Here is a 72,089-nt window from a genome sequence, read left to right as displayed (position 1 = left end):
CAGATTTGAAGTTTGAGTATTTGTAATAGCATAGCTTTTATATCAATTTTCCCTTAGTATGGAGTGTGATGCATGCTGCATGACGGAGCTATACTGCACATTGCCTGGTATGTCTGACGTACATCGTTTTAGTTGCCATTCTCGTGTTATTATTCCTGCGATGAGATTGGTTGTCGATGATATCGATAAAATACTTGCTCCATGGTAACGGGATATACCCACATATGTCCTTTTGTTTTGCAAGAGTACGGCGATTGGTCAATCGTACAACGTTTGCGGGTTTTTTCGCTTGCAAAATAGAAATTTCAGGTTCATAATTTATGGCAATAACCGTTGGCTTGAACAGTCGAAGAGTAGGAGGTGAGTGCTCTCGGAAAACACAGACGGTTACGTGAACGAGGAAGAGGGTTGAGGAGTTCACAGTTTGTGCTCGCAATCACATCAAATCATTTTAGTGCTTATTATCGAAAGGAAGGAAAACTTAGTTCGGTAAAGTTGATTCACATTACTATTCTCCATAGCTTGTCGTGGTAGCATCCATACTCTCATGTGACCTAATATCTTATTATACAATTTGTAAACTACGGGACATGCAGCTTTACGTGGATTACGAAGGATAGGGGCGCGACTGTTAACCTTGAAAATCTCACTTGCATTGGCCGAGAATCGAATTACGACCAACTTGTTGGAAAGCAGTGGGCCACCTCCCTGGTTGCCATTCCCACAATCTTCGATAAGAAGAGTATAGAGGAGCAACCACTAGATGCTTCTCTGTTTTAAAATACTGGATAATAACCGAGATTTATTGTAATTCTTTGTGCACGTACAGTTGAGTTTTATCTCCTGTTTGAACCAAAGAGGAATAGTTAACAGTTGCAGTACCTCCCCATACAGTTTATCAGATGTGATTCACTGAGAGAGGAGACAAGTCCCTAATTTTATGCGAAGATACTACTACTACTACTACTACTACTACTACTACTACTACTACTACTACTACTACTACTACTACTACTACTACTACTAATACTACTACTTTTTTGCTAGTTGCTTTACGTCGCACCGACACAGATAGATCTTATGGCGACGATGGGACAGGAAAGGGGTAGGAGTGGGAAGGAAGCGGGCGTAGCCTTGATTAAGGTACAGCCCCAGCATTTGCCTGGTGTGAAAATGGGAAACCGAGGAAAACCATTTTCAGGGCTGCCGACGGTGGGGTTCGAACCTACTATCTCCCGAATACTGGATACTGGCCGCAACTATCGAGCTCGGTACTACTACTACTACTACTTAGAAAATGTAGAGTAAGGAATATTTCTTCTGTATACGGCTATGATATTACCTTAAAGCGCAGCACAGTTGCAGCACCTATGACTTGATACCAATAATACCAACATCAGGCTCTAATTGTTAGGGACACTGCTCCTTTCTCTTTCTCTTTAAAATGAGATATTAAACACTTTGGAGCCTCCGCGGCTCAGACGGCAGCGCGTCGGCCTCTCACCGCTGGATACCGTGGTTCAAATCCCGATGACACCATGTGAGATTTGTGCTGGACAAAGCGGAGGTGGGACAGGTTTTTCTCCGGGTACTCCGGTTTTCCCTGTCATATTTCACTCCAGCAACACTCTCCATTATCATTTCATCGCATTTATCACTCATTCATATAAATCACCTTGGGAGTGGCGACCCCATTGTAATAACAGCCTATATACGTTTCATTCATTACATCCCTGACCCGGTCAATGACTGGAAAACAGGTTGTAGGTTTTCATTTTTCATTAAACACTTTCGTCGGACATGTTATCTAGAAAGTATATAGCTTTGTAAACGATTATGGTTTTGTAACGCTCACCGATCCAAGTACGATTCTAAACCAGGAAGGAAAGCGCCTTCTGAAAATGTAAAACATTACTTCCGAACATCGTCAACTGAGGTAGTGAACGACGGATTTGAAACCTTCTTATCTCATTTCTTTGAGGCTGTTTTATAATTGCCGTTCTTAAGTAAGCCAGCTGGGAAAGTGCTAGCGGTGCTTCGAACAGGTCAGGCTCGTTCTTGCGCGTTATTGGCGGGGGATGTGATACTGACGCTTGACTTAACTTTGGGAGAAGTATTGAAGTATTACTACCCCGTAAAAATAACATTGAGCTCTCAGATTGGACCTAGATAACTCTAAAAAGGAGTTTCACGAAAATGCTGTCTTTTATTTCTACAACAGAGTTTAAGTGGCAAGCTTCTTACTGGAATGAAACAAAAGTTTCATACAAAGGCTGATGTTCATTAACGTAAAGAATACTGCAAAGTTCGGACTTCACGATAGGATAGGAAAGGGCTAGGAGTGGGAAGGAACCTACCGTGGCCTTAATTAAGGTACAGCCCCAGCTGCTGTGTAAATGGGAAACCACGGAAAACCATCTTCAGGGCTGCTGACCGTGGGGTCCGAACCCACTCTCTCCCGAATGCAAGCTCACAGCTGCGCGTCCCCCAACCGCACGGCCAACTTGCTCGGTCAAGTACGAACTGTTGATCGAGGACGCAATTTCATAATGGAGAGTAAGGGCTAGTTGAACATTGTTATGCACTATGCATCGAATTAAAATTCCTCATGACTTGATCCCGGTATTTTTTCTACATGAAACATCTATACATTTGAGTTTCTCAGTGAAATCAACACCAATAAGGCTTCAGAAAAGAATGGACTGAAGGTGCCCGTAGGAAAAAAATAGCTAACTTATCCCAGAGAGCGATATGATATTTTGGTCTAAAAGAAACAAAACTTCAGACTGTGATAGTGAACAAATATCTACGCTGACATATTTTAAGAACTCTGTTATGAAGTGAGTATTTATTATAATGATTATAATAATAAACTGCGTGTATGAAGGAAGCATATGGATAACATTCCTTACCATTTGGTCACCTTAAAGAAACTTCCAAATACGCCCAGTAAATAACTTGTAATTTATGATTAGTTTCTAAAATATGTACTGAAACGAAAACTGAACTGTTATAACGCATATCATCTTTCAAAACCAGTCTAAAATATAAGAGCGTGGTCACTGCGCTTATTAAAAGGGGGGTGAAATGAAATGTCTTCCCCTTACTCCCATCCCTGATGGTGGCCAACTATGCAAGTGTAATTTCCTATTGGACTTTCTGGAATTGAAAATGTACAGTACTTCTGTCTCTTGTTTCAACACGAGTTTTACATATACAGCAGGCTAATATTGCGTTATCCCTGTCCCATGCAATTCAATACGAAAATAAGCCACTATACAATGTGAGTGAGAGTAAAAATGGGAGGATTTATTAATGCCGGTGACGTACGCCCGAGCGAAGCTTGCTGATGACAATGAATGATTGATCGCACGACGTCATTTCATTTCCTGTGAGCACAGTATTTCATAATGAAGTATGTTTGAGATTCCGCCGTCGTTCGTATTATCCTCATGAATAGCGCTGATGGTAGTGTATTAGGAAACGATCGTCCTATTGTTGGATACAACATCCCCACTTACTGTGACGTTGGTGCGCGAAGAGATACTTTCAGCCATACTTATGAGTGAACGCGGCCTTTATATTTTTGCTAGTGGCCTTACGTCGCACCGACACAGACAGGTCTTGTGGCGACGATGGGATAGGAAAGGGCTAGAAGTGGGAAGAAAGCAGCCGTGGCCTTAATTAAGGTACAACCCCCAGCATTTGCCTGGTGTGAAAATGGGAAACCACGCAAAACTATCTTCAGGGCTGCCGACAGTGGGGTTCGAACCGACCATCTCCCGGATGCAAGCTGCGCGACCCTAACCGCACGGCCAACTCGCCCGGTGCGGCCTTTATTAACTGGAAGCAATTTTACGGGTGGAACTGTTCATGAGGTATGATTAAATCAGTTCTTCGTTCAAATGAAAGACATCACATCACCGACGTCGTGTGTTCGAAATAACTATACGTTTCGTAATATACATACATTGGTTTGTAACAAAAAGTTCTTTTCGTTTTCTTGGTAAGATTGAAAGATGGTGTTAGAAGATCTACACTGCCGGAAAAAACATGCAACATCCTCAAGGAATGTGTTCAGTGACACCAGGGTATAATATGTGCATACTGAAAGGTTGTTGCGATAGTGATTGATTTGTCACAGACCTCGGCGATCAGATGGCGCTCAGGAGGCCCATCCGTGCGCACCCTGTTTTGACTCTGCAGGCAGTAACTGCGTTGAGGTTAGAGGTGAACAGTGTTTGCAAAATTCATTCTAGGGTACAGTTATGCCCCGCCGATGAGTACTTGCTTCTGTTGAACAACTGCAGCCATTTGAGCGGGGACGTATTGTCGGCCTGCGGAAAGCTGAGTGGAGGTATGGACGGATTGATGCACATTTTGGGCACAGTGTATCGGTGGTGTGTCGCTGCTTTCAAAAGTCGTCTGTGGAACATTTCCTCACCCGTAGACCTGGCTCCGGACGTCCGTGTAGTACAAACGCACGTCAAGATCAATGCATTGTGCAAGTAGTGGTGGCCAACCGAACATCCTCCAGGAACGAAATACGGACACATATTGTACCTGCTGTGTTACCAAAGATCATCGGGAACCGTCTGCTTGCAGCAGGATTATGATCACGTGTGTCTCTGGCCAGGCTACCACTGTCACCACGACACCGGCAAGCACGGCTAATCTGGTGTCGCGAAAGAGTCGACTGGAGAGAGGAATAGTGCTCTGTTGTCTTCAAAGACGGGAGTATGTTCTGGCTGTATGCAAGTTACGCACGTACACATGTACGGCGTAGACCTGGTGAGCGGCCTATTCCAGAGTGCATTCGCCCTCGACACACAGCTCCCGCCCCAGGTTTCATGGTGTGGGGGCCATCAATTACAACTCGCGGTCACACTTAGTGTTTCTGCAGGGTAATATAACCAGTGCCCGTTACATTGCACAGTAGATGAGCTGGGTATGTTCTGAAATATTAGGGACTGAGTCAGCATTTTCCCATGAGGTCACGGACACCTGGTGGCGGGAAATTTGAATTGTTGCTGAGTCAGCAAATTTTTTGGGGTTCAGGTAAGGTCATTGACCCCTAATCAATGACGTCAGTTCAATGAAGTCATTGTGATGACAAACCTTACGTACGTCAGCAGGCCTAACCTCACGTAGGTAAGGTTATGACGTCACAATGACGTCTTGACCTAACCTGCAATGAGGACGCTAAACACCCAGAGGACCATTTTCCTAGTCCTCGAACAAAAATATTGCTGGCTTCTTAGCCAGTATAGCCACCTTCCCTTGCGGGAAAGTATCAGCCGATCTTTCTTCGGGGGGGGGGGGCGCACTATTCTACATTGCCTCAGACATGCTATTAGTTTTAAGAAGAAAAAGATAACAGGGAGGAGTGGGAGTGTGATACTACAGGTGTATCTGGTACGGCAATGGTATGATGATAAACGGGGTAAAAGTCAGGTTGTGAGTTTCAGTTTTAATTACTGCGTTGGTGGGGTAAAAATTCCCTTTGGCGATCATTGTAAATACCTAGGTATTAATATAAGGAAATACCTTCATTGGGGTAATCACATAAATATGATTGTAAATAAAGGGTACAGATCTCTGCACATCGTTATGAGGGTAGTCAGGGGTTGTAGTAAGGATGTAAAGGAGAGGACATTTAAGTGTCTGGTACGGCCCCAACTAGAGTATGGTTCCAGTATATGGGACCATCACCAGGATTACTTGATGCAAGAACTGGAAAAAAATCCAGCTCGATTTGTTCTGGGCGATTTCCGACAAAAGAGTAGCTTTACAATACAGCTTAGCTCGCAAAGTCATTTTTTCTGCTTAGATGTACATGCCTCCCCATTTACTGTAGTCAGTATACCTTCATCGTACACACATTTCAATCAAGGTGAGGGTATTTGAATTGCACTTAAGCTCTTTAGTTTTGAGTTTGTCAGCTCCATGTCCGAATCCTTGGGGGTGGTATTTACTCTGCTCAACCACACCTCGGGCGGAAGTGCCCCCCACAAGAGTTGGCCGTAGAGGTTAGATAGACGACAACTTAGCACACATCATGCCTAGGCTCAGCTAAAAAACCCTTGTTCGCCAATGCAGACCCAACAACAGCACAGGTTGCTCGGTTCCTACCTAAGACAAGGGTGTCCCTGGAGGAGCTTTACTCTGCTAGGCCTCTGGGGCAAGGGTGTCCCTTGAGGAGCTTTACTGTGCTCGACCCCACCACCTCGGAATGAAGTGTCCTACAATAGTTGGCCAGGGGAAGTTAGATAGACAACAGCTTAGAACACATAATGCCTAGACTCAGCTAAAGGCCCCGAGTTCGCTAAGCCAAGCTCCCTCAAGTCAGGTGTCCCTTTTAGTCGCCTCTTTCGTCAGTATTCCATAAGATGACGACATCCTATTTTCTCAGGGTGTCAGAGGTCGTAGCGCGTGGCGGTTATCTTGTCTACTTGCCCCTGCGTCAGCCCCCCCCCCCCAGAATTAGTCCCATAAGAGCCCTTGTATAGCCGCCATATTACGCATTAGCCCCTGCGCCAGCTCCGTGCTACTGTCATTTCTTCGACAGGAAGATGATGTGCTTTTTCAGTAGGACAGTGCAGGTCCACATACACCTGCTGCGACCCAACGTGCTCTACGTGGTGCACAACAACTTCCCTGGCCAGCAAGATCACCAGGGGGAACTTACGCGCTCTCCAGATCCTACAAGAATCATCGCCGAATTGCATGAAAAAGTACAAAATGTTTGGGATAATCTATATCAGGATGCCATTCGGCACCTTTATGATCGTTTGCATGCGCGAATACACGCCTGCATTGCCGTCAGGGGCCAGTACAATGTGTATTGGTGCGACTGTTGGGCACCCTTTACTGTGATATGTATGTTTCATTTGGTCTGAATTTGTAATCATATACTCCTGCAGTGATGAATTACCTGTCACATCGCTTGTGAATAAAATGACCATGACCTAGAGCATGTTGCATGGTTTTTTCCGGCAGTGTATTTAAAGCTCGGTTAGGTTAGTGAATGTGGTGAATGAGGTACGATTTTAGCTAAGTTGCATCAAGTTCTGTCCACACTGCAAATAAACATGTGGTCTGACATTGTTCGTATGGAAGATGACACCCTTCCGCATCGTCAGTTCAGAACATTTTGCATCAATTATCTTCAGTTGGTTCATTAGGAACAGAACATGATTGAATTTGATATCTGATAGGACAGCAAGAACTCACCATAAACATTGTAAAACATTCTCCACAGTGTCAGCATTTGGAGTGATGAACACTGACTTGTTTCGATTCTCCCGGAACTGTCTCCTCAGAATATTGTTATACACGATTCATTTTACATCGCCTTGTGATTATCAAAACGTGGTTATTGGTATTCATTTAGAACAGCGATTCACGTAGTTGTGTGTCTCCAAAATGTCTTGCGCCGCTCGGATGGGATACGTAGAGAATCTTCGTGATAGCCTGTATCGTTTTATAGGAATTATTTTCAGTGACTGTTACAATTGGCCGTCATCATTGGCTACATGACTAACGGAATGATATCGGTCTTCCAAATCAACCTTGCCACATCGCAATTGAAGAACATAACTTGTTTCTATGGTACTGTCTCTATAAATGGCACCTACCGCTTTTTGTTGTTTTTCAATTTTATTTATAACATTGTAAGGAGCATCAAAGGAAAGCGCCCTTTAATGCCTTACATTTTTCACCTATTTCAACCTCTTCGTTATTCAACAGTCCACATACAGTTCGCGCCAAACGACCTGTTGCACTGCGATATTTTAGCCCAGAGGTGCTCAGCTGGGCGCCCGTTGAGGCTTGCCCAGTGCGACCGGGCTGACGTGACGTAAATGCGGGCGGCTTACGTAACAGGTATACGTCACAGTGAAGCGATATAGCGGACACACTTTGCAGGGAAGCGAGGGAGCATTGACGTTCAATTGTGATTACGAAGCTCTTCTCCACTAATCAGCGAAATGGTGATTGGGGCGCAGTATTTAAAATAAAGCGCAATAACAGAAAAAATCCTTGACCTTTTCAGGATATTCCAGTTTGATTTATACTGCGCTCGATATAAACAGTCAGTTTTTTCTTATATTTATTTATTCAAATAAAACTGACACGTTATAATTTGTTTGTTACTATTACGAAGGTACAGGGTTCAAGCGTACAAGCTACGGTTTACAATTCCTTGGATTGAACCGAAGGCCAGTACGCTGACCGTTCAGCCAACGAGTCGGACGGATTGTTGGTGAGTTTATCAGATAATTTAAACCCAAACAACCACAAGCAAACAGCTTATCCACCTTAACTCCGTATTATATTAGAAATGTTCCTAAAGCACCTCTTACAATTTAATAATGGAAATTGTAATGCATTACGTACATTATACAAATATTTGAGGTTATAAGCCTAACTCTTTATTGTATCCGGTCAAAATACATGCACTGCTATGAATGTAAATAACTTACTTCGTACAGCGTAAATTGAAAATTACGCGGATTTATGCCCTCCTTCTTTCATTATTTTCTAGCTCCATTTCCAACTCTTGTATCGCCGCAGTGATCGAGAGTGACTGGGAGAACTTCCAACATTCACGGTTTGTGACGTAACCACAACGTCACGGTGGCTGAATAGCACGCGTTCATCGCCTTTCTGCGCGGGACGTAACGCCCAGCGTGAGCACCTCTGATTTAGACTCTGCTATGTACATTCGCTGCAAATCGAACTACATTCAAGTCAAGTTGCCAGTTATTCCCGAATGTGTGAATTTTCGTTACAGTTCTATGTTAGAGCAATCCACGTAAACTATGCAACTAAGTAACAGAGTAGTAACTCATTGTGTATGACAATTTTGGTGTATCACACATTTATTCACTGAGCAGCGAAGTGAACTGAGACTTCATTTCCTATACTCAAGATTGTAGAATCGAATTACGACCGGCTGGCTATTTTTTTTTTTTTTTTTTTTTGCTATTTGCTTTACGTCGCACCGATACAGATAGGTCTTATGGCGACGATGTGATAGGAAAGGCTCAGGAATGGGAAGGAAGATGCCGTGGCTTTATTTAAGGTGCAGCCCCAGCATTTACCTGGTGTGAAAATGGGAAACCACGGAAAACCATCTTCAGGGCTGCCGACACTGGGGTTCGAACCCACTATCTCCCGGATACAAGCTCACAACTGTGCGCCCCCAACCGAACGGCCAACTCGCCCGGTCGGCTGGCATTTAAGAGAGCTGAAATGCTAGATAGTGGTGCCAGTAAATTAACTAATAACCACTTTTACGACAAAATCCGACACTGTGGCATCTCTCAAAAATAATATTTGCTTGAAGTCTGGTTGAGCTTGAGGTAGGCCTATTATTAAAAATCAGTCAGCAGTTGTGGTAAAACTAGTTTCATCTCATAACGGACGTAGTTTATTAATGATTAGTGGTGTTAAGATGTGGAACACGGTGCGTTTGCACTAAAAGTGTTTCTTTTTTGTGTGTGGAAAAAGTCTAATGACATAGGTCTGTCGTATTGGTAATCGACTGCTCCGGGATTAGATACTACAGCTCTGGGGACCAAAGTCCGGTATCTAGTAAGCTCCATCACACGGCGAGCCATTCGTATTTCTGTATCTTTTGCTTTAAACTCGGTGCTTGTTCAATATATTACAGCATTGGTTTTACGTCCCGATACTTATACGGTTTTCAGAGACCCTCAAGTAGACTTACAGAATATTTTTACGTGTAGGTAAATCTAGCTACCGGAAGATGGCGTATTTGAGCACCATTAAATACTATCAAACTGAGCAGGGATCGAACTCATCAACTTAGGCTCAGAAAGCCAGCACTCTGCCGTCTAAGGTTCTCAGTCTCTCCTCCTCTACTGTCTACATAGCATGGTTAGCTCAGTGCTCACACGGTGTATAGCCGAGTTCGGGGATTTAGATCAGGGCCTCTCAGGTTGCATGCACTTTGCACGGTGCAAAATACGACTTCGCTTGGTTGACCAGAGTGCAGAACCCCACTCCTCGATTTGGAGCAATAGCGCAGTCTCTCACCTTCGGCACGCCTGTCTCGCTCGCTCCCCCTGTCTCCCTCTTCCTCACTTGGTCCGTAGCGCTCCAAATCCGAGCCGAGTTGAGCCTAGTTGAGCCGAGCTTAGCCGAGTAGCCCAGAGACGATGCGTAGGTCCGAGCCGAGTTGAGCCGAGCTTAGCCGAGTAGCTCAGAGACGAAGCGTAGGTCCGAGCTGAGCCGAGTGGGACCGATGCTCTGTGCACAGGAACTCTGCGCCGCAGTTTGCACGCGTGAGATTTTGGGCGTTTGAGAGGCCCTGATTTAGATTATGGTACAGTCACTTCTTCAAGATTAAGATTGATGCTTGAGTATTCATGGTGCAACAGAAATATTCTGAAGGGATTTTAAGTTATGTTGCCGAATTATTATGGCTAAATGAATATAAATATTATTTTTGAGAATTAAAGCGATAAGGTCCATTTGAAGCGAAACTTATTTAACGATAACTGAAAAATTACAGCGAAAATCATATCAGAAAATGAACTTGTATATTTTTCGAAAATTGCGTGTGTTAATCTAAAAGGACCCTTTGTGGTCATGCTATGAATAGATTTCCGACAACATTTAACATGCTTCTTTTCCTTTTAACTCGACACGCGTAATTTTCGAGAAATATTCAAGTTCATTTTCCCATGTTAGGACATACTGCTGGTTTACATCCGTGCTCTGTCATTCGCCTCTGTCGTCGGGTGCAGGAGCCTGCCAGTCAGAAGTTAGTCGGTCAGTTCTTGGTGATACAGTGGCTCCCTTCGCTGTAACAACACATATTAAATTTTGAATTCGTCCCTTTTTTCTCTTTCTCTTTTAGAATTCACAAATCCTTCCCCAAAATACATCGTGTCCTCCCGGGAATGCGAGACTGATGTGATAACTGTACTCGGCCCTCTGACATGCCCGCTACTTACTCCGCTGTCACCAACCAGACACCTGCGATAAACGAGTACTAGCTTAACTCTGCCCAAGTGTAATCATATCTTGAATATATGCCACTAAAATCCATTTGGGTTCTACGTCCATCCGTTGCAGCGAAGTGAGTGACCGGATACGTTCAGTGAAAGAAAAGTCCTGTGTAACACGCATTATGTTATCTTTCACGAAGTGAAAAATGGGTACTATTTGGTAAATTATTATGCAGTGTCTTATATAATATTATTATGTATTCGTCGTGAATGAATAAATAATGGTTATTAATACTAAAGCTGAGCCTCCGTGGCTCAGGCGGCAACGCTTCTCACTGCTGGGTTCCGTGGTTCAAATCCCGGTCACTTCATGTGAGATTTGTTATGGACAAAGCGGAGGCGGGACGGATTTTTCTCCGGGTACTCCGGTTTTCCCTGTCATATTTCATTCCAGCAACACTCTCCAATATAATTTCGTCTGTCATTCATTAATCATTGCCCCAGAGGAGTGCGATAGGTTTCGGCAGCCGGCACAGTTCTTATCCTCGCCGCTAGAGGGGGTTCACTCATTCCATTCCTGACCCGGTCGAATGACTGGAAACAACCTGTGGATTTTCATTTTTCAATATTGAAACTATTTTGTATGTATAACATTTACATACATAATTCACAATTCATGCTAATAAGGTATTTGTAAATAATTGTAGAAAATGATTAAATTGAAATGTATACATTAGGGCAGGATCTATTTTCCGAAAACAATATCAGACACTCTTAATTCGTGCCATATAGACGGCCTGCTTACCAATTTTGACATTCCGATTGTGCTGCTAACTAGCAACACAAATAGAACACTACTGGACTGAACACTGTAGGCCTATGCGTCATCAGAGTTCATTGACATGGTAACAACAAGACATAGAGTGCCAAGAATTTTGAAGGCCTATCAGAAGTCGATTATCTCGGGCGGGATCGGAACCGCGAAGTTGCGAACATGAATCGGACATTCCGCTACTATTCCACTGAGGCACTTTATTTGCCGAAATAACACAAGTAAATTGGTACATAAATAAATGCGAAAGCATTATGGCTCCTCGTACTGTTGTTAACACTGAAACATTAGTTTCTGGAGTTTCTGGTAGGCCTACTAGCGCTCATATAGTAGGCCTATCGTGGAAGTTGAAAGACAGTGTACTCGAAGTTATAAATAGCTAAAAGGTCTAAAGGTCGTAGATCACATTGAGATCATCAAGGTTAAAAATGGACTTTTTTTTTTTAAATTTATTTGGCTTTAGATCAGTTACAGACCAAACAGCCACCTGGATATTACAGTACGCTGGTTTGAACTTTACAATTCATTACAAGTAATTGTCACAGTGTGAAATATATACATATACATATAAAAGACATAGACATTGCACATCATTACATTGAAATCACATAATTTCACAAAAAGTCAATTAAATTTGTAGACAAGTTGTTGTTAAATAATTCCCAATAATAGTATACACTTTTCTGTTTTTGGTCGCCAGTAGTGTATTTACACAGGTTGGTAACTGTTGCTTAGCGTGAAGCAGAGCTGTAAGAAACACATTTTGTTGTTGGTGGTAATGAGCACATGCAAAAAAGAGATGGTTTAGGTCCTGAATCGACTGACCATCACAGGAACAGTATGGTGTGTCCACTACGTTGATGCGATAAAGGTGACTTCTAAAACTTCCGTGGTTGAAGCGCATTCGGGTGATAGTCGAGATGAATCGTCGTTGAGTGTTCCATTGTGCAAACCAAGGACGTCGCGGGGGATTCTGTTCAATCGTGGAGTAAAATTTACCTTTGTGGCTCTTTGTTTCTTCCCACTTCTGTGACCACTGACTATAGGCTCGTTGGAACATAATCACTGTATAATCCATGAAGTTGCTGGGAATATTCAGGACCTGTCCACTGACACATGCTTTCTTCGCTAAGTCATCTACATATTCATTATGTGGTATCCCGATGTGGGCTGGTACCCATACGAAGTTTACCCTTGAACCGCGTCTTTGGAGTTCATATGCTTTTTGAATAATACTGATATGGTAGATATTGGGTTTCTGGAGGATAAGCGGTGTAGATAGTGTGGAAAGGACGCTCAATGAATCTGTAAGGATAGTGATACTCTTACGATAGAATCGTCTGGCATATTTGAGCGCTTCTATAATGGCAATAGCTTCTGCTGCATAGATAGAAATATGTTCTGGCAAACGAAAACCTTGAGCTTCATGTTGATCAGGACAATAGAATGCACATCCTACGCCACTTATTGGTATTTTTGAGCCATCAGTATAAATTTTAACAGACGATGGATACCGAAGAGTCAAATCCTCTTGACATAACTGCGCCAATCTGTGATCCTTTTGTAGATATGTCGAATGAATGTGGAATGTTGCTCATAGCAACGTCCCGTACCGTATATCCTGGGGGACAGTGACTCTTTAATCTGTTTAGTTTGATCAAGGGTATTTAGTAGACTAAGCACTTCATTGTGCCGGTGAGGAAGTCCAGCGCCTTCACCATTAGTTCCATTAGCGATGTGTAATGAAATGGTGGTGATATGAAGCTTCAGGTGAATCAACAAGTTGTCGAGGCAGCAGCCAGCCAGCCTGACTACATCACTGATATGCCATAAAGGCTACACCACTTACGCCCATTTCCTCTCACAATTGAATATGTGCACCACGCACGCCAACTTGACATTTAGCTTTAAGCAGCGTTTTGCACGAATATCCAACGTAGCCGCCAGTAATTTCGTCTTATAGCATAAGAGAGAGGGGTTATTCTTGACGATATTTTTTGCTAGCAGGCTCTCACTTCCCTGTTTACAGATTCTCAGTCTGTTAATTGTCAAGATTAGGATGGTGATGTTTATATTCTGTTACATACTGTTATCGTGTTTTGGTGGATCAGCAGAGGTGAAAGGAGGTGTGGGCTGGAATGGGTCTAACTACAAGTCCGAAAGATGAATTTAAAATTTAAATAAAATATTTTCAACAGACAACAAAATTTAACAAATTTATACATAGAATTTGAAAACTTAACGAGTACAACAAGTCAAATCAGGTACAAGACCAAGAAGCCGAGATTTAGATAGACTTTAATAATCTGGAACACAAGCCCTAATTTTTACAATTCCTGAGCTCTCAGCTCACAACCAACATATTACCGAAGGGCAGAAAACCCCTCATAACATGGAGCACTTACTCCCACCTCGAAATGTCAAGCCTCCTAGAGGCACCTTTCAAAATACCAGAAAGAGCTGACCCGCTCTCAGTTGTCCAAGCCTATTAGAGGCAAAAACAGATATTTACCCTAAACTGCCATCAAGGCACAACTTATAATGGAACAGGGGTACCTCGTACCCAATCTACTGGGCCTTCGCAAGAAGGAAAACAAAAACGTGTTAAGTTAATGGCCCAAAATACAAAGCTGAATGGAGACGAGTACTTGCACTCCTACATGAAAGCTTGTTAAAACCTAAGTGGCGCTAAGCCGATACACAGGGGCTATTCCCACACTATATAGGTGACTTGTATAAGAAAATTTTAACACATTAGGAAAGATTAGAAAATCAGTTAGGAAAACATAGTCACCTCAAGTTGAAATGAAGGGGAGCTCGAGAGGGTAAAGCACTCTATATTCCCGATTACATTTAAAGTTATATGAAGATTTTACAAAGACCGGAAAAATTTTACATGTTTCAATGGATGATTTACGTATTAAAGGTTTCGGACCTGCCCCGAGGGTTAAACTGCTGAGCTAGCAAGAAATAAAGATGTTAAACGGCCATTACCTGGTTGGAGAACGGCTGCCTGAAGAAAGAGGCGCTTCCCGCCCCCTGCTACATATCCACACACTGAGCTAGGTGTTGTTCGAGTGGCCAAGAGCCGTGAAAATCAGCAGTTTTTAAACCCTCGTGGAAGCTTCGAGACCTTTCATGAATAATTAAGACGCACCCACTCAACTTTATTGGGTAGCTAAAAGTTATACATCAACATCGAAGAAGAAAGACACTATTGGTCAAAAATTAATTAAAGAAATTCGGGATTGGCTGAGTTCAAAACTGTCGGAAAGAAATATTAATATTGCCAACCCAAAAAGTGAAAAAACAAAATTTAGAAAAGACAAACTTTCGAATACAAAATTTCTTCAAAAAGTTCCTTCCCTTCGCACCAGGGTGCATGATCATAGTTTTTTAGTAGAGACATCTGTCAGAGAAGGTCCACACTTCTTGATCAAAAAAAAAATTCGAAATATACACAGTGGCATCTTCTGAGGAACTGTTGGATTAATTCATTTGTTAAAGTTCAGAGTTTCTCCGGTAGAAAGTAATTTAAGGCGGAAAATTCAAATGTGCGGCGTATAGGTGTACCAACCGGTACACATACTATGACGAAATTGACTTCTTTCCAGACTCAAAAGTGTACGGAAAATTACACTTCACTGTACAGTAGCTACTTTCCCCAGTACTTTCATTACAAATTGTCTCAGGTTGAACTTCGTTTCATACTATTGTAAATACGGAGAGTCAGAGAGATTATGAATCAGCGAACACCAAACTTAATCGTGTTGAATGGTTTCTCGGTCTGATTTCAGAACTGTGCTTCCGTTCCCATCGCATCAAAAATAGCGTCTCTGCGTTCCCAACACAAGTAATCTGCCGCTTTGGGTATCTCGACTATTGTCTAGGTTAATCCAATTCCGACAGATAGTTATTGCTTATATTACAGTAGGCGTATATCATAACGTTCTTATTACCTTCATTATCATTGAGCTCGATAGCTGCAGTCGCTTAAGAGCGGCCAGTATCCAGTATTCGGAAGATAATGGGTTCGGATCACACTGTCGACAGCCCTGAAGGTGGTTTTCCGTGGTATTCCATTTTTACACCAGGCAAATGCTGGGGCTGTACCTTAATTTAGGCCACGCCCGTTTCCTTCCCACTCCTAGCACTTCGTTGTCCCGTCGTCGCCATAAGACCTACCTGTGTCGGTGCGACGTGAAAGCAACTTGTAAAAAAAACCTTCATCATCCAGGACCAGAGGACCATGTTTACGACTCCGGTAGCTTAGTCGACTGTTCACTGTTTCAAATGTCATAATTTTGATGATTTATCTCCACGTAAATCCATGTCCACACCTCTCATACCTCATCGCAAACACACACACACACACACACACGCGCGCGCGTGTGTGTGTGTGTGAGTCGAACATAGATGATTTGCGTGCCGACTTGTCAAAGTTATGTATAATAAACAGAGTTGGGAAGTATTTGAGTAAAATGAATTTAATTACTTGTAACGATTATCTTTTAGTAATTTTGTAATCGTTACTTTCTACACGTTTTTTTTATTCGTAATTTACTTCTTGAAATCAAATTGTAATCGTTACATTCTAGTAATCGATATGTCCGGCTCCATAGCTAAATGGTTAGCGTGCTGGCCTTTGGTCAAAGGGGTCCCGGGTTCGATTCCCGGCAGGGTCGGGAATTTTAACCATCATTGGTTAATTTCGCTGGCACGGGGGCTGGGTGTATGTGTTGTCTTAATCATCATTTCATCCTCATCACCACGCGCAGGTCGCCTACGTGCGTCAACCCAAAATACCTGCACCAGGTGAACCGAACATGTCCTCGGACACTCCTGGCACTAAAAGCCATACGCCATTTCATTTCATTTCATTTCATTTCAGTAATCGATATACATCGTGTGGAGAGTTTCGCAACTTCGGAGCCCCAGGAGTTGCAAGACGTCGCGCGAAGGGTATAATGCCCAGGATATGACGCGCGTGTACTCGTTCATTTTCTCGCAGATTGTTGTGGTTACGTGTTTAGATTTAAATAATCATGGTCGAGAATGGAGCCGAAATAAACCTGTGACGGCGAAGTGGTTAAGGACTTTCCGTTTGAATAAACCTTTTGAATTAGTTATCTTGAAAATAATGAAAAGACGAATGTGACATGCAATCTTTGCTTGGGAGCAATCATTTCGAATGTTTGCTTAGTCTCAAAAGTAATGATTGCCATTTAATATCTCTTGTTAGGAAACACAAACTGGAGTAATGATTTTTCCTTGCAAACTTTGGTATCATTCCATTCCCATGTGTAAAAAATGTCTGTGATTTCCTGGTCTCTCGTTCTCTGAAGTAATTGCTATTTTACTGATTACTCGTTAATAATAATAATAATAATAATAATAATAATAATAATAATAATAATAATAATAATAATGATAATAATAATCGTAATCATCTGTTTACCCTCCAGGTTCGGTTTCTCCCTCGGACTCAGCGAGGGATCCCACCTCTACCGCCTCAAGGGCAGTGTCCTGGAGTTTCAGACACGTGGTCGGGGATACAACTGGGGAGAATGACCAGTACCTCATCCAGGCGGCCTCACCTGCTATGCTGAACAGGGGCCTTGTGGAGGGATGGGATGACTGAAAGGGATTGGCAAGGAAGAGGGAAGGAAGCGGCCGTGGCCTTAAGTTAGGTACCATCCCGGCATTCGCCTGGAGGAGAAGTGGGAAACCACGGAAAACCACTTCCAGGATGGCTGAGGTGGGAATCGAACCCACCTCTACTCAGTTGACCTCCCGAGGCTGAGTGGACCCCGTTCCAGCCCTCATACCACTTTTCAAATTTCGTGGCAGAGCCGGGAATCGAACCCGGGCCTCCGGGGGTGGCAGCTAATCACGCTAACCACTACACCACAGAGACGGACAATAATAATAATAATAATAATAATAATAATAATAATAATAATAATAATAATAATAATAATAATATGACCTCAGCTACCGTGTGCAGACATTTCAAATTGACATCATGTGGCTGTCTGCTCGTCAATTTTGACGTTCCGTTTTACTCTAGGCCCACTAGATGGCAGACCGAGTAAACCGAAACTCTCTTTGGCGTCTATGGCTGAGATTTAATGAATTTTGTCGGGCAAACACCAAATGTGTCACCAGAGATCTTTTACATGCCGACGTCGTACGACATGGAGTGTCGAATGGCCTTTCTTCCGCCCTTAAAAAATACGACTACTTCTGTCGGGTTTGAACGCGCTATCTTGGGATCCGGAGGCCGACACTCTACCACTGATCCACAGAGGCAGCTACTGATTACAAGTTGAAAATATATCTCAGGTAACTGTATATCAGACCAATTACTTTTATTTTGTACTTTACCTGGCACAGATAATAAAATACTGAATTTAAAGTAAATAAATTAGCCAAAGGTCCGCCTCTGTGGTGTAGTGGTTAATGTGATTGGCTGCCACCCCCGGAGGCCCGGGTTCGGTTCCCGGCTCTGCCACGAAATTTGAAAAGTGGTATGTGGGCTGGAACGGGGTCCACTCAGTCTCGGGAGGTCAACTGAGTAGAGGTGAGTTCGATTCCCACCTCAGCCATCCTGGAAGTGGTTTTCCGTGGTTTCCCACTTCTCCTCCAGGCAAATGCCGGGATGGTACCTAACTTGAGGCCACGGCCGCTTCCCTCCCTCTTCATTGTCTATCACTTCCCATCTTCCCATCCCTCAGCAAGGCCCCTGTTCAGCATAGCAGGTGGGGCCCGCTTGGGCGACGTAGTGGTCATTCTCCCCAGTTGTATCCCCCGACTCAATGTCTCACGCTCAGGACACTACCCTTGAGGCGGTAGAGGTCGGATCCCTCGCTGAGTGCGAGGGAAAAACGAACCCTGGAGGGTAAGCAGATTAAGAAAGAAGATATGAGCCAAAGTATGGAATAAAATATTGAACGCAACAGCCAGTAAAGGGATAGGTTTACCTTACTCGTTTTGAAATTCTGTCCTCGCTGTAAATATCTCCACCCGTAACGTGAAACAACACTTTCCAGGGCAGTTGTATATATAACTATTAATAGATCTAATAATAAGTGTATCAAAGGCCGATAATATCGTCGCACCAATGATAAGGAAATTCATCTCCGCAGAGGCCATGAAGGCCCCTGGAAGGCTGGAATGGTTTCCTACCCATGATACGTATAACATTAAATAGAAAATCGTATTTCTGTTATAACCGTACTTAGCGCAATTAGGGCATAACTTACATGGTATGCGATACTTCGAGTATTACCACGCGTGTTGAAACTTTGAAAATAGAAATTTGCGTATTGAACTGTGCCATTATCACTCCTCTTAGATTTCGTAAAAAATTATAACCGCACGTAATCATACGACTTACGTAAGTGAACGCACCACTTGGTACGGAATGGTATGGAGTGGTACGGCTCGCGCATCTTAATTTAGGTACAATCGGCCATGTGCATTGTATGGAATTTGCTGTGTAGCATGTCTTTCAGCACATCCGAAGTCAGACTTGCGTTGTGCAGCGATGTCATGAAATCCTAGTGGCACAGTCCCTTACCTATCCTCACCCGTACTTTTAACGGAATGGCCAGAAATAACATTTCTATATGCATTTTATATTTACTTTGTATTTATTACCATTTAGTTTAAATTAATTCTAGGTCAACCTTATTAAAATTAAATTACAATGAAGTGTAACTTATTAGAAGCGCTTTTTACATGTGTTTAAATTCTAGGTATTGTTACTTCTTTACAAATCATAACTTCAGGAATATGAGCACACTGGTGAGCACTAAATTGCAATCATGCAGACACACAGTGTGATTCTAGAACCATTGTATTATGCTTGAATGATCACAGCCAACGACCGTAGCCGTGTTGAAACACCGGATCCCGTGAGATCACTGAAGTTAAGCAACATTGGGCGTGGTCAAAATTTGGATGGGTTGCCACGCGCTGTTGGTGGGGGGTAAGGCAATGGAAGAGCGGAAAGGAATTGGCCACCCACCGTACGTAAACTCCGGCTCAGGCACACGTCTGCGGAGGTTCGCACCTGCCTTCGGGTAGAATACATCCTTACCTTACGGATTGATCACACAATGATTTGAAATGACTACTCACACTTGAAAAAATCCCTCTCACGTGGCTGAATCCATAATTTTTCGTAGTGCACTAGACATCCTTAAACGTATTAGGCCTACATTTTTTAAATGCTCTTAATTCTATATTTACTCCATTAAACGGCGAGTATAACACCAAGAAACTCAGAAATAAATTACGAGAATCTGAATTTGAGAAATGGTGCCAGCTGAAAAGCAAAGGCCAGGGAGTGTGTCTGTACCAGGGGTTTCCTCCTGCAAACCACTGGGTTAGAAACCACGATGGCCTTTCTAGCACGGAGTGGAGATACGCGCTGAAAATGGATGTAACTTTACACCAGTAAGAGCTGTACCGGGTAGTGTTGGCTACTGAATGCATGAATGTATCGATTCATTCAAGTGTCCGAGAGAATCGATTCACAGGAACGGCGAGCTCACTGCACACCATTCAGCTTACTCCCAGTGGACAGTGCTGAGTGGCGCACTCACTGGACGTTGACGGGGAGCCGAGCTTCCGCTGCAGCGAGACAGTGAATCATGGCACATCGAAAGAATCGTGAACGAGTACGGCTCAGTGAGACACAAGATACACACGGCTCCTTATCGGCTCACTGGACACGCGGAGAGCCGAGCTTTCCGCTGCAGCGAGACATACAGTGAGCCATAGTACACTGAAAGAATCGTATGCTCTAATGGACTCTCGAGCTCAGCTCATTTGAAAATAATACCCACTTGCATTCACTGTCCTCTTCTTACAGGGATGTTTAAATAATAGCTGACCGAGCTCGATAGCTGCAGTCGCTTAAGTGCGGCCAGTATCCAGTATTCGGGAGATAGTAGGTTCGAACCCCACTGTCGGCAGCCCTGAAAATGGTTTTCCGTGGTTTCCCACTTTCACACCAGGCAAATGCTGGGGCTGTACCTTAATTAAGGCCACGGCCGCTTCCTTCCCACTCCTAGCCCTTCCCTGTCCCATCGTCGCCATAAGACCTATCTGTGTCGGTGCGACGTAAAGCAACTAGCAAAAAAAAAAAAAAAAAGCTGGATTTATTTGCAGTGTTAAAAAGGTAGTCAAAATATAATTCTGAAGTAGGTAGGCTCTTAGGTTATTTATTAGTTTAATGAATCTTAGTATTATAACTTAGTTGAATTTGACAATTAAACTCGACTCTAGCCTGCCCTATGACTATGAGTCAGAAGTACTCAGAAGTACCTGTTTTATATTGGGAAGAACGGCTCAGTATTCTCTCAGTTCATATGTCACATCCTTGCACAAGACTTCAATCATATGTGGACAGTAAGTGAGCCGACAGGCGCAGTAACTTAACCAACAGTATGTTGAATAAGAAAACCAGCGGGCTACTGTACATCTCGTGTAGCCTATACAAAATATGACGATTTTAAAAAAATTCTCAGCTGATTAGAAAAATACATATTTAAAAAAATGACTGAGCGAGTTGACGTGCGGTTAGTATCGCGTAGTTAAGCGCTTGCATTCGGGGGATGGTGGGTTCGAATCCCACCGTCGGCAGCCGTTAAGATGGTTTTCCGTAGTTTCCCCATTTTCACACCAGGAAATGCTGGGACTGTACCTTAATTCAGGTCATGGCTGCTACCTTCCTAATCCTAACCTTTCCCACCCTGCGTCGCCGGAAACCTTCGATGTATTAGAGTTACTAGCATTTTTTTTCTAAGAAAGGAGTTCATAGTATGAAGACCAGATGGCAGCTGCTAGCACTGAATGCTGTTGTTGCTGCTGTCTTACCAGCACATACTACACAGATGCAGTAGGAGCGGTGACTAATGTGCCGTGAATCGGATCACTGCATCGATTCAGTAACGTGAACGGAATCAAATGAATCGATTCAGTAAAATGAATCGAATGTCCCATCACTAGTACCGGGAAGGTCCCTTGATGGTAACCGCTGCAGAAGATGCAGTGGGACTGAAAATTTACCTCACGTCTTGGGTTTCTGTGCCTTTGGTGAATTTTTCGAAACATCAGAGATCACATCATCAGGTCGTCCACAGCAGAGACGCTCCGTGAGGAAGGATTTTAAGTACATGAGGAAGTCGATGGCATTACTGTAGAGTAAATGGCAGCATGAGAAGGATAGACATGATCGCCATTAAAGGGAAAAAAGATATGTATTAAACCCCACAGTAAGATTTGAAACGCACTATGACCAACCAGTCGAAGTAGGCAGAGAAAAGAAGGCTATCTCCCTGCCTACAGTGCCGTTTTACATGAATAAACACGAGCTGGATGACGTAGAAGTGAAAGACGATATAACTGATGAAGACCTTCAACATCAGTTCCAAGGAGTTCACCGATTAGGGACTGAAAGCGCTCAGGGGTTCTCTTTCGATACTCAGACACCACTTGTATTTACCAGACTGAGACTTACGAGCATAATTTACTTTTAATGTTTTAACTTTTCAGTGAAATTGTTGTAGTGTATTCTTTGTCATAGGCAACCTCCAAGCCGAGGAAGATTTTGAAAAATAAAAATAAAATAACAGAAGTTAAAAAGACAAATTATACTCGATAGACACATTCTTGACAGGTAAGGAGAAATTAAATTATGTGCTAATTAAACCTATGTACCACTTACCACTTAATGTTCAGGTTACACGTAGTAAAATCATTTACCTTCCGCTCCTTAATTTTGATTTCTAATTAGGCTGTAAGTTCTTATTCTTATATTAAAAATCTCTGCAGAGATATGAATGCATAATAGCTCTTTATTAGTTGGCGGATGACATGTGCAAGTCAGTATGTCAGGATACGTAATTTATAATTGTTTGCGTGAGGGACTCGCGTGACCTCGGTCACAATGCTCAGTGCAATAGGAGTTGTGCATGATGTTCATCAGGACTGTTATGGGCCCTCAAGGCTCGTCGTGCTAGTTGAAGGACTGTCGACTCGACTCAAACTCCAGGGCATATATTATGTCTCATTTTTATATTCGCGACGTCCTGTGATGTAACTTTCTGTCTGAAGTTCTATTGACTGTAGGAAATGGGAAAAAATCAATTTCATATATAGATGAATGTTGTATAAAGTAATGTATAATCAGTGCAACAACTAGAGTAATGAAAATTGAACACTGCTATTCCGTTCTGACGGCGTGAATATCCTCAGCACACTTGCTGAAGAGCCAAAATTAAACCAACTCAACGTCAGTGGTGTAGTGGATGGAGTCAATACCTGCAGAAAAAGTGGAAGGAAGGAAGGTATAGAAAAATTACCGAGCTCGTGATGGCCGAAAATCGTTATTGACGACCAACAATAAAGAAAGGGAGCCAGAGAAGAACCGAGAAGATGCAAATGACTGCTTTGAATTCGGTTCAAAATCCAAATCCTTGGGGATGATAAAGACGAAATGTTGTCATTATATTGTTCTAATTATAAGATAAAAGGTATAACTAGCTGGATAGCCTTCTTTCGTTCGGATGGCAAGAGACAAGGGAAATATTTCGCAAATTAAGTTTTCAGAAAGTAACCACCTATTACGCCGGCTCCGTGGTGTAGGGGTAGCATGCCTGCCACTCACCCGGAAGCCCCGGGTTCGATTCCCGGTCAGGTCAGGGTTTTTCTCGACCTGAGGGCTGGTTCTAGGTACACTCAGCCTACGTAATTAGAATTGAGGAGCTGTCTGACGGCGAGAAGGCGGCCCCGGTCTCGAAAGCCCAGAATAACGGCCGAGAGGATGCGTCGTGCTGACCACACGACCCCTCGTAATCTGCAGGCCTTGGGGCTGAGCAGCGGTCGCTGTCCAGGCCAAGGCCCTTTCAAGGGCGTTAAGTGCTGTGGGATTTGGTTTGGTAACCACCTTTTACAAAGTGTGAATACTAAAGTACTAAAGCTCTTTGGACCTGGTCAGAGGTAAAATTACCAGCGTTTCGCCCTGATGTGCCAGCGGGATCGTCACTTGGATTGTCACAACTTTTCTTGATGCTGGCAATCTAATGTGCCGTTGACACACCACTGCAAGCCTCCTTTGGAGGACGATGTAGTGAGTGTGCAATAGGCAAATACTTGTTCAAATCCTGTGTTTGGATTTTGTATGGAAAATAAAGTTCCGGAAGGGGACCATCATTTCATTTTACCTATTGTAAATAATGAAGTATTCAAGGTCTTTTAACAAAGATAAAAGTCACCTCCGTACAGGCTATGAAGGCCCTTGGAGGAGTGGAGGCTAAAGGCTGCCACCATTGTTAACCGCGGCACGTGATGGGGTAGAGTAGTTAGCTCTACGCCCGGCCGCCTTTGCCCCCAGGAATTAACCTGGTACTCATTTTTGGTGTAGGCTGAGTGAACCTCAGGGTCATATGCACCTCCGGAAGTGGAAATCTCGTTTCTTAAATTTTAAGACTTCCTGACGGGGATTCGAACCCACGTCCTTCCTGGCGAACCGAGCACGCCTTTACAGCCTCGGCCAGGCAGCCCCTATTGAAGGTTTTTAGGCCAATTTAATCACGACATTTGCTTTTGCTCAAGCGTGGCAGAAAGTGTTTATCATTAACATCATCTTTAAACATAGTTATGTGAATCTTTACTTGTGGCAGATTCCCTTGTCTACTACCGGTAAAGTTCAAATCGATCATATGGGAGTAGTGGACAAAAATCAAAATTAAGTTTTATTCACGTGTTTATTGTCTGTGAAGGCGCTCACTGGTCAATTAGATCTGAAAGGACATGTTTTCCGTCGTTGAAATTTACAACTGTAAATATATAGAAAATACAACCACCTTTGAGAGTCCCGTATTAAATTTTACAAGACACTTTTAAACATAATAACACTGAAAATATAGTGAAAATTGATTAATTATATGACTTCAACATGTCTAGATTTTCCTCCTATCAGTCATCACCATCATAGTCTACGAAATCATAGTTGTCCATAGAGGTATGGTGCTGGCCAGCATCATTTCTAAAATAAATATGCAGATTTGTATCTATCGTCCTTTTCTTTTCGTACTTCTTTATCTGTGAGGATACAGTAGGGTCCGATACAATAAGCATGTGTGTCATCAGGTCTAAACACGTGTTGGATCGAAAAGTTCTCCATGTATGCTTTAGCTTATTGTGGCAGAAGACTTTGTGGACGGCGTCTAAAGACTCTTCCGAAAATAGCCCTACGGGTAACTCAAAAGACTAATATATCAACTCTATGGACTAGGTATCTGTGCAAACTGCTTGGCATGTATAACCTTAGGTACAAGTCTTTGGTATCGCAATAAGACTTTTATGCCTGTATACATCAATGACTCTGTCACTTGCAACTAAACGTAGAATCACAGATAGATTCCTGATAAGTGTTTTCAACAATGCCTGCTATTTCAGAAGCCTTCTTAGGATCAGCGAAGAACCTTCTGGCCCTATTACCATTGTTGAGGACCCAAAGCTTTGTTTGTTTTTATCAACAATGAGGTCCATTATCTCTTTAAACGCAGTTTGGATTATCGTTTTCCTTTCTCAAAAAGTATATTTTTTCTGGACCTCTACCAGGATTTGAAGGGTAGACGATACGCAATATTTAATAAAATTTCAAATGTTCTTTCATAGCATGAAGGGGAGATAATCGAGTGAAAATTGAGCATTGTTTGAAGGCTTATCACAAAGTTCAATAGAATTCATTTCCGGTGGTTTCGAATCACAAAGGTTGCGTTGGTTCCACTTAGAATGTTACACACGCTGCCATCTACCAAATCAAATCAAAGGTGGCATCTAATGTACAGTCACCAAGGACCAAATTAAAGTTCACAAATTCTCTCTACGATTCGTCATGTCAGATTCTTTTCGTAAATCCACCTCCGGCGATTCTTTCGAGAACATGAATATAATAGGTCTACAGTACAGTCCTGGACGACCGTTGCACCACAGAACTGTTGCGGATATTACAACAATCAACTGAATAGGGACGAAGGCAATCAAAAAACGTGTATTCATCCGGATATTCCACATCCGAATCATTGAATTTCTGTTCGTAAATACTGTGACCTCAACTGCCGTCAAATCGCCATTTACAGATCAACTGGCTGTTACATCCTCTTCGACATTCAACGATTTGGGAATGCTTTCAACAGTTTTATACAAAAGTTTTTTTTTTTTTTTTTGCAAGCTGCTTTACGTCGCACCGACACAGACAGGTCTTATGGCGACGATGGGACAGGAAGGAGCTAGGAGTGGGAAGGAAGCGGCCGTGGCCTGAATTAAGGTACAGCCCCAGCATTTGCCTGGTGTGAAAATGGGAAACCACGGAAAACCATCTCCAGGGCTGCCGACAGTGGGGTTCGAACCCACTATCTCCCGAATACTGGATACTGGCCGCAATTAAGCGACTGCAGCTATCGAGCTCGGTACAAAAGTTCTAGTAGGTATACCTGTAGAGATGTTTAGGTGACTGAAATAAGTGGGGCAAACGTTAACTGTATAGACTAGGGAAACACTCTGAATGGATGCTGTTGGCGACCGACCTCAAAGTGGTGTATTACTTTTCGGAAAGATCGAGGTCTACAAATCAGGACAAGGCTTGCATAATCCATAGGCATTTCGACTGTTCCGTATTTATTGGCGAGTTTTCTTTCTCTGCTGCCTGTTGTGCAGAAGAGCTTCCATTTGCTGCTGAGTTAGTCTGTAAAAGAGGTTCTATACGCCTTTTCTGTGTTTTTATCGAACAGTCCTCGAGGTGTTTACAGGGCCTGCCGCGAGCAGAGCAAGCTCCATCGGTCTTCACTTTACTCTGGCAGTGAGCAGTTATCAGAATTCTTACATAGTCCGGGATCGTACACGGCGATCGAGCCACTCTGCATGTTTAGCTAGAAACGTCGACTAAACCATGTGAAACATCCGTATTTTTTGTTCGAAGTCACGTGCAGTAATTCACTAAATTTACGTGAAATGTTGTACACATCTTCTTTGCAGTTTTCAAGTTGATCAGCACTATTATATAGCCTTCAGAATTCATATCTTCTTTCGACTAGCATCGGTGGTTGACATCCACCTTTCAAAAATGTATTGGTGTTTCACGGTGCATTCTCCTGAAGAATGCGTCATAAAAGTCAAACTTGCGGACAAATGCACACAAAGTATTGATAAAACTAAAGATAAATTTTAGGGGAAGATATTACTGCAGAGACCTAGAGACATGTTTTGACTTTTTTAAGATATCCCTGATATACCAGAGAAAATATGTTTACCACACATTCGTCATGAAGGAATGTACATACCTGTACATAAACTGTCCACTAGTAACAAGAAGCTTCAATCTTCACTGTTGTCTAAAACACCGATGCAGACGCTGTACGAGTTGAGTGGCAAGTGGGGAAGTAACGACTCGGGTTGTTCAAATAGTGTCTCTTAGAGCGCTCACTCTGTTGACTGTGGGAGTTTCATCTGTCTGTGACGTTGGTTTTCTATCTTAGCAATCAATTGTAATTCATTCCGTGCTACGCATACTTAAGACACAATTGTTATTTTCTTTATTTGTGTCCATTGGTCGACGCACTGTGCGCCGTGGGGATTTTATTGAGCCAAGCCCCTTGCCTACTTCTGGTAAAGTGAACACCGTGGAGAAATCTGTTGAAGCAGGTCTCCTTACCTACTGCCGGTAAAGTGAACATCTTGGGGGGATTTTGTTGAGGCAGGTCCCCTTGTATTTTGTCGGTGAATTGATCGCCGTGGGGAGATTTGTCGGTTGCATACTAGTTGCGAAGGGACCCACTGTAGCCCTGAAATAAACATCGCAGTTGCGGATACACGGCTAGGAGTAAACTTACGAGTTGCGTACACGACCGATGACTTCTTAAATTATATTGTAGTTTTTCAAGAAGACGACGAAGCTGAGCCGCAGTTCTGAGATTATGTTTTAGAAAATTACATCCCGCTTGACTATAAATTTGCGCCCGCACTATGAGCAGAATGCTCGTCTTCTCTGATATGAACGTAGAATGCTTGTTACAGTTACCATTCCAAGCTGAACGCTATGTTCTGTCGTTCCCACCTTAGCATACTTCGAATAATAGAAGCCATCAGTGTGGTAAAAAGCACATCATACGTAAAAATGAATAACTTGGTGTGAATATGAGAAATATCTAGCGAAGCAAGAAAACACTCAACAAGGAGGAATTTATATTACACAAATGATCGAACTCGGACAACGCGAGCGTATCACAAGCCATTTCATACATATTTTTGCCGTCAATATTCAGCTGTACGTCGCATACCTTTGTTTTACTATTGGCTTTACGTCGCACCGACACAGATAGGGCCGGGCTGAGTGGCTCAGACGGTTAAGGCGATGGCCTTCTGACCCCAACGTGGCAGGTTCGATCCTGGCTCAGTCCGGTGGTATTTGAAGGTGCTCAAATACGTCAGCCTCGTGTCGCTAGATTTACCGGCACGTAAAAGAACTCCCGCGGGACTAAATTCAGGCACCTCGGCGTCTCCGAAGACCGAAAATGTAGTTAGTGGGACGTAAAGCAAATAAAATTATTATCATTAACATTATTATTGACACAGATAGGTCTTAATTAAGGTACGATGTTGGGTATTTGTGTTTATCTTAATACACATCTACACACAACACACTGCAAACCGTCACAGAAACATGCAGTAGTGAATACATCCCCCCGAATAGGGTTGTCATCAGGAAAGGCATCCAGCGGTAAAACTGGGTAACTGGGAAAAGGACTGGAAGAGAAGAAGAAGAAGAAAAAAATAAAATTACTCCAAACAGCTATTTATTTACACGATCAGAAAATGGTGGGAAGTACTGGAAGAACATGTCGCCAGTTTCACGCGTAGATGGAATTGGAAATTGTTGAATTATGTCTCTATATACGTTCTACTCTGCAGATTCCTAATTATACCCGAAGGAACATTGTAGGATATTCCACCACGTAGTGTTAATTTCATAAGTAGCTCCTGTCTAACGCGGAACGAAAGATGTTGAAAATTCGCGTTTGTGTTCACAAATTTTCTACTTGACTGGCGTACAACCATCAGCAGTTTCCAAATATAATTAATCTCTTGCCATTATTTCATCATTACAGGTGTGTTTGACGGTTCAGACAGGTGAAGTGCAGTCGTGCAAGTGGGACAGGTGCACGCATCCAGTTCACAGTAAACGACTACGCATGGCTCTGGTGAACAGTGGCTGTGATATGATTACTGTGGTGACTGTTCGGTTTACCACAGCCGCTCATACAAGAGCCTCTCTAGACTTAGATCTGCGCTTATAGGTTGACCATAACCCGTTCTACCACCGGTCGATGCTCTTAGGGCAAGGCACGCCAACGATGACACAGCTCTGGCCTTGCATTCGGGAGATAGTAGGTTCAAACCCCACTGTCGGCAGCCCTGAGGATGATTTTCTGTAGTTTCCCATTTTTATAGCAGGCAAATGCTGGGGCTGTAACTTACTTAAGGGCACGGCCGCTTCCTCCCCACCGAGCTCGATAGCTGCAGTCGCTTAAGTGTGGCCAGTATACAGTATTCGGGAGATAGTAGGTTCGAACCCCACTGTCGGCAGCCCTGAAAATGGTTTCCCATTTTCTCACCAGGTAAATGCTGGGGCTGTTCCTTAATTAAGGCCACGGCCGCTTCCTTTCCACTCCTAGCCCTCCCCTGTCCCATCGTCGCCATAAGACCTATCTGTGTCGGTGCGACGTAAAGTAACCTGTAAAAAAAAATGCCTGTGGACATAATCTGTATTGTTACATAAGAATCACTACCGCGTAAGGACAAAATGCACATTGTACACTAGTAGGATACCATATAATTTCCTTCAGCGTGTCCCACTTACTTCTGGGGTCGCTGGAGCCACCCAGCCTCATGTTGGTTTTTGTCGGGGACTTAAGGCTCCGGATGCCCTTTCTGACGCCACGTGATTCTTGAAACGTAAATCTCGATCCAGGATCGACCGGGATTTGCATCTCAGCCCTCCGGTGGAAAGCCAACAGCTGAGCCACTGAGCTAAATCTGTTTCAGAAATCACAAGAACTGGTTTGTAAGTAAGAAAATACATCATTGCTATGCGTGTTTGTCCATGTTAGTTACCCGGTATTGAACCGCCGCACTAAGCTATATTCTGTTAACTGCAGGGTGTTGTTTCTTAAGTGAAGGAGCCTCCACATGGAGGAGCCAGACTGGTCCTCTATGAAATGGTTGTCCAAGTACCACCGTCGCATTATGTTCGGTGGTCGGTTGAAGTCGAACCCAGTCTAAACCAGTTTATGCAGGCCTTTAGGACAGCATTCATTTGATCGATGTTTCTTTTTATCAACGCCCTGCGATGGACAAACCAGGTATTACGCAACTGAATAACTGTGCCGGTTATTTCGAGTTTTATGGTAAGGTAAGGGTAAGGGTGTATTCAGCCCGAAGGCAGGTCCGAACCTCCGCAGAGGTGTGCCTGAGCCGGAGTTTACGTACAGTAGAGTGGCCACTTCCTTTCCGCTCCTCCATTTCCTTACCCCCACCAACAGCGCGTGGCAACCCATCCAAATCTTGACCACGCCCAATGTTGCTTAACTTCCGAGATCTCACGGGATCCGCTGTTTCAACACGGCTACGGCCGTTGGCAGTTTTAAGGTGATTATGAGTAAAACAAAGATGATGGATGAGAAAAAGAGCGGATTAAAATATAGGAGAACTATGCCTTCCCTGTTCAGCCAGAACACTCTTATTGCAAAACACACACACACACACACACACACACACACACACACACACACACACACACACACACACACACACACACACACACACACACACACACACACACACACACACACACACACACACACACACACACACACACACACACACACACACACACTAGTTCTTTTTGTGATTCTACAGCGTTGTTGTAAATCGCACTTCTTAAAGGAAATATCGCAAGTAAAAATAAAACGTGACCAATGGCATTCGTCACATTAGCAGGCAGAGAAAAGACAGCGAGTTGAAGCACGTCAGAGGAATGAATGTATCTCGACTATGTGAACCAATAATTTCTTCGCCACCACAGATTCCAGTAATAGTACTGAAAACCATTCCCATATAGCGTTACAAGGTATCCAGTGGCCTCTTCCATAGTTCCTGCTAACGGCACATAAACATAAAATACCTCTAAAGAGAAGACACTAATAATACAAATGATAATGTTTTGGATTTCTGTCCTAATAACTATAAGGGACAGTAATATGAAATCGTGTCCCTTGTCAAGAAATATAGCAGAACGTTTCGTATCTCTAAATTCTTCTTGTCTTTTGAGGGCACCTGACCTGCATGAACCTCTGCAGGCTTACCAACAGAATCATCGCTGTGGCATCCAGGAACAAGTCGATCACTTCGGTGAAGTCGGATCTGGAACAGCTTGGGATCCGGCATGAGTCCATTACATGAATGCCCACAGTTTCGGCAAGCCATCCAGTGGGGAGTTTTTACAACGTCGCTTACTAGTAGGAAGAACACAGGGCCCAGCAGATTATATGGACGGAGGAAATAAAGCTGGCTCACAGCTAGAAAACGAAGGAGTACTGGAAGAGGAGGAAACAGAAGGCCCAAGTGACGAGGAGATACGAGCCTGGTGGTCCTCAGTAGGCCCGAAAGGTAAAGAAGAAGAAGGAAAATCACCAGAAGTATTAAGCCATTTACCCCAATGGGTGATGGGACGGTAAATTCCATTCTTGAAAAAGCCGGTGGGCTGTCGACGGAACTACATCTATATCCAGTCACACACGTCGTCCAATCCAAACCGACGTACATGCATGTCTTTCTTCAGCTCTCCAAAGATACGTTAATCTCCTGTAGGAAGTTTGTGGAAGAGTTTCTCACCCAAATCTCTGAAGCGTATTCCTAACGCAGTTGGCAATGTTGGACCGGACGTTGTCATCAAGAGGGCAGATGCCGTTCAGAAGCATGACCAGCCATTTTGACTTTGTGGCGCGCCTCATTTGCTGAAACCTGTCTTCATAGCGCAGTCGACAGTGATAACAATCGAGGACTTTGAAGAAGCAACAATCTAGAAAGAAGTATTGTTAGGGCTGCTGTTTGTTCCCTCTCCTTTTCGGTGTTCAAATAGAACAGGCTGCAGAGGAAATCAAATATAAACGTAGGAAAGGAGAGGAAATCAAAACTCTGATATTTGCCGATGAATATGTTATTTTACCTGCGTCTGGAGATATGGAAAGCTGCTGAATGCTATGGACGAAATCTTGAAGGGGTAGTACGAGATAAAAATAAATCAAAAACATAAATAAAGGAATGAAGTCGAATAAAGTCAGGTGATGCAGAAAATATTAGATTAGCATCTGAAGAGCAGGAAAGAAGTTGAATATGTCAAGAATAAGGTTGCTAGAAGGAAACCATAATTTAATTTCATCGATGTCTCAACGGCGCACTAGCCGCCAGCGTCCAACTGATGAGCCCACTATTACACTGGGGCGAGACGCTGGTAATTTCACGATGAAAAAGCCTAAGATCTTAAATGTTTTTAGTTGAATATTGTTACTTCGTTAGTAGAATAACTAACAATGGCAGAGTAAGGAGGCCATAAAATGCAGTCTAACGAAATCAAGGCTAGCCTATCTTAAGGAGATACATATGATCACTTCAAACGTTTATATTGAAATTGGAAAGATGATTTTGAAGACATTCATCTCAAACGTTGCGCTGTATAGAAGTTAAATATGGACAACTATTAGCACAGAAAGAAAGATAGTAGTAGTTTTTGAAATGTTACAGAAGATGCTTAAGGTGAGATAAGTAGATCAGATCACTGGAACACATAATGGATCAAGTTTGTGAGAGGAGAAAGATTTGGTGAGAAAGATTTGGTGAAATTTGATCAGAAGAAGAGATAGAATGATAGGACACATCTTTCAATTCATTTTTGAGGAAGTGAAGACCCTAAGAATGGTACGGATAGGCCAAGGCATGATTATGACAAACGGATTACAGTAGATGTACGATGTAGTAGTTATGCAGCAATGAAAAGCTTGTCACAGGATGGGGTGTCATGGAGGGCTGCATCAAACTGTTCTATGAAATAATTGCCTATACAACAATAACTACCATTCTGGGAGCATAAACATCCTTAGCACCTGAAAGGGATCACTCTTACAAGTTTCATATTTTCTATCTGATATTCAAACATTTTTGGTTTCTTCCCAACTGACATAATTTTAGTCTTGAAAATGCTAACTTTTGTATCATCCTCACCGTGCCTCTTTTCAAGTACGAAGTTATTATTTTGCTGGCTTTCAGCACAAACTGCCAGTAAGTCCAAGTCGTCGGCATAGATCAAACTGCTTAGGGCCTACTACATTACCGCCCAATATTATCTTTCCCCATCCCTACCCCCCGGCGAAACATTTTATGCATGCATACATACATACATACATACACACATACATACATACATACATACCTCTTGATTATAGACTGTTGTACCTTTCAGCGTTCAGTCTGCAAGCCTCTGTGAATTTACTAAATGTCGCCACAATCCTCTTTTTATAACTAGAACTCCGCTCTCTTTTAGTTCTGTAGTTCTTACATTTAAATAATTAGAAACTGAGTCTGACCATGGCCATCTCGTTCTCCCTTTACATCTCTTACCCTCCATGGCCGAGTCCATTATTCTCCAAAGTAACCTATTCTCCTCAATTCACCTACCATGACCCCACCTCCGAAGCCGGTCAATGCGAACAGCTTCATGAGTCGAGTTCATTCCTAACTTAGCTTTTATCTCCTCATTCCGACTACCCTCCTGCCATTGTTCCGACCTATTTGTACCAGCGATCAATCTCGCTACTTTCATGTCTGTTACTTCTAACAGACAAATGATTAAAATATCCTGAGTCCACAAAGCTTCCATTACCGTAAAGCAAAGTTGGTCTGAAAACAGATCGGTGTAAAGATAGTTTCGCCCGGTATCTGACTACTTTCTTACAAAATACTGTTGATCGCACCTGCAAGGTCACTGCATTAGCTTAACAGTACTACCATCCTGGGAGAATACACATCCTAAGTTCTTGAATTGATCTACCTGTTCCAGCTTTGCTTTCCCAACGTGAGCTTCAGTTCCCTTAGGTGAGTAGCTCAGACGGTTGAGGCGCTGGCCTTTTGACCCCAACTTGGCAGGTTCGGTCCTGGTATTTGAAGGTACTAAAATACGTCAGCCACATGTTGGTACATTTACTGGCACGTAAAAAAACTGCGGTGGAGCAAAATTCCGGCACCTCGGCGTCTCCGAAAACCTTAAAAGTAGTTAGTGGGACGTAAAATAAAATAACAGTAATCTTAGGTTTCTTACCTACTGACGCTGCTTTAGTCTTGAAAAGGCTAATTTTCATATCATATTAATTACACACATTTTCTATAATCCCCCTGTACGGTTAAAATTTGTTCCCTCGGTACTCTGGCATATGCCTTCTCTAGAGCTATGATGCATAAACACAACTATTATCTCCGCACTTTTTAGCAATAGATTTATACCCTAGTGGTGAATCGGTCGACTTCGGTTATCTTTGAGATTCGTATTGGCAATCTTTGAAACACAAACTAAGAATCGCTTATGATCGTTGTGCGGCATCTGGCGTACACTTTACGTACTCGAACTGTTGTTGTTTACACAGCAAAGCCAAACTATAGAATTCATGCTAGGAACACGTTTCGCATCGAGAAATATTATATAGTATTATATATTGTGTGTGAGTTGTTGGCGTAAGATAATAAAGGTTTAGAAACTTCATATCGATCGATCATGTTATCGATTCAATTCAGATTTCATTTCCATTCCGTTGGCAGTATTACCGGAACCGGCAGTGCTCTCTCCTTACTCCTCAACCGAGTACAAAAATATATCACTAAAAAGTGCGCGTACAATATGTATTCCTCCGTAAGCATTATTCAGTTACTTGGCGCATAATGAAATTCTAATCATGACAGCCCGTCTGTGGTCAGAAACCATCGCGCGTAAAGAAGTGGAAAGGATGGTAAACAAACTCCACTGTCATAAATCAGCAGGAACAGATTAAATTAGACCTTGTATGGTGAAATGGGGGATGAAATGGTTTCACAGAGTAATAACATTAGCACTGAATAACTTATTAGTAATGCACCTTCTGATTGGTTCACTAACATCATCGTCCTGCTCCCCGTGAGTTTGGTTATTGGTCATCCTTGAATAAACGAAGTGGAAATTATATTTTCATCAAATATGCCTGATCATTTATGTGTGTTCTTAAATAAATAAATAAATAAATAAATAAATAAATAAATAAATAAATAAATAAATAAAATAAAATAAAATAAAATAAATCTTAGAAGGTTGAATATATGCGGTGGTATTTTCTCCCCTCCCTTCCCGGTCCTCTACTCATCACTGCTTTCTGCGGTTTGAATGTCAATGTCCATGGCTGTGAAATGATGACTTCTAGGTAGGCTGCTACATTTAGAAAGCAGATCGAGGCCTGTCTTGCGACGTATAAACGGCACTGTGAGTCAGTGTCTGAGGTCCATTGTACTTGGCACGTCAACAGAAGAGCAGTCTGGTGTCTGCTGCTCTACTGACCATCTCTGTTGGCACAGGTCGATAACTGTACTTAGCACGGCCGTAGTGACTTGTCATACTAGTGTGTTCAAGCACTGTGAAATATGTTTTGGCTAGCCCTGACATACCGAAAAGCCGCAGATGAACCCGCGGTTGAGTCATTCAACTCGACCCTCACCACACTGAAGCCGTACAGCGTATGATCCCTTCTTCTCCTGTACTACAATGAGATACGCTAAGAATTGTGTGGATGGTCGTGTTAACAGTAAGATCACACTAGCGTACACTGAAATATTTATTTTGGTCACAAGGGCCGAAAATAGGTTTCACATATGAGTTGAGATGTTTTTAAAACGAATTCGTGAAACACTGTCGCCATCGTAACGTTCAATGTTTAATTTTATACTGTGTTGGATTTCTTGAAGCCCCCGTGGCTCAGGCACGCGCCGGCCTCTCACCGCTGCGTCCGTGGTTCAAATCCCGGTCACTCAGTGTGAGATTTGTGCTGGACAAGGCGGAGGGGGGACAGGTTATTCTCCGGATACTCCGGATTTCCCTGCCATCTTTCATTCCAGCAACACTCTCCAATATCATTTCATTTCATTTCATTTCATCTGTCAGTCATTGCCCCAGAGGAGTGCGACAGGCGTCGGCAGCCGACACAGTTCCTATCCTCGCCGCTAGATGGGCTTCATTCATTCCATTCCTGACCCGGTCATATGACTGGAAACAGGCTGTGGATTTTCATACTCTGTTGGATTTCTTGATTTGTAATTGAATAATATGAAAATGAACACATTATGCTCTGTTTAGGGACCACCATTCAAATAGTCTACACCATCCATGAAAGAATCGATGTAATTCAAAATTAGTCGATGGACGTATTGACTCGCCCACATGACGCTGTGTAGCCATCTGGGGAGTATCTAAGTAATTGTTTTACCATCATTAAAAGGGTTTCCTATGGTATATTTTTATGTTGATGGAAGTTGACTGCTGTAGGTAACTACAGTATCTCTTAAGTTCCACTTTTTACACTATTTTGAAGAACGTAGAGGTATGAAATAAAACATTTTAAAACATGATTGGAACTCCGGCTCGAAACTCACCGGGTTTCAGATCAAATCTTGCCAGAATAACTACTACACGACAGCTTCACGTTCACGCCTCATGATACATATGCCTGTGTTAGGAAATTTTGAGTGCATGGACGAAATCGTGAGATTCTTTGCTTTTAGCAGCGTGCTCGTTCCATTCATTTGGAACCCAGACTATCTATTCCTTGTGTTACTAATAATTACTTTAAGATTTAAATTTTATGACAGCTCTTCTTAAGCCCTTGTTTCTCATTTTCTAAACCATTGCTGGTTATAAACGAACGCTTTGCTAAGAATACTGTAAGTAGGTAAGTAAGTAGTCTTTATTCATGGCGAAGTTAAGGCTTACGGCTCTCTCTTACACTTAACCACACCACTAAACAATTATATAGCAGAAGTGGTGAAATAATAATAACAACAAACTATCAAGAAACTAATATATTAGTACTAATAGCAAATACGGCGACAGTAATAACCCCATGGCACTACAGCCCTTGAAGGGCCTTGGCTTACCAAGCGACCGCTGCTCAGCCCGAAGGCCTGCAGTTTGCAAGGTGTCGTGTAGTCAGCACGACGAATCCTCTCGGTCGTTATTCTTGGCTTTCGAGACCGGAGCCGCTATCTCACCGTCAGATAGCTCCTCAATTCTAATCACGTAGGCTGACTGCACCTCGAACCAGCCCTCAGGTTCAGGGAAAAATCCCTGACCTGGCCGGGAATCGAACCCGGGGCCTCCGGGTAAGAGGCAGGCACGCTACCCCTACACCACGGGGCCGGCTGCGACAGTAATAACAAAAATAATTATAGAATGCACAATACAATAATATAAATGAAGGTCATAACAATTATAAAACTAGCAATAGTAATAATAAAAGAAGGAAATGCAGTAGAAACCTATAACTAGGAAATATATTTCTAATTTTTAGAAAAATATGCTCATTCACACTTCATTCATCATACAAATCAGCTAGAAGCATCCAGTAAGTGATTTTGGCAATCCATCTTAAATCTTATACCAGGATGTAAATCTCTAATGTTGGCAGGGAGGGTATCCCACAACCTAGCGGTAGTCAATACGAAGAGATATTCGTAAGCCCTGAAATAACTGAGAGATGTAGTCGAAGAAGAACCAGATCGTGTATCATGGTGATGATAGGAGGAGAGAGAGAGAGTTAAAGTTTGATGAAAGCAATTCGGTACACCTGAGTTGAGAACTCCATGCAGAGGGGAAAATGTGTGGAGACTACGAACTCGTGCACAACGAAGCCATGACAACTGAAAATGAAAATTAGTGGGCGAGTTGGCCGTGCGCGTAGATGCGCGCGGCTGTGAGCTTGCATCCGGGAGATAGTAGGTTCGAATCCCACTATCGGCAGCCATGAAGATGGTTTTCCGTGGTTTCCCATTTTCACACCAGGAAAATGCTGGGGCTGTACCTTAATTAAGGCCACGGCCGCTTCCTTCCAACTCCTAGGCCTTTCCTTTCCCATCGTCGCCATAAGATCTATCTGTGTCGGTGCGACGTAAAGCCCCTAGCAAAAAAAAAAAAAAAAGGAAATGAAAATCCGCAGCCTATTTCCACTCATTTTACCGGGTCAGGAATGGAATGAATGAAGTCCCCATCCTGCGGCGAGAATACGAATTGTGCCGGTTGCCGAAGCCTGTCGCACTCCTTTGGAGCAGTGATTAATGAATGACAGATGAAATGATATTGAGGATGTTGCTGGAATCAAAATGACGGAGGAAACCGGAGTACCCGGAGAAAAACCTGTCCCGCCTCCGCTTTGTCCAGCAAAAATTTCACATGGGTTGACCGAGATTTGAACCACGGAACCCAGCGGTGAGAGGCCGGTACGCTACCCACCTGAGCCAAGGAGGCCCTGTTCAAGACAACTGCCTATAACAAATGAAATGTGAGAATCATATCGCAGCTTAAATATAAATCTAATACAGGCGTTTATCCTCCGTTCGAGCATCTTATTATTTTCTTGAGATATGTCCGTAAGTGCAGTGTCGCAGTATAAGATTAGGGATTGTACCAGTATATTTTAGGATGCAGCGTTTGAGAGGAAAAATGGATTTGTGAATTTTACGGCGTATATTTGCCACTAGTTCAGTCCACATTAGCGTCTCAATCATTGTAACACCTAAGTTGCTAAGTGACGTACAATAGGGCACAATAGTACAGGATGAGCAACATAAAGCGGAACCAGTTCCGCAGCTCGGCAGCGCAGCCTGCACACGGGAGGTGCGTGCATGACAGGAAGTCTGCAGTAAATACTGGGACCTTTCCCATCAACGCCCATAGCTCATGGGACCATGTGACAATGAAATTTACCCCGAACGGGACCACGCGCCAGAGAGATCGACAGTCAAGGGACCTTTTCTGTCTAGTGACAAATGTCACCTCATCTGGATTGTAAAAGTAATCCAAACTCATGAGATAATAAATTCCCTTGCGACAATGCGAGGTCAACCACACTTCCTCCGTTCCGAGATATGAGCACCGACCTCTCAGGGCCAAACACACCATCCGCGGCTACAAAAAATATAACTACCTTAAATCTAGCATACAGGCATAAATGAACGGAAGAGTCTAGGATGCATTTCTTGGCAAATTGGCAAATTAATTACTCTTGTTAAAGCACATAATCAACATTTTATAACACTGATAATATGAAAAAATTAATGCGAATAGGTCATTTAAAACTCACTGAAGCAATGAAGATCCAACTCCCGCTGTCAAAATCAAATAAAATACTGATTGCAACTTTCACGAGTGGCATTAATTGGATTAACAAGGTCATTAGTTTCATTAATGTTAGATTGTTGATGAAATTGTTCATTAATTTGTAATTAAATAATTGAGTAACTCCCCTTTCAATTATTAAATGTTGATTAACCCTTTTAAAAATTATTCATTGTTGAGTACGAATTTTATCAATATTATCACAATAACATTCAAACACATCACCTATTTACACACGATTAACGATTTTGCGAACGCGAAGGTATTCTCCATGAATATTCCCAATTTACATATTCAAAACAACACTTATTTAATCTGGGATTAGTCTTAGATAGGGTGAACACACATCTCACCACATTTGATGGCCAACAGCACAACGTCGAGAGGGTCAGAGCCTCTTCACGTCAGCAAACACTACAAATGAATCTCACGAAGTCTTATTTCAAACAAAAGCAATATTTACATATAAAAATCTATAACACCTGAAAAAGAAAGACATGACGAAAACACTGGCCGTATTCTTGTAGTAAACACGTCGCTGTGTGACTTGTAATCCTCATGCGCCCTGGGACACAAACTAGTGGCCTCGATTTCACCATCAGTAAGGAATCCTGAAAATCCCTAGCTATCGCCTCAACAAGGGTAATAATTTATTACTCTGACATAAATTTAATCATATCTTTGTTACTAAAATAAGGAAACCAAATATTAACGCCTATTTTACTATAAGCTGAAATCGTGTGAGGAAACCCAGCATCGTATACAACATTGAGATTTCTGTTCGTCTGACAATCCCTTTAACTGTTCGCCATCGCTTAAGGCCAAGCCGTCAGCCATAAATCTTAGTCTGGGCCGCACCCACGACAAAGGGAGAAGATTCTTTACTTCAAACCATGCTTCCTTACAAATAGATATATTCTCAATGCATTTCTGCGGCTAATCATTTCAACACAATAACACTGACGCATCACTCTCAATGTTCAAATCAGCTCATGCGTTCATGAACTCTTCAAATATCTCACAGTATCTGGCCGCTATATCATTTTATTTCATCTCGTATTCACAGAAGGCCGGGTTTCAGACACAGCTCATCGTATCGGAGATTTCGCTACGGTTTCCCTTCCTCAACAAGCTAAAATTATCATTACCTCAAACAAAAGATATGTAACTGTAAAATGAATTTACTTTAAATAAAATCAAAGCATTTAATCTCAAATAATAATAAAACAGGTGCCTAGCTACATTTGGGAGGACGGTCTTTCGGATCCCAGGCACGTCATTTTCTTCACACACTGGTTGTACAGCCATTTCTTACTCTAAACATGCAATTTAAACTACAAAAATTTAACATTATGAATAGAGTGCCTTTTCTAGTCCCGCATTTAAGGCAATGTCAACAGGCAGTGGTGAAGACCCTGTCGTCATGCTTTCTGACTCATATTGAATATTTAAATTATAAGAAGGCTACTACGTTACGTTACCACCAACGTTAAGAAATTCCCACCTTCCTAAAGGACAATTCACCGTAAAATAAACAAGCACATTCTCATGCAATTAAATGAATCGGACTAAAGTGCTTGAAATTACCATCACTAGTTTCCTTTCCTGATAATCTCACATAATTAAAACAAAATCCTACTGACTACTCTAAGCTAACTTTATCTGACAGTCGAATATTTATCAAATTATTCTAATTCTATCCTAACATTATCTACCTATTTACAATAAGAAATACCCACATTCAGAAAATCTTAAAATTTGTACCCAACACTGTGTCGGGTTGTCCATCACTCGAGCCTCGGAGGGCTCGAAGCGTAATTTATTCCATGTTGAAGCTGTGGTAGGCCATAGGTTCCAAGCGTCCTTCGTCGATTCTTGAGGTCTACATGGTCCTCGAATTCATGAGCACTGGAACAATACTAACAACACTACGTTCACAAAGACTCTTCTCCACACGTCACAGTTATTCGAGATAGGCAATTCAATAATTGCATTCACTTATAGCAGGAGAGTTAAATATTCATTAATCTGATTCCGGCAAAATCATTCCTACTTTAATCAGACAAAGTTAGTACACAGCGGACACTGCTACAGTTTAAGCAATTTTAAAAGAATGTGATACTGGATTCCTAGGTTCAAACCCTGTCTCGGATATCTGTTTTTTGCACACACAGACTATCACACCGTAATATTTCCAGTACATTTAAACTTTAAATCCTATTCCTATTATTTTGCATGGAACTTCCTCCTTCGATACCCGCGTGTTTATCCACATGATTTCACAGTTTATTCGCGAGCATACCACGGGCTCCATTTCTATCACAAATCATTGTCTAGAGAGTAGTCACGATCTCACGATACGAATGTACGGCACAGTCTGCTCATATGCCCGGCGCGTCGCGATCACCCCGTAATTTGTACGGCACTACCGATTATTAAAACTTTAGCACTGTTAATGTGCTATAAATGTACCCAATTACCGCACTCCCATTCACTTGCACGGTTTTACGCACAAACAAAGCAAAGTCCGACAACTGAACGGCCGCATGGATGCTTAAAGGACTAGGCGATGACTCCTTCCACCCGCCCAGGCGGATGCTTATATGGTTTCGGTAGGAGGTGAACAGAGGGAAGGTCCCCACTCCAATTTCTAGATCTCAAAATATACAATTACAGCGATGCGATAGATTGTGTGACCCGACATTCAATATTACTTGCTGTGATGCGAAACCCAAACCGATCGGTAGTTTAATTGTAATTCGCCATCTATATCAGGCCTCCAGCGGGAAATCCCTATTAGGCGCATAGTTCACAGCTAGCGTGGGTACGCTCCAGCCGATTACATAACTGCTTGGTGGCGTAATTTCATAAATAATGTTAGATTAATCTGACTTATAATTTTGCTAAGTACCAAATATTCTCAATTTTATTTTGGCATGTGTCTTATTGATAATTTAAGCGACTTTTTATCAAACATGCTGCCAAAATCACCATCTCACGTTGGCTCTACTGTGATACGGCATTTGTTTAAGGTGCGGATTTAACTATATATATTTTCCGTCTTTCTTCGTCATGCGCTCTCAGTTTGGGGGTTCCTTTAGTTCGGCGCCAGCCAGTCGGAGATGTTGCGCAATATGGTGCAACTTAGCTCCCGTGCGGACAAAAAGCTCGATGCATATCTTATTCGCATATATTAATTTCATAATAAATATTCATAGTAGCGATACGGTCACATTACATTGTGGCGTAAGCTATTTATGACAAACAAACAAACAAACAAACAAACAAACAAACAAACAAACAAACAAACAAACAAAACGAACAGCACAAAAAATAAAAGTACTCACATATATCACGCCAGGAGATGATGAAACTGCCTCCCTTCGTTGTCCAAGCATTTCTGGCACCTGCTTAGGAAATTGTTCGTTACCCTCTCCAGTTCCCTCTGAGAAATGGCAGCAATTTCTTGACGATTGTTATTTCGAAGTTAATCTACAGTGTGTGGATTTGTTTTGTATACTTTCTCTTTCAATGCCCACCAGAGATAAAGATCGCAGGGGGTTAAATTGGGGGAACCGAGGAGGCCATATGTAGTTAGTGATAACTCTATCTTCAAACACCACTGCATAAATTTATACGGGTTTAACTTCAGTAACTTTGTTGCCGTTCGAAGAGAACCATAGGAAATTCCCATTTCCTGAACAAGTCGTCGAAGTGATTTTGTAGGAGACGTTTCCAGAGCGTTACAAAGGCTACCTACGGTTCCTTGTGTGAGTACTGTATGTGGTTTATTACGTTTCTTATCAAGAAGACTTCTTACATAATTTATTTACTAATCTATGAATCGAAGTCTGACCTGGAACTTGAACATCAGGAAACTTTGATTGAAATAATCTCCTTACGGTCCTCGCACTTTCTGTACGGATGTACGAATCACAAATGAATACTCTTTGGGGAAAAGAATACGGATACCCGACTTGAGCCACCTGAGCCATTTCACTGAATCCACACCCTGTATTAGTGTCACCAACGAAACACGTGGCATGTTTGCAAACGTTCAACAAAGACTGAAACCTGGCGAGGTAGCGCGGCCTTGAGTATATCCGTCACTGTATTTCGTCACCGGCCGTCTCACTCACTCAGGCATTCCTGAGTACAGGATGGAGCGGTTCCGCTTTATTCTGCTCACCCAGCATTATGTATTTAACATAATTGGAGGCACATGTCTAGGTTTAAAGAAGTGTATGTTTCTTTTTGGTACTAAATATTATAGTGTGAGTTTTGTTAGGATTTATTAACAAGCTCTTATTTTTGACACTATCACTGAGTCGTCGTAAGTTAAAATTTTACTCTGTTAATGGCTGCAATATGTCTTGTGGATCTCTTCTCAGTCGCAAAACTCATGTCTGAGTGTCATGATCTCGTGCTTACTTTTACTATTCGATGGTGTCCACCAGCAGTCGTCATTGTCTACGGTCTTCTGCTTTCCGGATTGTCACTCGAAGACCTGCGCGAGTTGCGTCTTTGATCAGGTCTTCTGGGAGCTCTTCCACGTGCCCGGATACCGTCTACTTTTCCTTGAACTAGTTTTTCAATGCTATTTTCTCTCCTTAATAAATGCTCAAAGATCTGCAGGACTCTCCTTCTAACAAGAGCGGAAAGTCGATTCAGAATACCACGTTCTTCGATTATGGAGGAGTTAGATATTTTCTCCTTCCAAGGTATTCGCAGCATCCTTCTCCAGCACCACATTTCAAATACTTCGATGTGCTTTTTGCCCTTGGCATTCACTGTCCATGATTCACAGCCATACAAGAAAACTGGGAATATTAATAAACAAACCAGACGTTTCTTTTGTGTTTTACTGATCGTTCGGAGTTTATTCATGGGAACTTTTCCAAACCAGTTCCACTTATCTCTTTCCCGCACCGGCCAGTGTTGCTCACCAAGGAGCCAAGATAATATTCATTAACAACGGCTAGGCCTAATAGATGGCCACTAAATTGTAGGTTCTTTCCTCTATCAACAAACATCACCTTGGTTTTGTTGTGATTCACTTCCATTCCAAGCTGAAGACATTCATTTCCAACCGCTGAGACAGTTCAGCAAGTTCATCTTCACTGCTTGCCAGTAGAATAGTATCATAGGCAAAACGCAGATTCTGCGACATCCTTCCTCCAACGGACACGCTACCATGCCAGCTGCCTAGAGCCCTCCGCTTGATGTATTCCCCGGATATGTTGAACAACATGGGGGACAGAATGCAGCCTTGTCTCACTCCTTTTGACTCTGTGAAGGCCTCTGATAAGAGGCACAGTCCAGCTTGAATTGAGCGGTGTTATTTTCAGATAAGCTTTTTTATCCAAGCAGTAAGATAAGGAGGAACGCCCATTGCATGCAATACTTCCCAAAGCGTGCACCAACGAACACAGTCAAATGCTTTCTTGTAAACTATAAAGCAAATCAACATTGGTATGCTGAATTCATACATCTTTTCAGTGAGTTGTCGGATGTCAAGTATCTACCCCCTTGTGCCTCGACCTTGAACAAAACCTGCCTGTTCTGGAGGAATTTCTCTCTGGAGAAATAGCTTTAGACACTGGTGTATAATATGTAATAGAGCCTTGGTGGCGTATGAGACTAAGCGATAGTTCGATAGTTTCTACAGTCGAGTGCGCATCCCTTTTTGTGTAAGGGTATGCATATGAAAGTAACTCAATCTCCTGGGCATAATCCCATATTCCACACTTTACTGCAGATTGAATGGAGTAAGGCAATACGCTCTTCACCCATATTTTTAATCATCTCGTCGGAAATATTATCACTGCCAACAGTTTTGTGACTTTTTAAATGTTTAACTGCCTGTTCTACTTTACTTTCCAGGAGTGGATGTGCACGATCAATATTGGAGTTCATCTGGTTGAAAATATTATTATCTTGGCTGTCATCAGAATACAGCTGCGTTCAATATTCCTTCCATCTTTCAGTGACTTGTTCTTTTTCACTCAGAATTACTCCATTGCCGCTTTTTTACAGCCCACGTCTGCGGTTAAAATCTCGTGTTATTCTCTTCACTTTGATGAAGAGATCACGAGTTTGATTCTGGAATTGGTGACTTTTCAATCTGATCTCATATCTGATGGATTTGTTGCGATCTATATTGTCTATATTTCTTTTGTATCTCTCGATTTAGTGAACTGTATTTCAATCTGTTCTCTTTAATCTGAGTAGCTGTAGGTTTTAGTTTCTTTCTTTCTTCAATAAACTTAAGAGTGTCCGCTGACAACCAAGATTCCTTTTTAAAACAGGTGTAGTGAAAACTTCGATAGTGCTAGAAATATTAGTTTTCAAGATATCTCTTTTTTTCGGAGACCCCACATCATTGGTGGAAATATTAGTAATTTTGCCGGATTTTTTAAAACAAAACTATTAATGGTATCAGTGTTAATATAGAGTTTTGCCTCTTTCTTCATTATATTTAAATTAAGGCGTAACTGAATGAAAAGGAGTACGTGGTCAGATCCATAATCAGCTCCAGGATAGGTCTTGCAGTTCAGTATTGAGGATTTTCATCGTCTTTTCAATAATATATATTCTATGTGGGATGCTGTTTGCACAGACTGTTGGCTGCTTTCAAATCATTGTCAATACAGAATTATAATAGACGATCATCTCTATCATTTCTTGTACCAAGCCCGTGACGACCAGTGTATAATCACCAGTTTTGGCACTGAAATTCCCTTGGACTATTACGATTTCCCTTCTTGGAATATTTCTGATGACATCTTCTAATTGTACATAAAATTCGTCAGTTTCTTCATCGGATGCTTCAGAAGTAGGTATGCAGACTTGCAACATATTTATTTTGCAAGGCGTTGGATTGAGTTTGATTGAGATAATCCGGTCACTAATGGGGTTATATCCAATAACTGCTGAGTTTATTACATTTGAAACAATGACTGCAACTCCATTACAGCTCTTATTTCCGTTTCCGTTACCGGGCGGGTTGGCCGTACGGTTAGGAGCGTGCAGCTGTGAGCTTACGTCCGGGAGATAGTGGGTCCGAACCTCACTGTCGGCAGCCCTGAAGATGGTTTTCCGTGGTTTCCCATTTTCACACCAGGAAAATGCTGGGATTCTATCTTAACTAAGGCCACGGCCGCTTCCTTCCCACTCGTAGGCGTTTCCTGTCCCATCGTGGCCATAAGAACTATCTGTGTCGGTGCGACGTAAAGCCGATTGTAAATAAAAGAGGTGTTTTTATTCTATGAAGCAACATTTCTTGTTCAACAATTGCTAGTTTATCAGTTTCTAATACACCTCATACATTCCACGTTCCAAAACGTGTACGTTTTCAGGAAGATAAATGCACACTGAAGCCCGTACCAACCAATACGTATCACAGAAATACTCTTGAAATAAAGGTGTATGAGTGATAACTAGAACCCGGAAGTTCAGGCATTTATTTTTGCTAAAATAGGCAGGCAAATAAACACTTAACGTTTAGTAAATAGACAGTAAAGTAATTAAAATAGGCATTTGTAATGACAAATATGGACACTAAAATAATAAAGATGCTTTAACGTAAGCTACGTAACACACATCTGCATCACATTCTAGTGCTTTATCTTACATCCCCCTGTGGGTGGGGATGATAGAATAACGTCAACGGTATCCCCTATCTGTCGTAAGAGGAGGTTAATGCAGACCCTCTGCTAGGGAATATGGATTGGCGACCACGGTTCCCCCAGCTGAGTCTGGCGTTGCTTCCACTTACTTGTGTCAGGTTCCTCGTTCTTACCTTTGCTGCCTTACCTCCCTTGGTCAAGCCTTGTTCTTTTCCGACACCGACGGTATTAGATTTACGAGATAGGGAGTTTTTCATTTTCTCGCTCTTCGTGGTCCTTCTCTTTCTTTTGCCGATACCATTTTTCGAAGTATCGGACCTCTTCCTGATCAGTGTTACTAGAGGATGGTTACCAATTTTTATTCCTCTGAAAACAATAACCACCACCAACACTTAATTTCACGTAACAAGGAAGGGACCTGGCAACCCTCTCGACCATTTTGCTTGTGGAGTTTTCAGTAGAGATTTGTGTAATACGAAAATATTGTTTATGTAAATGTTATTTTTTATGTATTAAATTAAAATGAACTTTGTGTTTAATATTAATACAATCCATTGGATTTGTATATTTTTCTTTCCATTGATTAATTTTAATACATAAATAACGGCAGAAAATATCCACAACAATGTAAAAACGGCAAAAAGGCATTAAACTATCAAATAGGCTACGGAAGCTAAAACAGACAAAAAAGGCAAAATAATAATTGTCGTACCGTTCTCAAACGTACGGAAACATGTTTGTCTCTGTGTGACACTTCGATATATCCACCCAGATAAAAAAGGCATTTTGCTTGACTTCCGGTCTCTAGTGATAACAAATCTGCAGATCATTTTCATAAATGTGTTACTTGCTATATTTCAAGGAGTCCCCTATATCGTTCACGCTAATGACAAATCAAATTGGACCCAAATGCGACCCCTGTGGGACACCTATTTGTTATGCTATCCTGAGTACATGGTTCCCACTGATACTCGTTGCCGGTGGCCAGTGATGTAGGAGCTAAAATATTTGAGAGACGTTCCATTTAAGTTGAGAGTGGGGAGTTTGTACAGTAGTAACCCAGGGCAAACTGTGTCAAAGGTCTAATAGTGTTGCCACAGTCACAATTCGTTGATCGCAGTAACTATGTCGTCACGGCCGCTGTCTTCCCAATCCTAGCCCTTTCCATTTCTTGCGTCGCCGAAAACCTTCGATTTGTTAATGTGACGTTGAACGAATAGCAAAAAACGATATTGTGTATGGGTTGTGCGTTTCAGTAATGTTGTCGAAAGCACAAACACCCAGTCCCTGAGCAAAGGGAAATAACAGCTTAAAATATAAAAATCTCGTGATCCGGTCAGGAATAGAACGCAGGGGTCCGAGGACCGTATAGAAAGGCGCTGATCACTCAGCACGGTAATAATAATAATAATAATAATAATAATAATAATAATAATAATAATAATAATAATAATAATAATAATACTGTAAAATGTTCAGATAACGTCCCTGTATTCTTGAAGGGACGTGTTAGATTATTACAGTTTCAAATACGCCATGCGCTTCATATTACGACTGAATACTCGTCATTACCATCTACAGCAACTTGCTTTAATTTCGTAACGACTTGGTAAGCAGCTGATATTTATCACTAAACTTATGACATTTTTACATAGCGATCTTATAATTAAGTGTATATTCAATCACAAAGGAACATTCTGTATTTATGTCCATGTGGTTTATTTATATATTTATTCCTAATTTAAGAATGATATTTTTAAACAATTAATTAAAAATTTCGTGTGGCTATTTCTAGCCGAGTGCAGCCCTTGTAAGGCAGACCCTCCGATGAGGGTGGGCGGCATCTGCCATGTGTAGGTAAGTGCGTGTTATTGTGGTGGAGGATCGTGTTATGTGTTGTGTGTAAGTTGCAGGGATGTTGGGGATAGCACAAACACCCAACCCCAGAGCCATTGGAATTAACCCATGAAGGTTAAAATCCTCGACCCGGCCGGGAATCGAACCCGGAACCCTCTGGACCACGCTAACCATTTAGCCATTGAGCCGGACGTTTTAAACAATAACACGTTTAATATAATTTCGTGAAACTTTTTTTGCGTATATTCAGTTATGTTTCGATAATTATACCGGTTGAATAAATGATGCCATTGTAATTTTATTAATGTGTGACGTTGATTTTAAAGCAGTTGTGCTTTTTCACTATGCTCAATTAATTACTTCTTGTTTGGATGAGGTATGGAGTATTTCATATTTCGTTCTTTATAATTCATTTGAGGTAAACGGGTGATTAATTTGTTTTGGAGAGTCATAAACTCTTATGGTTTATTTAAATCGTGTATGTGAGCTTCATTTTATATTAAACTAGTCGTTGTAGGCTTTGTTAATGCTTTGGTATTTTTGTACAATTGCAGCAGTAATGTCATCTAGCAAATATGAATGGCAGCAGAAAAAAACGGTGCATACCTAATGGGCAATAGTTAATGTAATGTTATTGTTGATAGAACACAGCAAGTCATACCCACATGTACGTGAATTTCAAGATATATTTGATTACCACGCGTGCGCGCATGTGTGTGTGTGTGTGTGTGTGTGTGTGTGGATGAATCGATGAGATGAACACAAGCTTTCAATCCCCGAACGAGAGTAGTTAAAGTTCCTGATCCATTCGGTAATCGAACCCGGGACCTTAACCGAAGGACAGTGCGCTGACCATTCAGCCAAGGAGCCGGACATTTCAAGTCCCGGGGCACCTGCTCAAAATCAGCGTTGATTGCACTACCACTATGTCGTTTACGTGATTGGAAATAACGGCGTACCCAGAACCTTCCTTTCCGTTTCTGCGATGCAATAATTACACATGCAGCTGCCACAAAAACTGCTTCCTCTGCGGTAGCCGTATGACGTTTAGAACGTGTTAGAAAACTTTTACTTGCTTCAATGTGAGTATGCTATAAACAAATGTTATAAGGAAACGTTATCAATCAATCAATCAATCAATCAATCAATCAATCAATCAATCAATCAATCAATCAATCAATCAATCAATCAATCAATCAATCAATCAATCAATCAATCAATCAATCAATCAATCAATCAATCAATCAATCAATCAATCAATCAATCAATCAATCAATCAATCAATCAATCAATCAATCAATCAATCAATCAATCAATCAATCAATCAATCAATCAATCAATCAGTCAATACTGATCTGCATTTAGGGCAGTCGCCCAGGTGGCAGATTCCCTATTTGTTGTTTTCCTAGCCTTTTCCTAAATGATTTCAAAGAAATTGGAAATTTATTGAACATCTCTCTTGGTAATGCAACCTTTCCACCCCACGCCATTTGCCGCATAGAACCAAATGACTGCATGATAATCCCAAAAAAATCGGGATATCGCCATATAACACCATACGCCAAAGCGCCTGATGGAAAGGGACCTTTTTAGTCTAGAGTCAAATGTCACCTCATCAGGAAGGAACACAAAAATTCAGAATGATGGGTGAGCAAATGCTCTTCCGACCGTGCAAGGGTCTACTGCACCCTTCCGTTCCAAAGAATCAAACCACCGACCTCCCAAGGCCATGGTACGTTCGCGGCAGAAGATCAAAGAAAATAACACATAACTAGCTTAAAGGCATAAATGAACGGAAGGAAACCTGGGATACAATGTTATTCGGCAAAATGACAGGCAAACAAAAGTTTAAATACCTATTTATTGAGCCTTGATAAATCAAATTAATTAAAGGTTGATCCTGAATATTTATAGTATATCAATGTTGAATATGCAATGTCCAATGGACTAAATACAAATTGTAAAGTGTCAAAAAAATTTATTTCTCCTTTACCTCTTTCTTCTTCCCGACATGATGATAAATATTACATCATAATTTGTATAACATACTTTTCAAATAAAAAAATCAGAAATATCCTTATAAATGTGACGGTTATCATTACGAACTTTCTTCACTATCAGAAGAAGCAATTATTTATACAACAAAATAAATTGAAGATAACTTGAAGTGGTCACCTAGCTAAATTAATTATATACAAAAGTAAACAAAGAATAAATGATTGCTAGTCTATATAATCCTAATCAAAATAAAATGACTGATGTCGGTTCCAGAAAACGAACCCACATCCCAATGAATCCAATGACAAAAAATTACGAAAATAAAACTCGATTTGTCATCCACATAAAGAGTGAAATACGACTAAAAGAATGTATAAAAAAATATGTACACAATATGAAAATAATCAATAACAATATACACATGCAATTGGCTGTATATAAAAAAAATGTGACAACAAAAATCCATGGTTGCCTCAGAACTCGAACCAATGATATCCAAGATAGCATCGACAAACGGGACTAATAAAACTGCCTTTCTTAATTAATCATATGGTCAACAAATAAATGATAATACTGGCGTTCCAGTTAGTTAAATATTATTATAAGATCATACATGAAAAAGTCAAAGAATCCTTTAAACAATAATCGGTGTTGCACAGCTTTCATTCTAAGTGGAATAGCTCGAACAATACAGCATACGGTAACCCTCTTACAAGAGCCAAGCCCTTTTTCACTCTCCCCTCATCCTAAATCTCTGGACGTCAAATCCCGGCTAATAATGGCTCGGTGTGGCAGAAATATCCTTTCAACATCTCAAGGTGAAAGCAAATCGTTTCCCTTGGAACACATATTTGTTAAATAATCTTATTTCATTATATATTCTCATATCATATTTCCAAAGCTCCACTGGCTTATAAATTCACTGTCCTGCCACAATTATATAATACAATATCAATCCACTGTTCATTGTCTCTTATTCACATCCATCAACTCAGAATGACCAGCTTCGATTCCATCCGATTACAGAATACAACCTAGGTTTTTCCTACATTTTAAAATCAAATCAATAAAATCAAATATGGATTTTAAACATATCCATAAGGATATTCTCATATTTAGAAAGGGAAATTATTCGACATTAAAGGAAAACGCTAATCTCAATAGGAAGGCGTCTGTTCGATGTCTAGGCATGTCACAAGTTACGCATATAATTAATACAGCCATCTACAAATATATCATCATGTGAATTACATGAAAATAAGAGTGCCTTGCTATCCTAATGTTAACAGTCGATAATCCATTTTTACAAGCATAATCACCATGCATTATGATAATAAGGTTGGATATCACGTAAATAAATTATACAAAATTACGGCTCGGCTCAGTGCCAAAAACAAATCCACTATCTATTACATTTACCTAATCTAAGCACTCTGACTAACTAATATTTTATCATCACGTCAAATACATGCATTACGTTAATTATATATATATTTAAGCCCATGGAGTAGACTATAAATTCCATGAAATGAACATAAATAAATATGAAGACCACTCACAAGTTCTCTTTCTAATTAAAAAGAAATACATGCAATTTACATGTCTAACCTAATTTACGTGATCTGCATAATGAATAACCGCGCATTTATTAAAAAATTATTTCATTTTAGTACTTATCATCATGTCGTAACAATCCAAGGTTCGGGTCCCGGGTAAGACCCTAATTCTTTCCTTTTAAGCTTCCATGGTGTTGACGTTGGTCACGGGTTCATGTCCGTTGCTACTCCCGCTGAGCACGTTCACATTCCAATGGTTATCTTCTACACTTATATAACAGTTTTATGAGATTAAGACTTGTTGCGTCACTTTAACACACAAAATACAATTAATAGCACTATAATGAAATTAATACTTGTTGCATCACTTAAAAAGTTACAATTATACCGTTCTTGCGATCACATTATTTCAACCTGTTTTTAAATACTATTGTTTGTAGACAGTTACAATATTCTCGAAGATATAAACTGTACATTTACAGTCTGAAACACTGAATAGATCAGAACACCATCAAACCGTGGTTCTGCTTTGGATCCTTCGCGTAAAGTGGATGGGTTGTCATCATCGCGGTTCCTTTTATAAACTTTCCCCCTTCCATGCAAGAGACAATGGATAGTCCCCACTACTTTTTTAAATTAATAGTTCCATGTGTCGTATGACATCGGTAATACACTCAAACGTGTGACTCAGATTCTTAAGTAGTCTGGTTATGTGCGGAACCTGAAATGTTCGGCCATTTATTCAAAATTAATTATCAAAATAATGCCCCAACAATGTCTTCCATGAAGGTGCTGCGTACAAGGGACGCTTAGCTTGTTATATAATGCAACGATTGCGTATTCTTCCACACGTTAATATATTATAAAGAAATAGAATTTTGGCAGATGTCTATAATTAAATCATATCACATCTCGAGGTTTCCCATATTAAATATTATGCATGTCTCGAAATCTCATCATAATAATGCGATTCGCGAGCTGGCAACATCGTGTTCGGCCATTTTTTCAACGGGTGACGGTATCATTATCGATTTTTCTGGCTTGAGATTTTCTTCCCTCTCTCTCTATCTGTGTATCCTTTTAGTTAAGACGGAGTGGTGTTTAGCAGGTTACAAAGGTTGTGTAAGCATGTGCAACCTAATGCAACTTTTTGTAACAAGTACGAGGGAGCTTTACAAAGGTTTTTCACTGCCAAATAATAAATAAATAAATATGTACATGACCGATAAGGTCACAGTAAGTTATTCCAATCCCTAACTCCCCTTCCTAGAAATGAATATTTGCCCCAGTTTGTCCTCTTGAATTCCAACTTTATCTTCATATTGTGATATTTCCTACTTTTATAAACGCCATTCAAACTTATTCGTCTACTAATGTCATTCCACGCCATCTCTCCGCTGACAGCCCGGAACATACCACTTAGTCGAGCAGCTCTTCTTCTTTCTCTCAGTTCTTCCCAACTCAAACATTGCAACATTTTTGTAACGCTACTCTTTTGTCGGAAATCGCCCAGAACAAATCGAGCTGCTTTTCTTTGGATTTTTTCCAGTTCTTGAATCAGGTAATCCTGGTGAGGGTCCCATACACTGGAACCATACTCTAGTTGGGGTCTTACCAGAGACTTATATGCCCTCTCCTTTACATCCTTACTACAACCCCTAAACACTCTCATAACCATGTGCAGAGATCTGTACCCTTTATTTACAATCCCATTTATGTGATTACCCCAATGAAGATCTTTCCTTATATTAACACCTAGATACTTACAATGATCCCCAAAAGGAACTTTCACCCCATCAACGCAGTAATTAAAACTGAGAGGACTTTTCCTACTTGTGAAACGCACAACCTGACTTTTAACCCCGTTTATCAACATACCATTGCCTGCTGTCCATCTCACAACATTTTCGAGGTCACGTTGCAGTTGCTCACAATCTTGTAACTTATTTATCACTCTATAGAGAATAACATCATCCGCCTTACCTCCGATTCCATTCCTTTACTCATATCATTTATATATATAAGAAAACATAAAGGTCCGATAATACTGCCTTGAGGAATTCCCCTCTTAATTATTACAGGGTCAGATAAAGCTTCACTTACTCTAATTCTGTGAGATCTATTTTCTAGAAATATAGCAACCCATTCAGTCACTCTTTTGTCTAGTCCAATTGCACTCATTTTTGCCAGTGGTCTCCCATGATTCACCCTATCAAATACTTTAGACAGGTCAATCGCGATACAGTCCATTTGACCTCCAGAATCCAAGATATCTGCTATATCTTGCTGGAATCCTACAAGTTGAGCTTCAGTGGAATAACCTTTCCTAAAACCGAATTGCCTTCTATCGAACCAGTTATTAATTTCACAAACATGTCTAATATAATCAGAAAGAATGCCTTCCCAAAGCTAACATACAATGCATGTCAAACTTACTGGCCTGTAATTTTCAGCTATATGTCTATCACCCTTTCCTTTATACACAGGGGCAACTATAGCAACTCTCCATTCATCTGGTATAGCTCCTCCGACCAAACAATAATCAAATAAGTACTTCAGATATGGTACTATATCCCAACCCATTGTCTTTAGTATATCCCCAGAAATCTGATCAATTCCAGTCGCTTTTCTAGTTTTTAACTTTTGTATCTTATTGTAAATGTCATTGTTATCATATGTAAATGTTATTACTTCTTTGGCCTTAGTCTTCTCCTCTATCTCGACATTATCCTTGTAACCAACAATCTTTACATACTGCTGACTGAATACTTCTGCCTTTTGAAGATCCTCACATACACACTTCCCTTGTTCATTAATTATTCCTGGAATGTCCTTCTTGGAACCTGTTTCTGCCTTAAAATTCCTATACATACCCTTCCATTTTTCACTAAAATTCGTATGACTGCCAATTATGCTTGCCATCATATTATCCTTAGCTGCCTTCTTTGCTAGATTCAATTTTCTAGTAAGTTCCTTCAATTTCTCCTTATTTCCACAGCCATTTCTAACTCTATTTCTTTCCAGTCTGCACCTCCTTCTTAGTCTCTTTATTTCTCTATTATAATAAGGTGGGTCTTTACGATTCCTTACCACCCTTAATTGTACAAACCTGTTTTCGCATTCCTCAACAATTTCTTTAAACCCATCCCAGAGTCTGTTTACATTTTTATTTACCGTTTTCCACCGATCATAGTTACTTTTTAGAAACTGCCTCATACCTGCTTTATCAGCCATATGGTACTGCCTAACAGTCCTACTTTTAAGACCTTCCTTTCTATCACATTTATTTTTAACTATGACAAAAACAGCTTCATGATCACTAATACCATCTATTACTTCAGTTTCCCTATAGAGCTCATCTGGTTTTATCAGCACCACATCCAGGATATTTTTCCCTCTGGTTGGTTCCATCACTTTCTGAATCAGCTGTCCTTCCCATATTAACTTATTTGCCATTTGTTGGTCATGCTTCCTGTCGTTCGCATTTCCTTTCCAATTGACATCTGGCAAATTCAGATCTCCCGCTACAATCACATTTCTTTCCATGTCGTTTCCCACATAGCTGACTATCCTATCAAATAATTCCGAATCCGCGTCAGCGCTACCCTTTCCCGATCTGTACACTCCAAATATATCAAGTTGCCTATTATCTTTAGAAATGAGCCTTACACCTAGAATTTCATGTGTCTCATCTTTAACTTTTTCGTAGCTTACAAATTCTTCTTTCACCAGAATGAACACTCCGCCTCACACCCTTCCTATCCTATCTCTACGATACACACTCCAGTGCCGTGAGAAAATTTCTGCATCCATTATATCATTTCTCAGCCATGATTCAACTCCTATTACAATATCTGGTGAATATATATCTATTAAATTAATTCTATTCCTTTCTTTACAATACTTCTACAGTTCAACACTAACAATTTTATGTCATCCCTACTTGATTTCCAGTTCCCTGTTCCCTTATCACCGCTCCCTAGGCCATCCCGTTTCCCTGAATGTACCTCCCTATTACCCTTCCAAACAAATTTCCTAACTTATACGTACCACTGCGGTTTAAATGAAGGCTATCTGAGCGCAGATCCCTATCTCCTACCCACCCATTAGGATCTAGAAATTTCACTCCCAGTTTCCCACATTCTTGCTTATAGCAAATGTCATATAACACTACTACATGTAACATAGTGTACCCATTAACTTATTCATCTCAACAATACACTGTATTAAACATGTCTCACGCAGTGTTTGATTCCTTAGCTGAATGATCAGCTTTGGTTCAGAGGTCCCCGGATTCGATTCCCGATCAGGTCCAGTTTTTGAACTTTGTAATTGCGCTTGCTCGGAGGCTGGATGTTTGTTCGACCAATTACGCATCATCCACTCACCACCACAGACACGTTTCAATAGGACTGGCGTCAGCGAAGGCATCCGGCCATGAAACTGGGCTAAATCCATACAGGCAAGGCAGGCCACGGCGTGAAAATTAAAGACTCCCTAGACCTCGGAAACCTAATACTATCGGAGTTAGAAGAGAACAAGAGTTGACCTAGGGAGGTCAGATAGGAAAAGCGAAGACGAGGAGCCTGGCGCATGTAAGTGAAGCAGTACTAGACTCGGCAGCGTGGGTTGACGACTACGATGCCTTAGCTAAGTTCAGCGCCCCTAGTCCTTCTTTTAGTCGCCTCTGACTACAAGGAGGGAATACCATGGGTGAATTCTACCGCCCCCACCCACAGAGGATTGTTATATGTAGGGTTGACAGTGCTGCACCTCATGGCTTAGTGAGAAAAGCAATGACATAAAATCTCTCTCTCTTTCGCCACGTTGATTAGCATGTCTCTTTATTACGCCGTCCTAGATTTTACGAGGGCAAGTATCTGCAATCAATTTTTACATTTTTTAAAAAGAGTACACACTTTTTCTTGATATCATTTTCCATCATAGTCACCCTGTTTTCTGATACCCTCTGCAAAAGAACGTTTTCCCAGCTGGCCACGCATGCACCGCTTCCTTCACCTGTTGATCGGAGCTGAATCGACGGCCTCTTAAAACACTGTGAGCATCACTTTTCCTGCAGAAGTTTGACTCTTGAACTTCTTTTTGACTGGGGATCCGGAATGCTTCCATTCCACGCTCTGACGTTTTCTCTCTGGTTTGAAGTGGTGAATCTATGTTTCATCTCCAGTGACGATCCGTTTCAGAAACTTTTCACCTTCGTTAACATAACGGTTGAGTAGGTTCTGACAGATTCTCACACGATTGTGCTTCTGCTCTTCATTGAGTTGTTTTGGAACCCGTCTCGAGCAGTGTGAAAGTTAGGCCGGTTATTCATGATTTCATATGCAGAACGACGGCTAATGTGCATATGGTTTGCACCGCCATCAACAGTCACTCGCCTGTTATTCGGGATCATATCACGCACTTGCTCTATATTGGCATCCATTACGACTGCAGATGGACGCTCGGATCTTTCCTCATCCTACACGATCGTGCGACCCTTTTCGAACTATTCAGTCCACTGGTAAACACTTCGCTGTGTTCCCGTATTGTGCTGAAAGTCTTCTATGAACTTCCGTTCTTGGTACACTCTCAGATTACGGAACGCTGTTCTTCGTTGCTGCAAACAGAGTGTGGCGCGGCCATCTTTACGTCACAGCAGCGCAAGCTGTACTGATCTGATAACGCTGAAACCTACCACAGACGTAGACAACGGTGCCATCTAGCGGCTGGTGAGCACACAACGCCATATAGCCAATCTAAAGACAATTAGAGCAAATGTTCCCTATAACCGTACGACCTATGGTGGTGTGTGGTGGATTTACAACCAGCCTCTGAGCTTATGAATCCACTTATCAAGTATTAACAATTATGAAGAAAGGAGTCGCAAGGACTGAAGTCGATCACTGAAATCTACAGATTTTAAAAAATATATATATTGACCTTTATGTAGTAGTGAATGAAAAGTTCCCTATGAAAGGGATATATTCCAGTTTACTCGTAAAGGATAACATGCTAGTCTAACTTTTCCCCGGAGTGAGTTTAGGATTGTATTCCAGAAAATTACACACTGTTTAGCATTCTCTTAACTCGCGTAAATACCACTTTCAAATTTGCGTGCCAGATGCAAACCTTTTCCCGGAACAATAAGTTTCTCCTAATTTTGTTCTGTGCAAGGTGCGCCCTTTGAACTGTACGCCGAATGTTTTGTTACCGGGCAAGTTGGCCGTGCGGTTAGAGGCGCGCGGCTGTGAGCTTGCAACCGGGAGATAGTGGGTTCGAATCCCACTGTTGACAGCCCTGAAGATGGTTTTCCGTGGTTTCCCATTTTCACACCAGGTAAATGCTGCGGCTGTACCTTAATTAAGGCCATGGCCGCTTCCTTCCAACTCCTAGGCCTTTTATATCCCATCGTCGCCATAAGACCTATCTGTGTCGGCGTGACGTAAAGCCACTGGCAAAAAAAAAAAAAAAAAGAAAAGAAAGAAAAGAATATTCCGTTTTCAAGAATAATTTTCTACTTTAAAATCTCGCGTTTTAGATCATAGTGAAATAAATGAAAACCTACAACCTGTCGCCACTCCCAAGGTGATATTAATGACCGATTAATGCTATGAAATGATAATGGAGAGTGTTGCTGGAATGAAAGATGACAGGGAAAACCGGAGTACCCGGAGATAAACCTCCACTTTGTCCAGCACAAATCTCACATGGAGTGACCGGAATTTGAACCACGGTATCCAGCGGTGAGAGGCCGACGCGCTGCCGTCTGAGCTACAGAGGCTCTCATTAGATAATAGTACCACTGTAAAAAGAATAGGCCAGTTTTGTTCGCACAATATACAATATTCTGTTCTCTTTGGTTCTGATCAAATATCACTCATTACTACCGGTTCCAGTCACATTACGTCGTATCCGTTGATAGTAGTGTCTCTGGTAGCGTAGTAACGTAGATCTCATTAATTTTGTTCTTGAATTGCTTTGTGAGTGGACGTGAGTTTCTAGTGGAAGTTTTATACAGGGTGAAGCGTAATTCGCGCACTCGGGCGTCGCAACGCGACTCCTCACATGCCAGCAATAAAAAAATGTTTCTTACAAAAAATTTTCTTGCGAGTATATCCGGTAGAAAACGGACGTTAAAGAGTAGCAATCTGGCAACACTGTAACCATATGTAGGGTAACTACCGCTGTCAGCACGTTTACGTCGTGCTGTGCAGTTGGAGCAGTGGTATAGAGTTTTTGGTTGGCAAGTAGGTGGTCGATGGTTCGATCCTGGGTTGAGGCGCATTTTTTATTTGCTAATTTCCATCTGACATTCATCATCATCATCATCATCATCATCATCATCATCTGTTTACCCTCCAGGTTCGGCTTTTCCCTCGGACTCAGCGAGGGATCCCACCTCTACCGCCTCAAGGGCAGTGTCCTGGAGCTTCAGACTCTTGGTCGGGGGATACAACTGGGGAGTATGACCAGTACCTCGCCCAGGCGGCCTCACCTGCTATGGTGAACAGGGGCCTTGTAGGGGGATGGGAAGATTGGAAGGGATAGGCAAGGATGAGGGAAGGAAGCGGCCGTGGCCTTAAGTTAGGTACTATCCCGGCATTCGCCTGGAGGTGAAGTGGGAAACCACGGAAAACCACTTCCAGGATGGCTGAGGTGGGAATCGAACCCACCTCTACTCAGTTGACCTCCCGAGGCTGAGTGGACCCCGTTCCAGCCCTCGTACCACTTTTCAAATTTTGTGGCAGAGCCGGGAATCGAACCCGGACCTCCGGGAGTGGCAGCTAATCACGCTAACCACTACACCACAGAGGCGGCTTTCCATCTGACATTACCTACTGTAAAACAGTAAGACACCGTTTCTGAGGTCACATGTATCCTACATTTACAACATAATAATAATAATAATAATAATAATAATAATAATAATAATAATAATAATAATAATAATGCATTGAGATACGTACTAAACAGCATGTGGTTACCAGACGCAGTGTTGAAAGGCAGAATTATTGGGACCATGGTGATAACACGTACAAATTGTAACCGAGTTTGGACATTATTCGCAGAGCACGTTCCTAGGCCTACTGGTAACGTAAGGCCCTAACGAAATGTAATGGATCTGAACGAGGCAAGAATAATAGTTGGTACTTATCTATGGGACCATTGGAGGAGGGTACAAAAGAAAACAGGTTTCACATCTAGTAGATGAAGTGGTGCGAATAAATTCACGCCCACGACGTGGAAAGGGCGCCTTTCAAAGCTGACTAATGAAAACGATTGTTCGTCCATTTCTAGGATCGTAGTATGTAAGTGCAAATGGTTTCTAGAGGACCCTCTGCAATCGCTGTTGACGATTAAGATGCCAGATACCATACCACCTGGACTACATTTACGAAATAAAAAACATACCCCTCAACCCAGGATCGACCACTCGACCTCCTGCATGCTAACCCAAAACTCTACCCATTGCACCAACTGTACAATACGATTAACTTCTGCTGACAGAGGTAGTTACCCTACATGTGGTTACAGTGTTGCAAGATTGCTACTCTTCAACGTCGATTTTCTGCCGGATATACTCGCAAGATGAAATTTTGTAAGAGACATTTTTTTATTGCCGGCATGTGAGGAGTCATAATCACATTTTAATATCTTTTGTACATTAGAATTAGTGAACTTTATTTCACTAAGCGATTTAATCGCTGTGATAAATTCGATAGAAACGAAAATGCGCAACAAATTTGTGTGTATACCATTAGCAGTTATTTCTTGCAATGGGGACAATGTCATGTCGCAAAACACGAAACAAAGACAAGTTTATCCTACCGCAAACTAGGGCAGGCTCCAAATTAGTGATACTTATTTTTACACGTGACCCCGGAACAAAAAGAACACAACCTGATGATGCTACGCAGCACGATAACGTGAGGCACTGGACCAATTCCACACAACGTGCTGGCGATGCATGCATTAAAATTATTTACGGCAGACGTGGTCTATGTAACGAAGCCTTGTTAAAGAGTTCAGGCTGTGTGTGCTAGCAACACAAATTAGTTCACACATTATTTCCTTCCAGGAAATTGTCCTTAATGGAGTGCTTCAGGAAATAGCGTCCAAGATTCTTATCAGTAACCACGAGAGTATCCTTTAATAAGCTAATTTTGCTATAGGCCCGCTTCTATATTCCGTACTGGGGAGCTGCTTATTACACAGCAAAATCCTAGCGACGTAAGGCCGTGATGAACGGCATCAAGGCAATTAAAATGAGGACAGGAACCAACACTCTATCACTCAGTTACCACGCAAGTGACGCAGATGAGGTCAGTAGTCCAAATGCCTCGTATGGAGCTTCAGCGACGTCTCACACCACAGTTATGTAACCAAACATTTTTAGTGTCTAGTGGTCATAAAACGTCAAGATCGGTCACTTTCCGTGTCCGTGTTCCTTTCCAGAACTCTGCAGCTCTTATCCCTCGGTCTGTGGCAAGCATCAGATCTTCCTGGGTACAGGAGTCATTCATCTCTTGACATATGAGTAGGTGTTGTGTGGAGTTTGGATATATCCACAGTCACATACTTGGCTCTTTGTGTGTATAGAGGTTGTAGGAGAAATCCTAGCGACGTAAGGAACCTCCCTTGGGCGTTTTAGTTGAGAAATGTGCTAATTTTTCAATCTTTGGACAATTATTTTAATATGAAATATGGTTTGCAATCAGTGATAGGTGGGTGTAGCATTATTTATTTTCAATGGCATTCAAACCATCGAAGACGGAGCAGTTGGATCGTTTAGGGGTCCAACATTCCATTTCGGAAACTAATAGTAGGTCTCCTTGAATCCTAGATTAATTTGACGGAAATATTCTACTTACTTACTTTACTTTCCGTGTCCGTGTTCCTTTCCAGAACTCTGCAGCTCTTATCCCTCGGTCTGTGGCAAGCATAAGATCTTCCTGGGTACAGGAGTCATTCATCTCTTGACATATGAGTAGGTGTTGTGTGGAGTTTGGATATATCCACAGTCACATACTTGGCTCTTTGTGTGTATAGAGGTTGTAGGAGAAATGTTGCCCAGTACACACGCCGTGACATAGGGGATGAAGACAGTTGAAATATAGGAACCAACACTCTCAAATTCGCAATATTCACTGAGAGTCCACTGGGGGAGAGTAAGGTAATGTAATTTTACAACCGTAATTTATCAGGTAGTCCGCCTTTGTGGTATAGTGGTTAGCATGATTAGCTGCCACCCCCGGGGGCCTGGATTCGATTCCCGGCTCTGCCACGAAATTTGAAAAGTGGCACGAGGGCTGGAACGGGGTCCACTCAGCCTCGGGAGGTCAACTGAGTAAAGGGGGTTTCAACTCCCTCCTCAGCCATACTCGAAGTGGTTTCTCACTTCTCCTCCAGGCAAATGACGGGTTGGTACTTAACTTACGGCCACGGTCGCTTCCTTCCCTCTTCCTTGTCTATTCCTTCCAGTCTTCCCATCCCCGCACAAGGCGCCTGTTCAGCATAACAGTTCAGGCCGCCTGGGCGAGGTACTGGTCCTTCTCCCCATTTGTATCCCCCTACCAAACGTTTCACGCTCCAGGACACTACCTTTCAGGGAAAAGCAACCCTGGAGGGTAAACGGATTAAGAAAGAAAAGAAAGACATTTATCAGGTAGGAATAGCAATAGTTGTACGTAGTCTTAGTTCGATATTTTACTTTCGAAAGATGGTGTGAGTGTAGAGAGTATTGTATTGGTGCAAAAAGTTGATATTCGGTTCTTGACCCATCTTGACGTTTTATGACCACTAGACACTACAAATGTTTGGTTACATAACTCTGGTGTGAGACGTCGTTGAGGCTCCATACGAGGTATTTGGACTACAGACCTCATCTGCGTCACTTGGGTGGTAATTGAGTGGTAGAGTGTTGGTTCCTGTCCTCATTATAATTGCCTTGATGCCCTTCATCACGGCCTCTGTATATTCGTATACCTGATTCTTTTTTTTTTAATGCTACTTGTTCGGGGCGTCGACCCATGTGGATCTTCTGCCCCTACTGGCACCATATTGTATGAACCTGCGTGTAATTGGAATGGCGGCAGTGTGGAATGTTGTATGTGAGGAAAGGAAGATTAAGGACGTTACAAACACCCAGCCCCAGGCCAGGGATATTAATAATTACAATTAAAAACCCCTGATCCGGCCGGGAATCGAACCCGGGGCCGCCGGGTAACAGGCGGATGCGTTGCCCCCTACACCGCGGGTCCGGACATACTTGATACTATTTAGCTCAAAAGTTACTTATGTGTGCCCCAAAGTAGGCCGTCGATCTTTCAGACTGTCACCTGGTAATCTATTTTTGTATTATTTTCCTTAATGTTTTCTATCATACGATCACTCACTTTTTCTCTGCCCGGCTCCTGGGCTGAATGGTCAACGTAGCGACCATTGGTTCTGAGGGCCCCGGGTTCGATTCCCAGCTATGTCGGGGTTTTCATCTTAAAAGGTTGATTCTGTTAGCTTGAGGACTTGGTCTTTTGCTGTCCTCATCTTTTCTACTACTCACACATCACAATAACCGGCAGATGCCGCCCACCTTCGACGGAGAGTCTATCTTACAACTATTTCTCTGTTTCTCTGTCCTAACTTAGCCACCTAGTATTCTTGCTTGTGACAGAATGCCTGTTCTCCTCGCCTACCTTTCTTTCACCTTCCCCCTTTCCTTTCCTACTATATTCGTTACTTTATGAACACAAAAACCTCCCCAACAAGGAAACGGCTATCCTTCCTACGGCATAAACATCACGAACCCACCTTTCTGTATTCCGTGATGCATTGAGGGCCACGTGATGATGATGATGATGATGATGATGATGATGATGATGATGACTCATCATTTGTCGAGCGTGATGGAGTGATATCGTACCTCCTTTCTGTATTTCATGGGCCGGGCTGAGTGGCTCAGACCATTGAGGCGCTGGCCGTTTGACCCCAACTTGGCAGGTTCGATTCTGGCTCTGTCCGGTGGTACTTGAAGGTGCTCAAATACGAGAGCATCGTGTCGGTAGATTTACTGACACGTAAAAGAATTCCTACGGGACTAAATTCCGGCACCTCGGCGTCTTCGAAAATCGTGAAAGTAGTTAGTGCACGTAAAGCCATTATTATTATTATTATTATTATTATTATTATTATTATTATTATTATTATTATTATTATTAATCGAGAGTGTTAACTGAGTGATATCGTTACCGACTTCTTATCAAGGCGATGGTTTGAATCCTGGCCAGTGCATTTCCATTTCTTAAATGAAGAGTGCCTGTGATACAGATTCTATAAATACATTTGGAAGTCTCGTGGCTGTGATATCAACTGTCACGCAGAACTGCTTTCTTGGCATGACTGTAAACCGTAAACGTAGTTAACAGAACGTAATAATAATAATAATAATAATAATAATAATAATAATAATAATAATAATAATAATAATAATAATAATAATAATAATAATAATAATAATAATGTGTCCGTTCTATTACTGTAAGTTTTCAGAAAGTTTGGGAGTCTTCGGTTTCAAAGGGTCCCCTTTAACGTGCTAGTAATGTATTGACACGTACAGGGTGAATACAAAGTCCCATTACCCCCCTATGTATTACATAGATGGTAATGAATTGTTGTGTCTTATTGTTGTGGGATCATGGCAGAGGACAACTTTGAGGTAGTATGACTATTCGTTCTTATTTATTCCAGGGTGACATGACAGAGTATGATTCTCCTCCATGTACGATGTGAAATTCTCCTTAACATTGCTGGCGTGATGGTAGTAAATGCACGTCGAACAGCATCCTTAAATTCGTCAACTGTCTCGTAACGTGTGGCAGCAACCTCCTGTTTAATGAACCCCCATAATGCACTATCACAGGATGAGAGATCAGGACTTCGGGGTGGCCACTCCAAATGCGCAGGCAAATGGACAGAACCACGCCAAGTCCATTTATCAGGCAATACCTCATTGATTCTCTAACGGCAATAGCATACAGTGAAATCATGCTGAATATCTCTCATTGACTTGATCCGTTCCTCCAGGGTGAAAGTGGACTCATCCGCCATGATTTTTTTTTGCTAGGGGCTTTACGTCGCACCGACACAGATAGGTCTTATGGCGACGATGGGATAGGAAAGGCGTAGGAGTTGGAAGGAAGCGACCGTGGCCTTAATTAAGGTACAGCCCCAGCATTTGCCCGGTGTGAAAATGGGAAACCACGGAAAACCATCTTCAGAGCTGCCGATAGTGGGATTCGAACCTACTATCTCCCGGATGCAAGCTCACAGCCGCGCGCCTCTACGCCCGCCATGATTTAGACGTATATCAACATCTACAACAATAAGAAACAATAATTCATTAACATCAGTGTAATAAATAGGAAATACGATCTATGTAATACATAGGAGGTAATGGGACTTTGTGATCATCCTGTACATTTCCCATTAAACACTCTTAAATCCCAATCGATTGAGCTGCCATTCAATCCTGCAACTTTGAGTACGGAGACAAAGAGCCTTACCAACTACGCTATGCAGCCGGTCTGAAGTGAGAATGACTGCATTTACATCGTATATATATCCTCCGGCCAAGTTAGAACAATATTATAGTATCTTCTGAGGATACGAAGCAAAACGTCGTGAGTTCTGGGTGGTTTATCTCATTTTACAGGACATAAATGGTAATGATTCTACCGTCTACAACTATTCTTATCTCTAAAATAATATATAATATAATTTGTTCACAGCATGACATGCAAAACATTATTTGGACTTTTTATGTGTAAACCAAGTGGAGCAGTGAGACGTTTTTCGCCTCCGCAAATTTATGTAGGGACGTTAGCCTTAAGATAAACATTCAGAAAATAAACTTCATAGGATTCAGCAAGCACAAAATATCAAAGCTGTCATTACCCTGGATAGAAACATCATTAAGAGGATGTCATATTTCAAGTACCTCGAATGGGATTCAGAGGTAAGAAATCAAAACCAGACATGGCATGGCAAGGAGCGTATTTCTGAAATGAATACATCTTGTTGGCAACCGTGACCGCTCTAATTCGAAACTCGCCGGTGTGTCGTGAAGTATTAATGTTACCGGTGCTGATTTACGGCGTTGAAGGATGGATACTAAAGACTTCGTCAACGAACTGACTTGCAGGCTTTAAAAGCGTGAATGTATCACAAAATCACACGGGTAGTCCACGTTGTCTGTGTCGAGCTGGTAAATCATGTGAAGTCTAAACTCTCTCAAAACACAGGAAATTGAGTGAGTTGGCCTTGCGGTTGGGGTCTTGCAGCTGTGAACGTGCATTCCGGAGATGGTTGGCTTGAAACCCACCGTCGGTAGCCCTGAAGATGGTTTTCAGTGGTTTCCCATTTTCACCCCAGGAAAATGCTGTGACTGTACCATAATTAACGCCACGGTCACTCCCTTCCCAGTCCTAGTCCCCTACAGCTTATTATAGAAGATGGAGAATATTAACATGGCTGCTGAGCCTCCCCGATACGGTAACCCGAATACTGGGACGGAAGAATAAGACAACTACTCCAAGATGATCGCGAGCCATCTGTGAGGAGATGACAAAAGAAGAACAAGAAGAATATGGTTGTCTTCCCTCTTTAAATGACGATTGTCACACTGAAAGCAAGAAGATGTCGAACTCATTGTTTTCACATATACTATTAATTTTTTATCTCAAATGTACAGACTTCTCATCCTTCCCTTAGTATTAATATTCCTCCCATTATTACGTAGATTTTAAAAGTTGTGATGAATAAATGGTTATCATTATAGTTTCGAAGCAATTGTGGATGTATTAGCAATTGTGTGTGACATCAGTTTTTATAATCTCAATTAGGGGATTTTCACGGAGGCACAAGCTCTTGTTAACAAAACAGTAATACAAACATATTATGCATATGATTCTGCTAATGCAACACTGCTATACATTATATTTTACATATGGGATGTTGTCCCATTGCTTCAACTGTAATATTCACTGTTGTAACTGATACCGTTACCCTTAATCTTCCCTCTCAATGGAAAACACGATCTAATTACAAGAACATTGAATCGAACCAATGAAAAATTACATTTTTTTTTTCAGTATTAGAGGGTCACATGTAGTGGTTGCTGCTTGTTGTCAGGAGGCAGTGGTACGGAATATTTCGAATAAAAGGGCAAAACAAACAGATGTAATTCCACACAGATAGCAGAGGACAAATGTTTATTAATATTCGAAATATTCCACATTACTGCCTTCCGAAATATTTACTGTTCCTTCCGAAACACACTGTATTATACACTAGGATACTCGTAAATCTTACTTCCAATCGCTTCATACACCGAGTGGGCTTAAAGTAGCCTTACACTAGTAGGTATGCAATGTAGAGTACATTGTTTAGTCCAGTTTAATCTCGTAAGTGTTCAAGTTAACTACTTCACGAAGCATTTCTAGGCAATTCGCCCCATGTAAAGTTTCATAAAAGAAAACTGGTTCGATAACACCTTCGCTAGACAATGCACCCCACACTGTGATGCCAGGCTGATTCAGTTGAGAACGCATTGTAACAGGAGAATTGTCGCCAGTTAATGCCTGTTTACGTGACCTGACAATTTGAAGCAACCCTCATCTGACCAGAAGATCTTATCCGTAAGGTCTAATAATAATAATAGTAATGTTATTTGCTTTACGTCCCACTAACTACTTTTACGGTCTTCGGAGACGCCGAGGTGCCGGAATTTAGTCCCGCAGGAGTTCTTTTACGTGCCGGTAAATCTACCGACACGAGGCTGTCGTATTTGAGCTCCTTCAAATACCACCGGACTGAGTCAGGATCGAACCTGCCAGTTGGGGATAGAAGGCCAGCGCCTCAACCGTCTGAACCACTCAGCTCGGCTTCATAAGGTCTGATTGCAACTCGAATTGATCGCTCATCAGCTTGCAGAGCTGCAATCGGCGATCGGGGTCGTCCTTCAAAACAGCATCCATTAGTCGTGACCGGTATGGTTTTAATTTAGGTTTACGCATCAGGTGTCGCAAGGAAATTCTTGGCATGGGTAGTTCGATAGAAGCACGTCGTGTAGACTTCTTTGGACTGCTCAAAAATGTTAGAGCCACTTTCATCTGATTTTCTTCAGACGCAGAAAAGTTAGATCGACCAGATTTCGGTAAATTAACCACCAAAGCTGTGGTTTTAGATGTATTACAGAAAGTATGTGAGTGGGAGGATCGGTCTCTGATAAGCCTTCCGAAAATAATACGAACCCATGCTCCGCCCATGTGAATGAGTCATGCACTATGAAAATTAAATTAATACATTATTATAATTATTACTGTCATCAAAATACTTTTCGTTGATCTTAAAGCTAATATAATTTATTTTTTCCCTTTGACATAAAATTATATTAGGTATATTGTCAGTTGGTATTACTTGGATTTACTTCCAATATGTGGTCAGAAGACGACATTTACTTAAATAAGGAACCTTATTATTTTTACTGATATTAAAGATTAAGACAGTATATTCACCTCATTTAACTTTCAACATTAGCAGATTCATTTGAAAAAACAAGGCGTATTTCTATTTTTTGTAAGAGTTCATATATTCGCTTATTACAATCGATTATCAATCCGACACACTTCGACCGAAAACTTTACTCATGACGTATTCGATTATTTTATGCGATATAACTGAATGATACTTGAAACTCATTCGATTGTTTTATTCGATTAGTTAATTAATCGGATGGAGCTTATTCCATTATCAAAAGTATTCCATTATTCCATCAGCAAGTTCCTTGCCAAGCTTTTCGCATCTGCTCTGAATTTCCATACATCCAGTACAGCTTCAATATCCACTTTCTTTGCTCTACATTTAAATTTTTTGTTATTGCTGATAATCACATGTAAAAAATAAAACTACATTCAAATTCAAAAACGATAATTGAGCAATCAGCTTAACATTTCTAAAACGTTGATAAAGAATATAGAACTCTGCTTTGGAATTATTGTTCTGAAAAATTCGATCAAAACGTGAAACAACTATAGGGCTACGTTTGGATTTACACTGACTGACAGAGCAAATGCAACACCAAGAAGGAGTGGTCAGAACTTAATGCCAATTGCAGGGTAGACTGACGTCACTCAGGTATGCTCATGATGTGAAATGCGCCGCTGTGCTGCGCACGTAGCGAACGATAAATGGGACACGGCGTTGGCGAATGGCCCACTTCGTACCGTGATTTATCAGCCGACAGTCATTGTAGAACGTGTTGTCGTGTGCCACAGGACACGTGTATAGCTAAGAATGCCAGGCCGCCGTCAACGGAGGCATTTCCAGCAGACAGACGACTTTACGAGGGGTATGGTGATCGGGCTGAGAAGGGCAGGTTGGTCGCTTCGTCAAATCGTAGCCGATACCCATAGGGATGTGTCCACGGTGCAGCGCCTGTGGCGAAGATGGTTGGCGCAGGGACATGTGGCACGTGCGAGGGGTCCAGGCGCAGCCCGAGTGACGTCAGCACGCGAGGATCGGCGCATCCGCCGCCAAGCGGTGGCAGCCCCGCACGCCACGTCAACCGCCATTCTTCAGCATGTGCAAGACACCCTGGCTGTTCCAATATCGACCAGAACAATTTCCCGTCGATTGGTTGAAGGAGGCCTGCACTCCCGGCGTCCGCTCAGAAGACTACCATTGACTCCACAGCATAGACGTGCACGCCTGGCATGGTGCCGGGCTAGAGCGACTTGGATGAGGGAATGGCGGAACGTCGTGTTCTCCGATGAGTCACGCTTCTGTTCTGCCAGTGATAGTCACCGCAGACGAGTGTGGCGTCGGCGTGGAGAAAGGTCAAATCCGGCAGTAACTGTGGAGCGCCCTACCGCTAGACAACGCGGCATCATGGTTTGGGGCGCTATTGCGTATGATTCCACGTCACCTCTAGTGCGTATTCAAGGCACGTTAAATGCCCACCGCTACGTGCAGCATGTGCTGCGGCCGGTGGCACTCCCGTACCTTCAGGGGCTGCCCAATGCTCTGTTTCAGCAGGATAATGCCCGCCCACACATTGCTCGCATCTCCCAACAGGCTCTACGGGGTGTACAGATGCTTCCGTGGCCAGCGTACTCTCCGGATCTCTCACCAATCGAACACGTGTGGGATCTCATTGGACGCCGTTTGCAAACTCTGCCCCAGCCTCGTACGGACGACCAACTGTGGCAAATGGTTGACAGAGAATGGAGAACCATCCCTCAGGACACCATCCGCACTCTTATTGACTCTGTACCTCGACGTGTTTCTGCGTGCATCGCCGCTCGCGGTGGTCCTACATCCTACTGAGTCGATGCCGTGCGCATTGTGTAACCTGCATATCGGTTTGAAATAAACATCAATTATTCTTCCGTGCCGACTCTGTTTTTACCCCAACTTTCATCCCTTTCGAACCACTCCTCCTTGGTGTTGCATTTGCTCTGTCAGTCAGTGTATTACGTACTGACAGAAAATTTGTTTTTGAAAGGCTAATTTTCATACCGTACTAATTGCACCTTTTTTTCAAGAATATGAAGGAACGGAGAATAATGTACAACATACAAGTGCATTATGCAAAATGTGAATGGCTATATAAAGTATAGGAAATTATATATAGAAATATTTTGGGCTAATAACAGTGATTGTTTGTTAGTATCCTTGGTTTCTGTCAAATTCCTCGCTTCTAACAATATAGTTGGAAAAAAATTACAACTGAGAGGAGACGAAAAAGTAAGCTTCTATAAAAAAAATTTGTTTTTTAAGGTAATATTAATAATCGTATGGCCCCTAATCTACCGTATGCATGCATTGTAATTTGTCGCCATCTGGCGGTTTGCTCGTCAATTTCGACGTTGCGTTTTACTCTAGGCCCACTAGATGGCAGAGTAAAACGAATCTCTCTTTAATTGACTGAGCTTTAATTACTTTTGTCGGGTAAACACCAAACGTGTTACTATGGATCTCTGCATGCCGACATCGTACGACATAGAGTATGGAATTGATTTTTTTCCGCCCTTCAAATATCCGACTAAAGAGAGCCATTTATTAATGAGTGCTTCTAGGGGTGGATACAGGTACGGTACAAAAGATTCTTTGACCGAGCAAGTGGCTGTGCAGTTTGGGTCACGTAGCTGTCAGCTCGCATTCGGGAGATAGCGGGTTCGAAACCCACTGTCATCAGCCCTGAAGATGGTTTTCCATCTTTTCACATTTTCACACCAGGCAAATGCTAGGGCTGCACCTTAATTAAGGCCACGGCCACTTCCCTCCCGCTCCTAACCCTTTCTTATCCCATCGTCGCTATAAGACCTACCTGTCGGTGCGACGTAAGACAGATTGAAAAAAAGAGCTTTTATTGGCTGAGATTGTTTCATACTACATTACATCCATGTCAATATAATGTCATTTAATATTTTCCGGTCAATTTCTCATCCAACATTATTCCCTTGCTCGCTGGACCAGTTACGTTTTGCGAGGGTCAGTGTCTTCCCTACCTCCTCTTTTTATTTAAACAGATCGCATTTATCCCCTATTCTATTTGTCGTACGACCTTCATGTGTAGTCTCATCTCCCACTCCCTCCAGCCTGCTTCATAGTTCAATTAGATAGACTTGTAACCTCTGATTGCCGGAT

The sequence above is a fragment of the Anabrus simplex genome, chromosome 1 (assembly GCF_040414725.1).
Source record: "Anabrus simplex isolate iqAnaSimp1 chromosome 1, ASM4041472v1, whole genome shotgun sequence".
In the NCBI taxonomy this organism is placed as follows: Eukaryota; Metazoa; Arthropoda; class Insecta; order Orthoptera; family Tettigoniidae; genus Anabrus; species Anabrus simplex.
This window is presented reverse-complemented; position numbering follows the sequence as displayed.